The 70,405-nt window shown below is 49.7% G+C and overlaps 2 protein-coding genes across 2 annotated transcripts in view; one reads left to right on the forward strand and one right to left on the reverse strand.

The window, feature by feature from the left end:
- Positions 1 to 1,692: 1,692 nt before the first annotated feature.
- Positions 1,693 to 36,733, reverse strand: BLK (BLK proto-oncogene, Src family tyrosine kinase). The gene is made up of 13 exons (XM_069008664.1): positions 36,654 to 36,733; positions 27,746 to 27,848; positions 25,360 to 25,408; positions 19,213 to 19,306; positions 18,140 to 18,238; positions 17,003 to 17,106; positions 10,881 to 11,030; positions 10,119 to 10,271; positions 9,092 to 9,271; positions 8,493 to 8,569; positions 5,273 to 5,423; positions 3,276 to 3,407; positions 1,693 to 2,434 (listed from the first exon to the last, which is right to left on the reverse strand). The coding sequence occupies exons 1-13, from the start codon at positions 36,731 to 36,733 to the stop codon at positions 2,226 to 2,228; spliced, it is 1,581 nt and encodes a 526-aa protein (XP_068864765.1). The 3' UTR covers positions 1,693 to 2,225.
- Positions 36,734 to 52,720: 15,987 nt separating this feature from the next.
- Positions 52,721 to 70,405, forward strand: part of FAM167A (family with sequence similarity 167 member A) — a 19,676-nt gene continuing 1,991 nt past the window's right edge. The window contains exons 1-3 of the mRNA XM_069008665.1: positions 52,721 to 52,838; positions 60,373 to 60,916; positions 69,776 to 70,405. The exon at positions 69,776 to 70,405 is cut by the window's right edge and continues 1,991 nt beyond it. Of these exons, the coding sequence (XP_068864766.1) occupies positions 60,539 to 60,916; positions 69,776 to 70,039 (642 nt within the window). The 5' untranslated portion in view covers positions 52,721 to 52,838; positions 60,373 to 60,538 and the 3' untranslated portion in view covers positions 70,040 to 70,405. The remainder of the gene's footprint in view (positions 52,839 to 60,372; positions 60,917 to 69,775) is intronic.

Genomic DNA, 70,405 nt, shown 5'->3' on the forward strand with positions numbered 1-70,405 from the left:
ACTATCATCTCATTAATAGGAATCTGCTGGTTCTGCATGGAGTTCCTGGGATCTGGGAGAGACCAAGCTGGAGTTCAAGCAAGGAGAAAGACTTCTTCCACTCCAGTGAAGTTATTAAATAAATGGCTTTCCCCCCCTCCACCGTGGTTTAAAACGGGCTTTGTGTAGTTACAGCACAAGTAACTTGTCCCTAGGGAACCATGAAGGAACTAGGCTGAGGCTGATTCATCTTAAATTATTTCTAGGACTTACTAGCACTGAGTTCATGGGGATCAGGTTGTGAGGATGGGGATCTTTTCCACTGCCCAAGGTTTCCCACCCAGCTCCAGTGCAGTCCTAGAGGGGTACAGGTCTCCCATAGACTTCCATCCATCATCCCTATGGAAAAATCCCAGACACCCTAGGGGTTCTCCCCTAGACCAGAATTTCTGAGGCTGGATCATCTCAGCCAGTTCCCCTCATCCTGAGTCTGGGAGATCATTAATTGTTATTAAATCCTCCCTTCCCCTGCAGGCAGACAACTCCTTTTACTCTGAGGCTCTTGTGCAGCAGTGGCATGAACAGATAATTCTGTGTCATGTCTTGGGGTGTGTTGGGTGTTTTTTCTGGCACACAGGTCATAGAATCATGGAATGGATTGGGTTGGGAGGGATCTTAAAGTTCATCTCATTCCACCCCCTGCCATGGGCAGGGACAGCTTCCACTAGCCCAGGTTGCTCCAAGCTCCATCCAACCTGGCCTTGGACACTTCCAGGGATCCAGGGGCAACCACAGCTTCTCTGGGCAACCTGTGCCAGTGTTTTACACCCTCATTGTAAAAAATCATCTTCCTTATATCTTTCTTAGGGTTTAAATCTACCCTATTTTAGTTCAAAAACATCACTCCCGATCACGTTGCAACAGATTCTGGTAAAAAGTCTGTCTCCATCTTTCTTACAAACTCACTTTGGATCTTAGAAGGCCACCCCAAATATTTCTCTTTCCATCTCTGCTGTTTCTTTCCCGTAGCTTCCCTGTTCCACTGTGAAACGCACCCTTTACAGCTGGACTCCAAGTCTCCTCCATGGAGAAGAAAACAGCAGATGAAGCACCCCGGGGGGATGATTCTGGAGAGTCCCCCGTGTCCCAGCCTGGAGCTCGCTCCTGCGGCCCCCACACCCCTCCCATGTGCCATCTGTGCCTTATTTCTTTGCTCCCCGCTCACCAGCCCCGTGAAACTCCTGACTGGAGACCAGCCTGAAGCCTCTTGAGGGCATTTCCCTGGGTCAGAGATTCACCAGAAACCAGGGAAATGGATTTGAACCCTGCCGGCGCTGGGTGCGGAGCGGGACCGGCCGTGATGCTGCACCGGGAGCTTGTGCAGCGAAGGCTCAGCCAAGCCAGGAGAGGTTTCATTTCTGAGCTCTTTTATTACACGAATTTTTACTTCCCATGAGCCGTCCAGATTCGCTGGGAAGGAGGGACACCTCGTGGCCACAGCACGAACGCATCTCCTGCTCCTCGGGCATCCTCCCCTTCCAGCCCCGGGTACATCACCCCGCGCTGCCCGCAGAGCCCCCCGGCCTCTCCCTTCTCCTCCAGGGGCTGGAGGTGGTCACGGGAAGGACAAGGGAAGGACAGGGGCTGGCCACGGGAAGGACAGGGCCTCACTCTCAGCCTGACGCCCCAGTAGAGAAATGGGAAATCCTCGTATCCAGTTTTTCTTTTATTACTGACTTGAGGCGGAGCGGGGGCATCGCCTGGAAGGAACGCTCCAGAGCTGGTGTGGCCCCAGGAGGTGCGGACAGGACACGCTCCCACCCTGCCCGTGGCACGGAGGGGGTGGAGTACTGCCAGCAGTGGCATCAGAGGTGGGGCAGGGATTCTTCACCCCCATACCACCACCCCGGCCACGGGCCCCTCTTCCCGGGGCTGCATTTGAGGAGCTGAGGGGTTTTTCTGTATCCAGGTGGATCACGAAGGAGCTTTCTGTCCTTCGTGCCAGAGGTGATGCCTGCAAAGTGGGTACAGCCCTCCGAGGCGGACGAGGAAGGAGCTGTGCCGTCTCTCAGGCACCTCTTCAGTCTCTGCGACAACCACAGAGCCGGCAGCATCCGCCTCCCTCACGTCCCTCCTGATTCCCCATCTCCAGGCGCGGACAGGAGGAGGGGAAACGCCTGCACCGGGCCACCGCCGGGTGGTGGCTGTCCTGCGGCGCCGTCCCCAGCCGCTGGCGGGGCGGTGGCTCAGGGCTGCGGCTCGGGCTCGTACTGCTTCTCCGTGGAGGTGTAGAAGTCCTCGAGCACCGACTGCAGGTACTCGAAGGTGGGGCGCTCCTCGGGGTTGCTGCGCCAGCACTTGAGGATGACGCTGTAGAGCTCCCCGGGACACGTCTCCGGGCAGGGCATGCGGTAGCCCCGCTCCAGGTTGCGGATCACCTCGGGGTTGGTCATCCCTGGAGGGGAAGAGAGGCCGGCAGGAGTTATTCAGCACCCCGGGGAGGGGGAAGGGCAGCGCTCCCAGCAGCAGCTCACACCCAGGGAGGGGCTGGAGGGGCTGCGGTGGTTCCCATACCTGGGAATCATCCCTTCCTCAGGGCTGAGCTTCCCCTCCGTCCCTCTGTCCCACCCCTGACTCCCCTCTGTAAGTTTGGCTTTGGACAGGGAACTGAGGGAAGGAAACCCAGCTTGAGGAACCCCTCAGGACACTGAGGGACACGTGAGTGTCCCCAAGAGGGAAACTGCGGGGCTGGAGCATGTCCAGGGAAGGGAATGGAACTGGGGAAGGGGCTGGAACATCAGGAGCGGCTGAGGGAGCTGGGAAAGGGGCTCAGCCTGGAGAAAAGGAGGCTCAGGGGGGACCTTGTGGCTCTGCACAACTCCCTGACAGGAGGGCACAGCCGAAAAGGTCAGGCTCTGCTCCCACGGAAGAAGTGAAATAACAAGAGGAAATGGCCTCAGGTTGTACCAGGAGAGGTTTAGATTGGATATTAGCAAAAATTTCTTCACTGGAAGGGTTGTCCTGCCCAGGGCAGTGGTGGAGTCCCCATCCCTGGAGGGATCTCCCAGACGTGTAAATGTGGCGCCTGGGGACATGGGGCAGGGGTGGCCTCGGGTTAAATCAATTTAGAGGCCTTTTCCAACTTAAAGGATTCCCTGGTTCTAAGAGGCAGCTGAGTGTGTCTGGGCACACGTCAGTGAGTGCTTCCAAGCCTGAAGCAGTGCTGGATGCTTGGAAGTGGCTGGACACTCAGCCGGTATTCCCAGAGCCCTGTAGCTGGGTAAGGGATCCTGTACCTGGATAAGGGATCCTGCCGTAGGTGATGATCTCTGTCAGGAGGATCCCAAAAGACCACACGTCAGATTTGATGGTGAACACCCCATAGTTAATGGCCTCTGGAGCCGTCCATTTGATGGGAAATTTGGCACCTGTCCCAAAGGAAACAAAGGGAAATAACACCTGGAGTTGGAGCATCTCCCTCACCTCCCACAAGCACAGCAAATCCCCAAAACTGATCCCTGGTTCCTTTGGGCTGTTGGTTATGATTCTGTGATTCTTCCTAGGAGAGGGGCTCCAGCCCTCTGATCATCTCCATGGCCTCCTCTGGACCTGCTCCACCCCAGAGCTGGATGGAGGATTCAAAACCAATGTTTCTGGCAGATTTATTATCAGACAACGACAGTAGGATTTTATTCAGTATAAAATTTCTTTGGCTTTTGCCAAGAAAAATTGGATCAGATGATCCTTGAGGTCCCCTTCCAACCTGGTACTCTGTGGTTCTGTGAAACCACTTATTAGAAGGGGGTTGTTTTTAGCAAAAATGCATAAATATTACAGCAAATATAAATTCCCCAGTCCTTAAAGCTGCATATTTATATAAAAACCAGAATAATCCCCATCTTATTTTGTCCACCAAGTTCTTGCTTAACCCGCTGTGGATGGCAATGACTGTAAGGCTGCAATTTCAGTTTAGCTAAGAGAAAAAAAACTCAGCCAGCAGCCAAACCACCTTGATAAGTAGGAACTGATCATGTTACGCTGCGGAGGAAACCACATTTTTATTTATGCACATCCTCACAGGACTGAAAATCCAACTGCGGGGTGTGAAACAAGCACCTCAGTTGTTGCACATCACGCTCTGAGTGACAAGGCTGGGAAATGCAATCTACAAAGTGAGAATTGCTCAGAGCAGACAGAGGGGAGCTGCTATTCCAGAGCAAAGCTAGCTGGAGAAATGCTGATGGAAGCTGCTTTGCACTGGAAAAGAAGCTCCTTTGGTTATTAACAGAAGCACACTGATTTCATCAAACCTTCTCTGAAGGATAAAACTGCCTTAAAATTTGCAGCAAAGCCAAAGGTCCCCTTCATGGCAGTTTCCAAATTACATTTGGGATCTTTTACTACTCCGAAATAGTTTTGCATGTTGAAATGGGTATGATTTGTATCAAAAAGTGTTTTGGGGACAGGAAATTGAAAGAAATGTTTCTTACTTTATTAAGAAAGCCCACAAAAACTATTGGAGTTCCTTTCCTCAGAGTATGTCTTAAGGGGAATTTTATCTCATCCCAACTCTAGATGAGGACAGATTTCCAAAATTTGAAAATCTTCTGATAAGTGCCACTTATGCCCGACTTAATTGTGTTATTTCAGCCACTGCTGCTGCTTTCCCTGGTGCTTTGTAGAGTCGCTTTGCAATCTGAATGATTTGACCTCATACCTGGCCTCAGAGTCAGAGCTCAATAAAGGGATGATCTCAGAAGTCTTTTCCAAACTAAATGATTCTGTGATTTATTGTTTTTAAAGTTGTCCTGCTGCCGTGGAAGAGACCTGATGTGATCAGGGCTTGGTTTGCCTGGCACACCCAGAAGCTGCTGCTGGGCCCAGATTTGTGCCTCCAGCTCCCCTCTGCAGTGCAGTGACTGAGTTACTCTGTTATTCCTTCCCTCTGGACTGAATCCCTGGGAAAACCTGGGCACAGGCAGCAGCTTTTGTTAGCAGAGGCCAAATTTCTCCAGCAAACAACTGGAGGGCCAGCAGAACTCCCACAAACAGAGCCAAAAGGGGTTTTTTCCCATTTCCCTCTGCAGTTTTCAGTTGGTTTTATAGTCCCCAAGCGCTGCTGCCTCTCCCAGGACTGGATTTTTGGGTGTTTCTGTTTCTCTGCCTCTTGCCTGGTGCTGGCAGCAGCAGCCACGTGGGCTCTGGTGCCCTGTGCCTGATCCCAGCCCAGTGTCCTGGCATTCCCGAGGGCAGCAGAGCGGGAGATGAGGGCAGTGCTGGGAAGGACGCCCACCTTCCTGTGCCAAGTACTCGTCCTCGATGAGCCTGGCCAGGCCGAAATCAGCGATTTTGCAGCAGAGCGTCTCCGAGACGAGGATGTTGGCAGCCCTCAGGTCCCGGTGGATGAAGTTCATGCGCTCGATGTAGGCCATGCCCTCTGCCACCTGCGAGGGGAGGAAGAGCCCTTCTTCATCATCACCTCCGTGTTTTATCTCGGCTGTTTCCCACCCACCTTTACAAAGCATTTGTACGGCGTTGCTGGTACCTCTCCCCGATCGTGGATGTGCCTATGTACCCCACGGATGGATGGATGGATGGATGGACAGGTGGATCAGCAGACAGGTGAATAAATTGATATTGCCCTTGTACAGGTGCAGATATTCAGCTTCAGCAGCCTGAGCAGCTGAGTGAAGCAGAACTGAAGTGCCACTCTCTGTTTTGCTCAGAAGTCACAGCCCTGAGTTGTGTCTGCAGCAAGACCTGAAACCACATCATCGGATTCCCAGTTTCTGCCACAAGCCTCTCCTCTCCAGTGGGGATTTTAGTCATAAACAATCCAGGTTAAATACATTAATTAAGAAAAGGAAAAAAAATAAAAAAAAAAATCCCAAACTAGCAAATCATAGAATCATGGAATGGTTGGAAGGGACCTTAAAGATCTCATTCCACCCCATGGGCAGGGACACCTTCCACTAGCCCAGGTTGCTCCAAGCCCCATCCAACCTGGCCTTGGACACTTCCAGGGATCCAGGGGCAGCCACAGCTTCTCTGGGCCCCCTGTGCCAAGGCCTCCCACCCTCACAGGGAAGAATTTCTTCTTAAAATCTTATCAGGGTACCTGGTGTGTGATGAGCCTTTATCAATGACAGCAGCAATATTTCACTGATGAGTGCTGGGGGTTGAAAAAGAAGATTGATAGAAGACAGAGATTGCCAGGCTGAGTCTCAGACTTGGATTGGGCATTTATTGGGAAGGTGAGTGGGTCTGTGCAGCCCTGGCCAGCACTGGGTAGCATCTATTAAAGCTTTTAGATGCCTGTGCATGAGGGCAGAGCAATTTTCCACTCCATGCAGATTCTCATGAGCCTCAGAACTCACATGTGGTTTCAGACAGGATACTCACACATACTTTCCAGTGCTGCATTTCTAACCTGTGTCAACACCCCTCTAGTGCAAGGGCTGCTTTCTGCAGTGGAAAATGGAAGAATTGATGTAATTTCCTGTCCTGATGTTAATGAGATAGGACCTGGTTCTCAGCCTGTTCCAGCCCAGAGTGTTTTTAAGCATTTACCCTCAAGACTGACCACAGGATTGAGTGCATGGGCCCAGACTGTTCTAATTTTAACTCCCATGGATGTCATTGGATCAAAAATTGCGCTCGAGAGGGTTGGGTGCCTGTTGGGCTATGATGTCACCCCAACACCGCAGATAAAGAGATTGCAAAATAGCTCAGTAGACTGCCCTTTCCTCCTGCTGCTCCTCCCAGAGATACCCAGGGAATGTTTGAGTCCCTGTCCTGGGGAGGTGGTGCTGGGATGGGAGAGGGAAGGATGAAAGTTGTTCCAATTGACACCAGTGCCTCAGGGATGGGTAAAATCCTTCCTACCCCATGCTGAGGGTGACTTCTGTGAGTTTGGCACCATTGGGGTGTGGGGATTTGGTCTGTACACCTGGTCCTGGTGTGTGGTGCAGGTTGCCCACAGGAGCTGTGGCTGCCCCTGGATCCCTGGAAGTGTCCAAGGCCAGGTTGGATGGGGCTTGGAACAACCTGGGCTAGTGGAAGGTGTCCCTGACCATGGCAGGGGGTGGAAATGGGATGATTTTTCAGGTCCCTTCCCACCCAAACCATTCTGTGATTCCACAGTTCTGTAACATTGACCAAAATCTTTGCTCTGAGTCACACACAGATTGCTCTGGCTGCAGGAATTTCCTCCTGCACAGAAATGCATCAAGGCAATTTCTGGGGAATGCTCCCCCTAAACCCAAGGGCTCTGTAATATGGATTAACTGGGATCATATTCCTAACCCTCAGGAATTTAAAACAAACCACAGGCTATAATTTTCAAGAGAGGGGCTGAAACAATGAAAGATGGAGGGAGGGAACTGGGGATTCCAAGAGAGGAGGGAAGGAGGGAAGTAATTAAGTCAAAGACACTAAATGGGGAGGGTGCATTTGTCTCCATAATGTCTCACAGACAACAATGATTAAGCTTCAGATACATAAAATTTATCAGTAGTGAAGAGGGAAGGAACAGAAAGAGGTTTCTCTGCACCCCTATGGACGGTTCAAAGGAAAAATTACAGAAGGTGGCACTGCTTTAAAGTATTTAAACCTTTTCATCCTGGTTAAAGCAAGAAGGAAAGTCTTCCACTATTATAAAACATTTCCTCAAATATTAAGATTCCCCAGTTGTTAATTCATTAAAAAGTAACTCTATTTAATGGCTGGAACCAGCGAACCTTTACACATTTTTTCCTCAGGTCCACTTTGCCAAGAGAGGCTGAGTGACGCTATGGATAAATCCCAGACCTTTATTCAGCTTTATTCAGCCTGATGCTTCAGTTTTTTTTGTTTTCCCAATATTTCCTAATTAGCCTAACTGTGCTCTGGGTGAGCCAAATTCTGTCAGCAGCTGGCTGGGACCAAAGTGCAGTGATTTTGTAATTCTCATTCTTCATGTGGGTTCCCTAATTTTGCCCTCTTTGTGTTTAGAGGCACTTTGGGAATAAAATGTTACAGTGCAGCTGCAGCTGTTAAGATTTGCAGCCTTTAAAGTTAAAGGTTTTTCTTCATAAAGAGCAATATTCCCAGATTTGAGGGTCAGAACATCCTTTGTGCCTCATCATCAGAAGGGCAGAACTGCTGGTCCTGCATTGGGAGTCTCTTTTTTGAGCTTTTTCTTCTTTTTCGGTAAAAAGAAAAAGAAACTTTTTCCTGCTCAGCAAGGCAGAAAAGCAAAATAAATAAAATCAGACCAAAATAAACTCAACCACCCCCCAAAAAAACCCCAGACTCGGGATCTCTAACTCGGCACTAAGCTATCAGAGGCTGCCCTAAGGACAGAGCTGACATGCACAGGGACACGAGGGGGATGAGGAGAATCCCTCAGAGAGCACACCAGGAGGAGCTGTTTTTCTCCAGGACATCTTTGCTCTGACTGACTTCAGACTTGCAGGAATTCCACTGAGGCAATAACAAATTTTGGATCCTTTTCCCAGTGACTGTTCACTGACCTGAGCAGAGATGTCAATGAGTTTGGGGAGATTCAGTTGGCTTCCTTCTTCTGTCTTCAGGAAATCCAGCAAACACCCTGTAGGAGCGGAGGGACTGCTGTAACTCTTCTGAATAATCTATAAATTTCTTTCCCCTGCTGCTTCTCTGAACGTAGGCAACAAATCTGCCTCCATCCTAGAGAAAATCTGAGGAACCAGAATGGTTGTCCACTGGAGCATCTTCCTTTAGGAAAGCTCCCAAACAGCCCAAATTCCTCTGTGTTTTGCACAGATCAGTTGCAAACTGCTGGGAATTCATCATTTAAACTGTTATAAACAAGAGGGGCAAAAGAAAGGACAATTTTACCATGAGGGGAGTAAAAACCTGAACCAAGTGAGAACAGTGGAGGGGAGAATTTTAAATACTCTTCAAATGGAGCATCACCATTTTTTTTCATCACCCAGAAAGCCTCTTTCTGTATTTGAATCAAACTTTTGGGTCACTTTCTTGCAGATTTGGTACAACCCCCTCTTCCCCACCCCCATTCTGCATGGGACACTGGCCGGTTCACCAAACTGGTTTTGCAGAAGCCCAGCAGAGAGCTCCAGGAGGGTTTTACCATTGGCCATGTACTCTGTCACGATGTAGATGGGCTGCTTGGTGACCACAGCGTACAACTGGACCAGTTTGTTGTGCCGGAGCTTCTTCATCAGGTTTGCCTCTGCCAGGAAGGCGTCAGGATCCATGCTGCCCTCCTTCATGGTCTTCACAGCCACCTTGACGTTGTTCTTGTAGTAGCCTGCAGAGAGAGAAAGATGCTTTTCAGGGATTTTGGGCTCCCTGCAGGCGCTGTGGGGTTGTGCAATAAGGAGGAGAAGAGCTCATGGAGCAGAAAACCACAGGAACAGCTTGAATCCCTCATAAAGAACCACGGGGTAAATGCCAGTGCCGGCAGGTGTGAGAGGAGAAGGGGCACTCCTGTCACAGCTGCATCAGGGATCACCCCTGCAATGAGCCCATCCTCATACAACCCTCCCTGACCTTTTCTGGGTGAAACCCCTGGGGCATCCCACCAGCTGGGCTCTCAAATCACCCAAATGCCATCCAAAAAAGGCAGGACTGTGCAGCCAGGACATGAACTCAGCCTGGTCCTGTCCACAATCTCGATTTCCAAGGCAACCAGCAACCGCAAAGAGGGCGGCAGAGGAAGCTGAGCTCCCCCCACTTCCTCCCCCGCTGATTAGCAGTGGGCAGGAAGGCATCAGGGATTGCAATCTGGGGTATAAAGTAGAGCAGGGAAGCAGAAAAAGAGGGACAATGTCCCCCAGGTACCCTGCTGGGTGTGACTTAGGATCTTACAGCTGTGCCCAGGATTCCCAGGAGGAATGAGTGTATGTCCTGAGAGATGAGTAAATAGTGACTTCAACACCCACCCCCTGTGAAACCCTTGTTCAGCCACTGATCTGTGCAAACATGAGCTGTCCAGTCCTCCCCAGGAACCCTGCAGGGTGTGTACCCATAAATATCTGTTCATCCTGAAGGATCCCCACTCCCAGAACAGTCTTGCCTTAGGGGAAAAAAACCCCAGGCTTCCCATCTCCTCTCTTTATATCTTTGTTGCCTGGAGTGGAGGGAATTCCACTTACCCATCCACACTTCCCCAAACTGCCCGCTGCCCAGCTTCTTCACCAGCTTCAGGGCCTCCCGAGGAATCTCCCACTCGTCCTGAGCCCAGGGTCTCTGGGGAACCAGGGATGTGCAGGGGGCTGTGAGCCGCTGGCAGAGCCCATCCCCTTTCTCTGTAAGAGGACAAAGCAGAGGACAGTTCAGTGGGATGGCAGAGAAAACCTCCTCTTCCATCCACACATGCCAGGAAAAATCAGCCCATGGCAACCTCCACAACCACACAGGGCAGGGGCGGAGCCCCCAGCCCTGGAGGGGTTTAAAAGCCGTGTGGATGTGGCACTTGGGGACATGGGTTAGTGGTGGCCTTGGCCCTGCCTTGGACTCCATGGTCTTAGAGGGCTTAATAATTCCGTGTTTCCATGAAAAGTTTCAGCCAGAGGGATCAAGGCATCCAGAATGGTCCCAGTCAAAGGAAAAAGCTCAAAGGGCAATAGAGGAGCAAATCATCCTGCCCAGTTATTCCAAACCCTGCTTCCCAAGCATCCCTCCTGCATATCCCAGCAGCATTCATCTCTTTCCTTTCCTGATGGGAGACACTCCCTGACTTTAGGGCTGCGGGCAGAGCTCAGCCTTGTATTTCCCTAGGATGGAAACCAGGACGTGGGTTCTGGTTGTAGGATCACACCTGGCCCATGGGAGCAGCTGGAGCAGCTGTGGTGTCTCCCAAGCCCGTCCTCCCTCTGTCCCCACTCTCTTCCAGGACACCAATCCAAACAACTTACGGCTGTAATGATGGATGAGCTCTGGCAGGCTGGAGAAAGTCACCCTGGGGGAGATGTAGTACCCCCCCCCATCCAGGGAGCGGATCCTGTAGTGTTTGATGATGTCCCCGTGAGCGGAGTTGTTGTCTCTCACGGACAGGGAATAGGCACCTGGAGAAGGAGCAGAAGGAGCTGTGAGGACAAAGTGCACCCCAGCCAGGGACCAGCTGCCTCCTCTTCCCTTGGCTGCCTCCAGCTGCAAACCAGCCCTGGCTGGTGCCTTTCCAGGGCAAGTGCCCCAGAATTTACAGCTACACACTTCCCTCTCTCCAAGGCGAGGGGAGAGGATGAAAGTTCATCAGAGCTTAACTGATGCTGTCCAGGCTTCCTGGAGTAAGACGTGCCTGTGCTGTGCTCCAGCAGCCCCATGGAAGCACTGTGGGAAGCAGCAGCACCTCCCCAGGCAGGGCAATCAGATGTTCCTTAGGTCAGGATGGTCTTTCCACAGCTCCATATTCCCATCTGAGATCTATCAACCTCAGCATCACAAAATCAGAACGGTTTGGGTTGGAAAGGACCTTAAATTTCATCCTGTTCCAACCCTCTGCCATGGGCAGGGACACCTCCCATGAGACCAGGGTGCTCCAAGCCCCATCCAGCCTGGCCTTGGACACTTCCAGGGACCCAGGGGCAGCCACAGCTTCTCTGGGCACCCTGTGCCAGGGCCTCCCCACCCTCACAGGGAAGAATTTCTTCCTAACGTCTAATCTGACCCTGCTCTCTTTCAATTTAAAGCCATTTAAAGCCATTTTCCTCTCAATTAAACATTATGAAGCCTTTGTGCCAAGGTCAGTGGTTCAGCTGGAGGGGTACAGAAGAGGAGTTTGGGAGATTTGCTTTGTTCAGTCATAAAGCTGTGACTCTGGCTAAACCAGGTCTAGAGATTCCCATCTGGAATCTTGTCCCTTTTGGGCTTCAAGAGAGCTGCTGAGCCATCCACCACTCCAACCTCCTATCCCCTCCGTGAGAATCTAACCCAAGCTTGGTTTTCAGTGCACAAAAGCATCACTAGATGTTGCTGCAGAGCAGAACTTCCAGCCTGTGTCAGTGTGACTCAACGCAGCTCAGCAGTGGGGTTTTTCCCCTTTGTCTGGATCCTATTTCTGGAGTCACTTGCTACAAGCCCGCTGGGCTTTTCTAAGTCTAATATGTCACCTGGGCTGATAAACGGCCCATTTTGATGTTTTTTAATGAAAAGGCAAGGCTGTACATGCTTAAAAGTGTGTGTCTGTTCATGCAGGATCATAAAAAGAAGCAGGGCCATCCACAGCAACTCTGAAACCCCAATCCTGCGTGTGAGGGGAAAGTTTATTAACATAAAATCCTCACTGGCTGGTGTTTCTCCATCCCAGCACCAGCGGTTTTCCTTACACCGTGCCTGAAAACCATTTGCATTTATAAAAAGCAGCAAAAAAACCCCACCTCTGGGGATATTTGCTCTGTTGAAGTGATCATAAATCTTTACAAGCGGAGTTTGGAAGAGTCTAAAGTTTTTCCAAGCAACAGCAATCATTTTGAGGGGACTCCCTTCCTGCAGAGATCAGATCTGGCGGTGTAAAGTTCGTGGAAAAACCTGGTGGTTTAAATGCAGGGCCAGGGAACCTCAAATTTGACATGGTGGTCTCCTCAGCAGAGGAAGCTCTCCTGATTCTCTTTCCTTCACCTTGAATGTCAGGCAGAAGACAGATTGAGAAGCCCTTTTGGTTTGATCAGTCTTGCAGCTGAACAACTGAGAAACAGCCCTGAAACATCTTCAACAGGGCAACAAAACCACAAGGGAAGGCAAAGGAATGGCTCCTCTGGCTCCTCTGTGGTACCCATGTGGCCCTAAGTTCCAAAATAATGATAATAAACATCAAGGCCAAAGGTTGGGCTTGAGAATCTTAAGAGATCTTTTTCAAGCTAAATGATTCTGTGAAGAAGAATATGACAATGATGACAACACCTATATGTCATTATTATTACTATTACTATTACTATTACTATTACTATTACTATTACTATTACTATTACTATTACTACTATTATTAACTTCCACTATTGCTGTTGAGGGTGATGATGTTGTTTTAATTTCAAAGAGACTGAAATATTGCCCAGGCCAGGCTGCAGCCCAGGAGAGTTGGGCTCACGTGGCACAAGACCAAGAGGGTGCTTGGCGTGCCTGGGACACGGCTTAGGGTTTGCGTGTTACAAATTTTTACAGGGCAAGGCCTGCTCGAGGAAGGAGCCAAAAGTGGTGTGAAGGCAGCTGCACTGAGGCCAAACAACCCTGGAGAAGGAAATCCAGGAATTGATGATGAACATGTCTGCCAGGGAGCCTCTGGGGGCTGAGAGTCACCAGGGAAGAGGAGACCTGCCCTGTTTGCCAGTGTGGTTGCACCCAAAATGCTTCCTCTCCCGCAGGATCTCCTTTCCAGGCCCCACCAGCCCTCTAAACTCTCCTGCACCTTTCAAACAGAGACAGGGCCAATCTCTCAGCTGCCTACTACCAGTGTTAATTTTAACCCTGTGATTAAGCTAATGGCTGAATTTCACCCCCAGCCACAGTTAATTTGCTGCAGGGAGTGTGGTGGAGCTTCCCTGTCATTCTCCATGGCCGGTTACTGCTCCCTTGGGAGTTGCTGTGCAGAGGCGGAGCACCAAGGCTGGAAAGATTCAGTTCTTCCTTTGCAACATCATGGAATGGTTTGGGTTGGAAGGGTCCTTAAAATTAATCTTGTTCCAGCCCCTGCCATTGACAGAGACACCTTCCACTAAACCAACTTGTTCCAAGCCCCATCCAACCTGGTCCCTGCTCCCAGTGACAGCAGCAAACAAAGACCATTACATGGACTCCTAATTCCCCCTGATGATATATCCAGGATAGACAAAAGGAATTGTTGCTCCTCAGCCACAAGGGGCATTCACCTGTCCTGCAGTCCTGCACCACATCCTGGCACAGACCTGGGTAAAGAGTCTGGAGTACAAAATTTGTGGAACAATCTCTTCATCAAAATGTTGACCACCCTGTCACAGCATCCCAGGGCAGTGGCGGAATCTCCATCCCTGGCAGGGTTTAAAAGCCATGTAGAGGTGGCACCCGGGACATGGTTTAGTCCGTTTCCTGGTCCTGTAGCTCTCAACAGCCCCTTAAATTCTTCCTGATGGGAAGCGCAGGAGCTCAGCTGGATGCAGAGGCTGAGCTCAGCGAGGTCCCTCCTGCCAGGAGCAGAGACGCAGGAATCCTGCTGGGAGCCAGGAGCCTGTGGCTCGGCACAGCTGGGAGATTGTGTTCCTGCAGCTTTTGGAATGATTATTACTTCAGGGGGACTTTGTTTATTTGCAGCAGCTTCATCAAGGACAGTGCCCCGCCGATGATTTCACTGCCGGCCTGCTTCCCACACTGTCCCCATATTCCCATCTTCCCAGGATGCTGGATGTGCCTTTCATGAACTCTGAGAAATGTTGGCTCTGAAGGTTTGCAGAGTTTCTGCATCTCAAACCATGAGGCAAACGAAATTCTGCTCAGGATGGGCTGGGAATAGGTGCTGCTCTTAGTCAGGGTGCAGAACCCATCCTGCTGTGCCTGAGACATCCCAGTCAGTATGAGACAACCACCTCCCAGTTTAAGTCACTAATGGGGATTACCTCAACCCAGTGCTTGTCCCTGATGGTCAAATTTTGCTGGTGATGTGCAAAGTGAATGAAAACACACGTCATGGGGAAGGAAAACAGGAAAAAACAGTGGGGCTCTAAGGGCAGGGTTAACTCCATGTCCACTGCTCTGGACATCTCTTGGTGGGCCACAGGATGCTTTACATCAGGGAATTCAGCTTTATGGCACATTTGGAGATGCAGGGCTTTGTCTTTTCCCCTTCTCTTTAGGGAGGAGGAAGCTGTGGCCAAGATGAATCAAACGTGGTCATTCAGGCAGCCCAAAGCACGGGGTGCTCAGGTAGCAGCTGGGCACACAGGATGATTCAGAGGATGAGGTGTTCGAAGGAAGAACACCCATATTTTACAACAAATATCAGAAAAGGCACAAGGCAGGGACACATTTCAGAGCAGAACCCGATCTATGAGCATTTGGGGCTCACATGGGGCTTCTACGGAGTGGAACCCACCACACCTGCTAATGCAGAATATCCCACACCTCGTTCTTCTTGACAGCAGAGACAGGGCATTAAAGATCTGGTGATTTCTCCTTGGATTTCAGAACTCCACCTCTGCTCGAGCCCTGTGTGACCAAGAACCACCCAAACTCCAGATAATTGCAGAAGTTGGGGACAATTGTCCTGCACAAGTGTAGAGAAAGGTCTGATCCCATGCAGGTGTGGCATCTAGAGATGTCACAAAGACCAGGATCACATGTGGACAGAGCTTCACACACAGCATGCGAGTATTTGCTCTGTGTTGCTCTCTGCCCTTCCTGGGTGCGACAAACAATCACACCAGTTCCCCAAATATCCCAGCAAACAAAGGGAGAGTGGGGATGGGATAAACAGAAGAGCAGCATGTGTTGACAAGTCCCAAGCCTGATCATTGCAAAGGCACCACAAAGGTAGCAGGGGAAACCAGATACAGCAGAAAAAGTGACTTATAAAGTGAAATGCTTAGGAACAAATCTTGTAAATGTTTCCTGAGCTGAATGGTCCCTAAAACTTCTGAAAGCTGCAAATCCCTAAAAATTCTGAAAGCTGCTCCTGCTTGCCATCAGCTCAGCAGGGATGTGGGGAGGTGAGCCCAGGCACGGGGCAGAGGGGGGAATTCAAAGTAGGGTGCTAAAGTCTGACACAGCTGTACTGCCTGAGGGCTGAGGGAGACAGATAGAGGAGGATGAGATTCCAGCTGCTGCATCCAGAGCCTGGCACTATTTCATTTTCTCTGGAAATGGTGGAAGGAGCACTTCCATGGCGGAAGGAACAGATGCTGCCTTGGAGATCTCCCTTGTGAATAGGAGAAAAAGGAGACAGGAAAAGAAGAAGGAGAAGCTACAGAAGGCAAAGCCAGGTGTAGGATGGAGGATCCAGACTGTCTGTTCCCTCTCTTACTGTTTGGCCTGGGCCTTTGGAAGTGTTTGGGAAACTAGTCAAGGAAAAGAAGGTTCCATATGATTTCAGATGGATGCTGCAACACTCTACTGATCGAGTCATGGTTGGACACTGTGATCTCAGAGGTTTTCCAACGTCAACAATTCCTTGATTCTACTGGGAAGACACAAAGCCCCTTTTTTCCATGTGTCAAGGAAAGACTCCTGCATCCATTTGAAAGGAAAGGAACCAAATAACAACAAGACTGATGAAAACAGATCCTGATCTACTCCGTGGATCTGGTTCAGAGCAGAACCATGGGACCACCATGAGCATCATTTCCTCCATGCTGTAAACATGATGGCCCAGAGGAAACAAGGAGGAAAACGCAGGAAAGAAACAATATGGAATTCCCATGGGACAACCTAAACTGTCTTCCAAACTCTGTGAATTAATAGCACAGAGCAAAGAAATTGAAATTACATGGTTAAATATTATGGTTAATAACTATACCCAGTGCCCAAGAGGAGTGGCCACAATGCTGTGCCCTTTCCATCCTCATTGGATCATTTCTTCAAAAGTCATGTTCATATGGATAGAAAGTGGATGGAATCCATCTATCCTGCTCCAGTCAGTCTCCTTCCAAAAGTTCTGGTTTGTATGAATTCCCCTTGCTACCAGAAAAAAACATATTTCCCCTGGGAAGATAACTTTTTCCAAATTTCTGCAGGTTTCTGTTGAAAATGGGAGAAACACTCCTTCAAGAGTGCATAGAAATACTCCAAAAAAAAAAAAAGAAAAAAAAAGCAGAGACATTTCCTTGGGAAGAAAAGGAAAAGAAAATGGAAAATAAAACCCCATACCTGTTTGAGGAAATCTGCTTATTTGTGCTCCTGTGTCTCTGCCATGAACTCTGGTGGAAGAGCCACCCTTACCACAGACAGAACTGCAGACCTCAGTGGCATCACAAGCAAATCTTTGCCCTCCAAGCCCCCAACTCACTCCTAGAGCCCTGCTGAAGGTTTTCCACGTCTGGACAAAAACAAGGAGTTACCTTTGCTCCACAGATCTCACCTTTGGTGCTTTCACTCTCCCGGATGAGGAAAGAGCCAACTTTGTTCCCAGAAGACAACAGCAGCCGTTCAGCATCTTTTCTGCTCAGAGTTCTAAAATACCACCTGAGAGAGAGAGAAAAGGCAAAATCATGGCTGGAAAAGGAAAAAACTCTAAAAAAATGGATTTTTTTCCAGTTAGTTCTTTCTTTTATCATTACACTGGGAAACTGAGGGTTGTTTTTATCATCAAATAGTTTTTTATCTGCTGGAAAGTGGCAGTAACAGACTGTTTTGGGTAGATTAACACCAGATTTGGGTCACTTTGGGCTTGTTTCACAGCCTGGAAATCCAGACAGCACAAGGAGTAGATGGGATGTGCAGGATCCCATACACAGGAGAAGTTCTGGTTTTGGATACAAAGAGCTTTTATGTCTCAGCCACATTTCTGTGCGCTGCTAAATATTTGCTGAACTCAGTGACGGTTGTGTCCCTCCAAGAGAGATTGAAAGCAGGACTGATCATTTAGGGCTGAATGCCACAGAGGAGGATAACTCATGGAAAAAAATTCTCCTTCTGTTTGTATTATAGGCAAAATAAACTCTTTGGACTCCAGTCTTTCATTCCATCTTCCTTGCAGGGAGGCTGCATCTGGGCTCGTTAAAAAAGCAGCACTGTGGGTCTGGGCGCTGGCACTCAGTTTTCCTGTTAAACTCTTGGTGTGGCCCTTGGCACATCCAAGACCTGGATCAGGGCACCCCATCCAGAGATTCCCAGTTTACACACGGATACCCTTTGGAGGGTGAAGAGGTTTAACACCATTTGTGTGGGTGGACTGGCCCCGTGGGACCCGAGGATGGTCCCTGGCAGTGCCACCATAACCCTTCTGTTGTCGCCCCCAAATCCTTGTTTTCCACAGTGGGTGGGACAAGAACCTTTGCCCACTTCCCCATAACCACCTCATCCTCCCTTTCCACCCCAATATGATGCTTAAAAATTTGTCCTGAGCTTTTGGGCGGCGTTGTTTGGGATGAGGAAAGACCTCCTGCCATCCAGCCCAGCAGTGACGTCTTCCTGCCACCAATAAAGCTCATCCTGGAGCTTGTTGAGATCCAGGGCACTGCATTCGTGTTCACCACTCAGAAGCTTTCCCACTTACTTTTCCTCTTCCAGACTGTCCACTTGTGCCACAAAGTTACTGGGGATGTATCCTTTCCTCCCAGTGCTGAGGGACTTTGCCAGCCACCAGTCGCCCTCGCTGCAAAGGGAGCAGAGGAAAAGGTGTGAGTGCCCAGAAGGGGTTTTGTGACAAGCTGAGGCTGTGAGGATGTGGACTGTGAGCACTTTGAGCACTGCAGATGGACTAGGATTCCTTCATCGCCTCTGCAGCTCCCTCTGGATTCCCGAGGATGGAAATCAGGTGTTTGGTGTTTCAGGGACTTGTGGACTTGTGGACTCTTTCCATGAATGCTGAGCGACCACAGACCCAAACCTTTGCCACACACCTCAAGTGAGAGAAGGGGAATCTGGGTCATGGGGTTTATTTTGTCTCTTGAACAGGAGCATTGAGGGTCCTTTTTGCTCCTTCCTTTGCCTTCTGGACACCCCACCTTACTGTCCCACTGATGACTGAGCCACCAGCCATGACCCAAAGCCATCCCTATGCAGGGGTTCTCCATCTCCCTGTCCCACAGGTCCCAGTCTACCCAGTCTGGGTGAGAAATGTCACCTCTTGAGGCCACCTCATAGAGCAGCCAAAGACTGAGCAGCCCTACAGGGTCTGGGGGCCCCAAGCCCACCTATGCCCTGTTATGGACTGGGCCTCTTCTGTGGTGAGTTTGAGAAGTTGAAATGAAACCTCACAAGTCTCTGGCTCAGTTCTGTCCTTTCCTCTGACTACACCCAACCCACATCCTTTGCAGAAGCACAATCAGCACAAACACAGGACAGGAGCTGTTTTTTTCTCTTGTTGTTATTTATGCTACTTCTGCACCCACAGGCCCCAAGGTCCCAGTACCACTCAGGCAGGGACAATACCCAGCCCAGAGTATCTGTGACCCATGGAAGTGTCACCGTGCAGAGAGAAGAGGGCACCCACAGCCACGCTCCGAGGCAAAGCCAAGGCACAGGCTTAGCTCTGGTCAGCTACAAAGTGGTGGCTGACCCCAAGGTCCCCTTTCCCAGCCTCCCCATGCTCCTCATTGAACTTCCTTCCAGCAGCAGGTCACTTACTTGGAGAGGACCTGGAGTTTCTCCCCCTTGACCAGCTCCAGGTCACGGTCACTTGAGGCAGGAAAATCGTACAGTGCAACCACAAACAAGTGATCTGAAAGAAGAATTAATTCCTTTGAAGCCAGCCTGTTCCCTGAGTGGCTTGATGCACACCTGGGTGTATGGTGGGGCATTTCAGCCCCTAAACGTGGGGCTCTGTCATCCTCCCACCCCCAAATCCAACCTTTGCACCAACCCAGCTTTCCTGCTCACCCCAACCTCTGCTCGGGGATTAACACTGATTCAACAAAGCATTTCCTGTGCATGTATTTTTAAACACTGCAGAACCACCCCCCATTCACAAAACTCAGAGTGTCAACAAAAAAAAGGGGGTTGTGTGGAATTAGAGGGGTCATAAATAACCTGTCAGAGTTCAGCCTGAGTTTTACACTGTGGTAAATGAAAACTGCTCTAGCAACCTTTCCCAAGGTGGCTGTGGAATTTGACTTGAAATTATGAGTTTTTTAATTGAAAAAAGTGTAAAGTCATTTCAGTTTCCATTGTTTGAGGCCTTTTCTAGGATTTAGCTCTCCCTGGGCTCATGGTCTGTGGCCTGTGCACTGGGCTCATCTGGTACCTTGCCATCCCTCCCTCTTGCACACAATTCCTTGCAGATCATAGAATGAAGCATAGAATGGTTTGGGTTGGAAGGGACCTTAAAGATTATCTTGTTCCACCCTCCTGCCATGGGCAGGGACATTTTCCATTAACCCATTTTCCACTGTCACACGCTGTTCCAAGCTGTATCCAACCTGGCCTTGGACACTCCCAGTAGTGGGGCAGCCCCAGCCCCAGAGTCTCACCACCCTCACAGGGAACAATTTCTTCCTCACGTCTAACACAAACCTGCCCTGTGCCAGCTTAAAACTGCTGACCCTTGTCCTGTCAATATCTGCCCAAATAAAAAGTCCCTCTCTCTCCTTTTTATGAACCTTGTCCACGTGCCACAATCCTCTGACACAGCCCGGGGCAGATCCCTGTGGGCTGGGGCTGAATCTCTTGGTTTGCACACCCGAGAGGTGCTGGGGTTGCTCTCGGGGAAGTGGTGCAACCCTTCCCCTGTGCTCTGCACACTTGGAGCTGCTGAAGCAGAAAAGAGCAGCTATTTTGGGCCAGATCTAACTTTATAAAAAAGATCAGCACATGCACAGGACCATAGAAATCCAACCAAAACACCGTGGTGAAAAAGAAAAGGAAAGGAGGAGGAGAGAAAGGAGAAGGAGAAGGAGAAGGAGAAGGAGAAGGAGAAGGAGAAGGAGAAGGAGAAGGAGAAGGAGAAGGAGAAGGAGAAGGAGAAGGAGAAGGAGAAGGAGAAGGAGAAGGAGAAGGAGAAGGAGAAGGAGAAGGAGAAGAAGAAAAGAAGAAGGAGAAGAAGAAAAGAAGAAGGAGAAGAAGATTGAGAATAAGGAGAAAGAGAAAAAGAAAAATAGAATAAAAACAAAACTAAAATTTAAAGCAAAAAGAACAGAAAAGAAAAAAAATAAAAAAGGAAAAAGAAAAAGAAAAAAGAAAAAGAAAAAGGAAAAGAAAAAGAAAAAGAAAAAGGAAAAGGAAAAGGAAAAGGAAAAGAAAAAGGAAAAGAAAAAGAAAAAGAAAAAGAAAAAGAAAAAGAAAAAGAAAAAGAAAAAGAAAAAGAAAAAGAAAAAGAAAAAGAAAAAGAAGGAAAAGAGGAAAAAGACAGAATGGGAACTGTGCTGCAGCAAGGCTTCAGCTGGTGCTCAGCCTAATTAATGCACTGAGAGCGATGGACAGCCTATTATTAGCATTTTTCAAAACAGCCTGTCGAGCCACTGTCTCTGGGTGACCTTTTCAAATAATGCCACCAGCAAGAGAGCCAGACTGGCCCTTTGTCACGGCAAGATAACAGTGTCTCTGGGGCAACTTGGGTTCGTGTCTGTGCAAGGCCGGCTGCTGCTCCAGTGGCGATTTGTTAGGAAGGAGAAAGGGTGAGCGTGGGAGGAAAGGCAGCTTTGGAAAGCAGAGCCCTGAGCAGCTCCCTTCAGGCTTTTGAGAAGGAAATAAGAGATCCATGAGAGGTTCCAGCAGAGTCTCTCTCCCAGGATGGGGAAAGGATGATCAGTCACAAGGGAGAATGCTTTGAAGTCTGAAAATAGCTGGCACGGTTGGGGGCTTCCCCTTGAGGCAGCTCGAATTAGCAATGCACCCAAACTCTGTCTGCCTCCTTGAGAAAGTTGTTATCACACATCTGCTCTGACATGAAAGGGTTTGGGGCATGTGCCTCCTGCGAGGTGTCCACAACCAGCCCTCGATCCACACACACCCTCCTGGTCCTCTTGAAAGGGAAATAATGCAGTGATCACACTCGTGCTTGGAAATATAGGAGCAAATGTGTAAATATCTTCAAGCCCAGAGTGGTAGTGTACTCCAGAAAATGAAGATGGAGTTTTGATGTGGAAGCAACTGACGTAAGTGAAAATAAATGAAATTAAAAAGAGCAAATACAGGCAAGGACAAAAAGGGTTTGTATGCTGAAAAAATACTTTATCACCTCTTATCCCAAAATAGGCGCTGAGAACACTGCACACTAAAAATGAGCCAGAAGAAAAGCTCTCTCTGCCCGAGCCAGCAGGAGCTGCCATGCCAGGATGAAAGGGGCTCTCCCTGTCTCTGAGTGCATCACCCCACAAGAAACACATGGCTGACACTGCCTTGGCCTGTTTGATCCACTCAGGCCATGAGAGGCTCCGCAGAGGAGAAGCCGTTGGGTCTGCGAGGAGCGACTGCTCTGCAGATAAAGCTGCCAGCCCCGGGACTTTGTTTGGGAGCCAAACACATCCTGCCTCAGAGCTGCTGTCAGGAAAGTCTGATACCAGCAGGGTTTGCAGAGGCTGAGGGCCAGTGTGGTGGCTCAACAGGAATGATTCAACCAGTCCTCCCACTGCTGGCCTGTCTCAAATGGAAGGTCTCTGCAACCATCTTGTGGCTGTGAAGTTGGGCTGAGACTGTGCCAGGGTGCCCCAGAGGATCATCCATTGGTTCAGAGCCCTTTTAGGATGGCCATGGTGCAAGTGACACCTTGCAGGACACGTTGGCCAGCTGGGTACACTGAGCTATGAGTTACTGCTGCTGGAAATGCAGTCAGCTCTCTGTCTCAGCCTGGCATGGCCTGGTTGGAATCCCTGAATCAGTGAAGTTGGAAAAGACCTCTGAGGTCATCAAGTCCAACCATTCCCCCAGCACTGCCAAGGCCATCCCTAAACCACGTCCCCAAGTGCCACATCCACATGGCTTTTAAATCCTTCCAGGGATGGTGATTCCAGGGCAGCCTGTTCTGAAGATTCATAATCCTTTCTGTGAAAAAAATTTTCCTAATATCCAATTTAACCCTCCCCTGGTGCAACTTGAAGCCTTCTCTTCCTGTCCTTTTACTTTTTACCCGGGAGAAGAGCCCAACCCCCTACCTGGCTGTTTCCAGGGAGTTGTGCAGAGCCACAAGGTCCCCCTTGAGCCTCCTTTTCTCCAGGCTGAGCCCCTTTCCCAGCTCCCTCAGCTGCTCCTCCTCAGATGGGCTCCAGATCAAAGTAAACATTTTTGATGAGAAATTTTAATTTCTCACTGAAAACTCAGCCTTTTCAGTAGAAACAACCCTTCCTTTTCCCACTTCTGCTCAAACCTACATTTCTGACACAATTCCTTTCAAACACAAAACCGTTTCGGGAACAATAAAAAATGACCAAGAATTTCAGCATTAACTTTGAGATGCTGCAAAAGAGCTCAAGTTCCAGAGCATGCTGAGCTTCCACCCCCTGAAACTCAGTCCCGTTCAGCAAAATTCAAGTGAAGAGGTGGGAGAAGTTGTGGTTCCTCATCAGAAGGAAGGACCTCTCAAAGAGTTCGACTCCTTGTGTCACTGCAGGTTATTAAAATGCCTGAGGACAAGCACCCAAAACAACCAATTCTTTCCATCAGTGGGATTTAAATCCAGCTGTGAGCAGCTGGCAGGACAAGGGCAGGGGTTATTCTCCCGATTTTCTATGTCTTATCCATCCAATGCAAGCGAAGAGCAGCTCTAACATGGGACTGTTGGGTTTGGGGCCCACCATGGGCCAGGACTTTGCTGTGCCGGGGGCTTTGGTGGTTCAGAATTAAAATTTTGACTCCACAGAGACCTAAAACCAGCCTTAAAAACTTTGTGATTGCTCAGGGAACAGTGTTAAAATGAATGGGAGACTCACACCATGGAAGAACCACCTCCAGTGAAAAAAAGGATCGGTGATGCCACGTGCACCACGTTAAATCCAGTTTTGCACTCCTTGCCTGCCTTTGTGTTACTTCCATGAGGATAAATAATGTCAGGAGCTGCTAGGCTTTTGTTAAAAATGAATAAATAAATAAATAAATAAATAAATTCTGAGACAGGGGTGTGAAAGCTGGAAAGTGTGAAACAATTTCAACAACTCGAGATCAGAAAAAAAGCCGAACATTCAAAATGCAAGGAGAGCAAAAAAACGCCCACAAAAATTAAAAAAAAAAAAAAAAAAAAAAACAAAGGGAAAAAAAGGGTTGATTTTACATTACATGCCACACTTCCACAGCCAATAATTTTCCCTGATTGAATTTTAAGTGCTCCCACAGGAATTAACTCATCTTTTTGAATTTTTTTTATATGAAGTGATTGCCTGGATTTTGTGCTTTCTCTTTCAATTCACTTGAATTGCTGTCATTTAGGAGAAGCTCTCTGGTATCTCAAGTATCTTGCATGGTTCTTATCAGCCCATTTTGCCACAAAGGGCACAGTCAGATGTACCATCATTTCAGGAAATTCAGACACTGGCAGAGAAAAATAGGAAGTTTCCCAGACTGTCAGTGTGAATATTCCTCCAGAACTGGAACTGAATCTAATGAACAAAATTATTTTTGAGAGCTGAAAATGGCTAATACGGTATTTAATCCATTTTTTAGCATCTTTCCACTTCTGCCTTTGGGCATGAAGGAGAAGTAAAATCTGCCTCCCTGATCACAATTTCTGCTGTGACTCTGACCAGGGTGAAAAAACCCTGTGATAAAAATCCTGTGAAAAACTGTCCCTCTCTGCTTAGCTGGGGAGGTAGGAGAGCATGGCCACTTGGAATTGTGTCGAGAAAACAATTCTGCAAAAGAAAATGTGGTTTCTGGAAAAGTGGTATTTCCACGAAAACACACCCCAGCTCACGTGGCTGAGGAACTTCACCTCCCACAGATTTGATCTCCAGAACAAACGCCGAATTTGAAGAAAATGTTGACATTGCAGGGGTTCCTGTGCTTGGACCATGGCAGGGGCCCTCCATCATCATCCACAAGATCTAAGAAGACCTAATGTTGTCATTCCACCCACCCCATTTATTCATCATCCTTTTTTTCTTCCCTCATGCCCTGTCTAATCCTACATTTCCATCCACGTGAAGAACTTTCATGTGTTGCTGACTGCTTTCCTCCAAGCTTCCTCTATTTTTCCCCCCTCTTCTAATTATCTCTCTCTCTGTCCTTAATCTGCAGAACTTCTTTGATAAGAATACACACGAGCTGCTGCTGGGCTGGGCAGAAGGAGCAGAGGGCTCCCTGCTAAAAGACACCATCTGTGATCTGCAGATAATTGCAGGGGTGGATGAAGCCAACGGCCCATCTCCAGGCAGGGGCTCTGTGTATCCTTATTTTGTGCTCTTCCCTTTCTTCTCCTTCTCTTTGTAGCCTCTCTGGGCTCTCTGATGCCTGCGATTTCCTCTGAAATTTTCAGCTGGCTGCATAAAGCATCCATGACTTGTCAGGCTGCAGACAGGGCAGAGCAATCTCACGCAGCTCCAGTCTCAGATCTCCCTTTGCTCCACCAATCACAGAACTGGAAGCGACCTTAAAGATCACCTGGTACCAAAGGAGAGGGAGTGATTTTCCCTCTTGGGTTTCTTTGATGAGCAGGGGAAAGTTGGCAGCTGCAAAGACTTGGTGATGTAAACTGAGTTTTCTGAGCCACTCTGATAAACTCCCTGTCTGGCATGGCTGCAGCTACAGAAACCACACGCCTGTGACGTGATGGCTCGTCCTCAAACTCTGCCATTTGGGGACCACCACCCTGCAAAACCCCACGGGGAGGCAAAGAAAACAGAACCTTACCTTGTGCAGAGGCTTGGTTTAGATGAGGGTTGTTGATAACTTGGCTCCCCTGAGATAGAAATAGAAAGGAAAAAGGAGATATTTATTACTTTGCTGTGTTTCAGGAACAACTGATTTCAGCTTCACAGACGAGTGGGAGTCTGGTCCAGAGACCACTGCCGACAGTCAGCAGCCTCTGTGTCTGGCTCCACACGTGTTGTGATGGCCTTAGCACATTTTGCCATGAGGTGTTTGTAGCTGAATTAACAGAAAGCTGGAATAACCCTTGGCTTCCCTCTGAGTTAAAGCAGAAATCTGCTGCCAACTCATTCGGACCCTGCTCTATTCCATCTGATGCCTGATTTCAGACCAGTGAGGGATGAGATATGAATGGCCCAACTGAGAAATGGCAATTGCAGTATCATTTCAAGCAGAAACCCAGAAATATTGTCTGCCATAATTGTCCCAAGGCTCATGGAATATCCTTTGCTCAGGGTTCCGTTCAGAAAACAGAGGCAGTGGCTATAACAACAAATTAATCAGAGAATTGTAGAAATCATAGAGTATTTGATGGTCCTTGTGGATATCCACTCAGGATGTTCTATGATTCAATGATTCTGTGACTTCTGAGTTGGAAGAGACCCACAAGGATCATTGATCCAACTTCTGGCCCTGCACAGACACCCCAACAATCCCACCCTGTGCATCCCTGAGAGCATTGTCCAAATGCTCCTGGAGCTCTGGCAGCCTTGGGGCAGTGCCCATTCCCTGGGGAGCTGCTCAGTGCCCTACCACCCCTGGGGGAAGAACATTTTTCCCCAATATCCCAAAATCTCCCCTGGTATGGCTCCAAGCTGTTCCCTCAGGTCCTGTCTCTGGTCACAGAGAGCAGAGATCGGAGCTGGCCCTCAGGAGGAAGTTACAGACTCTGAAATTAAATAGCAACAAGTTACTGCAACTCATCGGGGCACACTTTTAAAATGCTGTCATGGTCCCTGGTTTGGTTTGGCCCTGCTTCTGGAGCTGGCAAACTGTCCATAGATCATTCCAAATGAGCTGGGATGGAACCACCTTGTTTTGGGGGATAACAGTTTGAAATTGGCCTTCACCCAAGTTCCAGCGCCAGCCTTGTGATCACTCCAAGGTGCCCAGTGCCTCTAGTGGGTGTTTGACCACTCCCAGGTATTTTTATACACGTGCAAAAGTGGTGAAATACTGACACAGAACTAAAAACACTTCGTGTTTTCTGCCTGCACCACCCTTTGACCCCTACTTAGCCGAAATGTGGGGTGGGAGAGCAGCTCATCCGCTGCCATTTCTCATTTAACTGGAAGAAATTTGGATTTCCCCTGACATGTGAGAGCTGAGTGCCTGTGGCAAAGAAATAAGGAATAGTCAATGATACTGTATTTATGGTGATACTGGCTCCTCTCCAGTGAGCTGGAGAGAATGAAATTTAGGAAAATAACATCTTCTTGGTCAATTTGACATCTGCTGTCATGAAAACTGGGCTGAATAGCCATGGGAGAACTCAGAAATTACACTAAAGGAGTGAAAAGCATCTCCAGCTGTCATAAAAAGCAATAACTGGCAATTCCTCCCCTCTCCCAGGGTTCGAGATGGTTTTCACATGAGAGTTGCACCTCGAGTTTCTCTTGTGCTGGCTGCTGGCTGCAGTGCTGTCAGGGGCAAGGAAAGACAAAACGATTTCATGTCCTCTGGACGGCAACAGAGGTGAAGTGACTTGCAGCGTTTAAACAAGGAGAGTGTCTTTTGAGGTCTCCTAAATCCTGCCCCAGTTCCTTCCTGCTCTGTGTCCGTGCCAGCAGAGGCTGAGTGACCGCAAAGGGAGCAGCAGATGCCCGGCGTTTCTGATTCTCAGCTCACCCCGACACAGATTGGCTGCAGACCCTCTTTGCTGAAGCCGTTGAGGACTCACAGTGGTGAAGTTTCCATTGTGGTTTGCAACTTTGAATCTTAGCCTGAATCTGACCCATCTTGCAAGTCAGCAACATCAGCTTGGGTTTCAAAGTGCTGATGAGAAGATATTTCTAAGTACCAACACACTCTATTTTAGCGTTTTTTAATACACAGAGGTTCCTCAGAGCCCTTCCCACCCTTGTCCAAAAGATACAGGGATCAGCTGGGAGGACCAAGCTGCCCAGAGAAGCTGTGGCCGCCCCTGGATCCCTGGAAGTGTCCAAGGCCAGGCTGGACAGGGCTTGGAGCAACCTGGGATGGTGGAAGGTGTCCCTGCCCATGGCAGAGGGTGGAACAGGATGAGCTTTTGAGTTCCTTCCAGCCCCAATAATTCTGTGATTGTATGATTCTAAATATTGCCTGCTCCACTCCAGACAACAACTGAGCTGTAGGGGGATCCCAAAAGGACACAAAACTGCAGGCTTACCTTGGGTGGGGCAGGAGGAGGTTTGCCCTTGGTTTTTGGGTTGCCTCCAGAAGCGTGTTTCTCATTGAGCATCAGCTGATTTTTGCTGCCGAACAACCCCATCCTGGAAGGAAGAGCAGAAATTGCCTTTTAATGAGACTGCTCTTGGGGAAAAACGCAGGCACTGAGGAACAAAAGTCTTTGCATTCATGAAGAGCAAATTGGAGAAGATCAGAATGCAGGATGACGGGACAGTGAAGAGAGGAGTCTAAAACCATCCTGTCTACAGTCCTCCTGCCACCCTGGACCTTGCGAACCCCACGATTTCTGTTCCCACGTGACTCTGGTGTTTCACACTTTGCAAATGAGGTTCAGACAGACACTATATGCCACCAGAGTAAAAAAAAAAAGAGGCACAAATGACTGCTTTGGATATGTCCCCTCTCCAGTGTAGAGATCCCCATCTGATATCGAACTTGCTCCAGAGCCGGGGGATGCCAGAGGGATGAAGATGGGTTTATCAACAGCCCTGTGCTGAGCTGCTCAGCTGCACCAGGGCTTCAGGAGGGTCACACAGTCCCTGGCCCAAGAACGAGTCACCTCAGGCTGCTCAGAGCTTTCTGCAGCTCGTGTCCCTCCCGAGCAGCAAGGGCAGTGAGCGGATGTGGCCGTGCCGTGCACGGAACCAGTCCTGCTGTTCCTCACGTTTCAGCAGCACAGACTCGCACTTGGTTTGTCCAGGAAGCCACAGGACCTCTTCAACCCTTTGGAATACTGTAGGAAATGTAAGGAATATGGTGTAGCTTGCATCCATCCTGCCAGTGAAGTGTGCGCTGAGGGCTTGTCTCATCCATCTGCAATACTCTGGTACTTTTTGATGTGCTCTGGATCCTCCCAGAAATCATGGATTAGGTTTCCCTATACCCTATGCATGTCTCAGACCTCCTGGACACCTCAAAGATCACCAGACACAAATGAATCAAAGCTTTTCCATGGATCATCATCTGGTCTGCATTAAGGTTTCCAAACTTGGGCTTGAGGACTGTTTGATTTCATCCTAGAAATGTAATTTCAGCTCTGGTCAGGAATCCAAGGATAATAATGGGTCTAGGTAGCCAAAATGGCCAAACTCTGCTTGGAGCCTCAAAAATGAAGGAGCAGATGAAGCCAGTGCTACTGAAGTGCAATATCCAGGGCCAAAGTCTGTCCCAGTCCCTGCTTTGAACCAAAGGCATTGGATGGCGTGGGCTACATGCCCAAAAAAACCCAAAATCCAAACCCTGAATATTCATAGCTGTGCAGAGGCACATCGACTCCTATTCTTGCCAAAATACCCCGAGGTCTGCAGTGATCATGGAGGATCAGGGACCTCAGGCCCAGGGACACCCCCAAATGTCAGTCTGGCACTGTGTCATGGTAGTCAGACTCCAGCTGGTGTGTTCAGAAAAGCTCCCAGCAAACAGACTTACAGGAAAAAATATTCCAGTAAAAGCAACTTTTTTTTTGCTTTCTAGCATGAATCTAATATCTCAAAATCTGGGACTCTGAAATGAGGCTCCCAATGGAGCCATCACAATATTTTAAGGTGTTATTTTTCTAAATGTTTTCTCCTTTCTGCCTCATTTTTATTATATCTGATAAAGAGAAAAATGGAAGGAATTGGTGAAATATTTCAGAGTAGTCCAACATACATTTTCCCCCCATCCAAAACTTTTTCACCTCTGAGATTTCCTTTGACCTGAGTTTACAGATGGCCTATCCATCTGTCCCCAGGCCTCAGCTCTGCTCCAGGCACTGTCAGCACGGGCAGAGGGGGAGTTTCACCTATTAAATCAACCAGAGCAGCTCCTGCAGCAATTTAATTTTCCTTTGGCAGCCTCCAGGTTGCACCCAGGGCTTGCTCTGCTTAGCAGATCTGGCGGTGCAATGGCCCAGGATTTATTATTATATTATTTATTATATATATATTATTTATTATATACTTTTCCTGCTCCTCCACTCACAACTTTATGCCAGGACTTCTGATTCTGGATCGTGGTTTTTTGCCATGAGAGTGGCTGGAATTTTCTTTTCACCCAGGGACCAGCAAGAGATCATTTTAATTAAAGATGGATGATGGATAAGTTTTAGATATCACTCATTACCAACCATGAAAGACAGAAAATCCATCTACATGTTGGACATCGATCTGTGGTTCTTGTTACAGTCTCACTGGAAAATCCTGGGATCTTTGATACACTCTGCTCCCAAATGAGAGAGAATGTGGTCAATTGCCATATTTTTGGCAGATTTAGGGAATGTGAGGTATAGCACGAGTCAGCAATTTGCTTTGACTGTCAGTCAAGTCACCAGGATGATCTTATGAGAGAACTGATGGACCATCTACGGCATCATGGATGCATCTTTTGGGGTTTTCAGCTGCTCTCAATGTGTGATGGCAACGAAAGATATTCGGGTCTTCAAATATATCCTCCCACACACATCCTCCCTCTCCCCTTCCGCTCTGCGTCCGGCGGTGCAGTTCATCCGAACACAAGAACACCAGGTGCTCACATAATTAATGGAATACATAATTAGTAATAATAATAATAATAATAATAATAATAATAATAATAATAATAAAAGTAATAGTAGTAGTAGCAGTAGTAGTAGTAATATATTTGCGATGATTTTGGGGCCTGCCAAGGGGTATAAAATGCTGTTGGAGACTGGACCCACTGGACCAACTGGTCTTCCAAGATGGAAAGCAGCTTCTGGGTGGGTTTTCACCCTGGAAGGGACCCCTATAGGACATCCAGCCTCAAGATGGGGAACACCCACTTTTGGCTGGGTGAGTGAAAGTGCTCAGACACGGTCAAATACAGAGATAAATCCTGAAGTAGCTCCACAGGCGCTTTGCAACTGTGAATTCTGCAGGGCCAAAGAATGAAAATCTACATTTCTAGCTGAACTTGCCTTTATCGTAATCCTTTAGTCACAGGCTGTTGACCAAATCTGAGACTAAGTGGAGTGAGCCGTATTTCGATTTCTTTGAGCAGTTCAGAAAGTGAGGAGCCTCATGACTCAACAGGTTATATATATATATAATATCTATTATATATATAATAGATATATTATATATGTATTATCATGACCTGGTGACGCTATAACCATTGCAATAGATGATGGAGCTGCTATTTAGATATTTATTAGCCATTATTTCTTGTATTGGCTATAAATCTAATCATAATCATCCACATCATCACCGTGTCCTACTTCTCCCACTGAGGCAAGAACCCTCTTTCACCTACTGTGGTACCCAGCCATGGCATTGGTGAGGCAGAATGGGAAAGTCCTGGAGGAATGTCAACCTCAGCAAGTCCCACCAGGGGCCTGTGGCTTCTCTGGTAGGGTTTGAGAGGAGTGGGGACCACAACTTGTCCTGTGCACCCCTGTGGGGACATTGCAGCCCTTTCTGCACCCTGCTGAGACTGGAAACACCTCTGTGCACCCTTGCACAGGCTCAGCTTTGTCCCCATGCACGGGCCAGAGACACAGGCATGCAAAAGGAGCTCAGAGAGAGGAACAACACGGCCCACCTCGGGTCAAGCAAAGGTCACTCTCTCCCACAAAGGTCACTCACTCCCACCCACGCACAGAAGGGGTTTGAACAGCTCTGGGGATTCACAGTCCCTACAAAATCCACCAGTCCCACTCTCCCAGTTGCCTCCATCACCATTCTTCAGGCCAGCAGGTGTTTTGCAAAATCCCAAAATAGTCCTACAGACAAATGTTGTTGGATAGAGAGAGCTGCTGGTTCCCATTTCACAGCTGGTGGAACCTTCAATTGTTAAAAAGTAATTCTGTTTTCAAAAATAAAGGCAGCTGATTTGAACGTACGTTGTGCCAACGTGTTTCCACTTCGGATTAGTGCTTTTAAAAATTACCTTCACAAGAAAAAACAAATGAGAAAAGACATTCAGAATAGTTCTCCCACCACCCTGTTTTTATTTTTTTTTTCCAATGGAAAAGAGCACCGGGGAGTACACAATAACTCAGAAAAGCATAGAAATTTCCTTTCATGAGTTTATAGCTTTTCACATCTAAAAATGTTGGTTTATATTTAATAACTGAGAGAGGGTTATATTTTATATATATATATATATTTATTTATTTATTTATATAAAAATAATTTATATATAAATATATATTTTTATGTATATATTTAATATATATAGCCCTGAGAGAGGTTTATATTTAATAACAGAGAACTATTTTCCTCAAACCCCCAAATTTATAAAACAAGTTCTTTTTAAAGTGACCAGAAATCAAAGCAGAACACAAAGTTTTTCCATATTCTTCTTCATCAGGAGCTGTAGTGATAGGACAAAGAGCAGTGGGTTTAAACTGGAAGAAGTGAAATTTAGGTTCTATATACAGAAGAAATTCTTCCCTGTGAGGGTGGTGAGGCCCTGGCACAGGGTGCCCAGAGAAGCTGTGGCTGCCCCTGGATCCCTGGAAGTGTCCAAGGCCAGGTTGGACGGGACTTGGAGCAACCTGGGGCAATGGAAGGTGTCCCTGTCCATGGCAGGGGTGGGAATGAGATGATCTGTAAGGTCCATTCCAACCCAAACCATTCAGGGATTTTATTATTCTATACGCATAAAAAAAATTTAGCAACAAAACAGTTTTAGAAAAAAATGGTGATGTTCTTGGTGTGGTCCTGTGCAGGCTGAGGAGTTGGACTCAATGATCCTTATCTGTCCCTTCCAACTCAGGATAATCTATAATTTTATGAGTCCCCGTTAGCTGCTAAGTCATGAGTAAAAAATATGTGACGCAGAGGTGTTCCTGGAAGAGCCAAGCTGAAGAAGCCAACAGGCACCAGGACAAGGGGCTCTGTGGTGCAGCCAGCTCTGAATTAGTGTGGGACAGACATGAAGGGCACAGGAACACGGGATGCACGGGCAGAACCTCTAAAATGTGCTGAGTGTCCACGTCAGCGGATGACAGAACGCAATTTTAGCAACCTTCAGAGGGGTAGCTGAGGTGGCATTTTGGCTACAGAGAGGCGGATGCAGGTGCAAATGCTCCTGCAGGAATGGGTCAAAGGGAGCTCTTCTGAAGATCATAGAATCACAGAATATCCTAAGTTGGAAGGAACCCACCAGGATCATCGATCCAGCTCCTGGCCCTGCACAGACACCCCAACAATCCCACCCTGTGCATCCCTGAGAGCGGTGTCCAAATGCCCCTGGAGCTCTGGCAGCCTTGGGGCTGTGCCCATTCCCTGGGGAGCTGCTCCAGTGCCCCACCACCCTCTGGGGGAAGAACCTTTCCCTGATATCCTACCTAAAGCTCCCTGGACTCAGTTTCATGCCATTGCCTCAGGTTCTGTCATTTCAAACCTTTGCCCACCTCATTTTTACACTGAGCAGCCCTGCACCACCTACTGCTGTTGGCTGCTTTCCTCTAGCAGGGCAAAAGAGATCTGAAGTCATTTCTGATGTGAATCCAGCACTTTCTGCAACAGGGATGGGGATAACACTGACAGGCAGCCTTGGGATTGCATGGGGGGGGTACAGGAAAGGAAACAAGACCAAATAGAGAAGAAAAGCAGAAGTCTTGGCTCACCATTTGCCTCAACCCCATGAAACTGCCATGGAAAAACAGGTTAATACCCAAGCAAGCCAACAGAGTTTCACTCTGAGGGCTGCTCCAAAAAAACCACTAAGCTTACTGAAATCACAGAATGAGCCCCCTTTCCATCCAGATTCTGCGGAGGGTGCAACAAAGTGTTTTAACAGTTCACTAAGATCAGGTATTTCAATTCATTTTAAAACTCAAGAATGTCTCTTTTTTTAAGAACACATTTTTTAAAAGGAAATGGGTTCAAAAACCCTAAAAAAATTACTTTGAAAATGCAGATCTAGCCTATTATGAAGGGGTTTAAATGCTGAATTTCTCTTTGCAAGTCCTCCCCAATCCTGAAAGAATTGCTGAAATCAATTCACTGCAGATGCAATAATTTAAGTATTCCAGATTTGCATTTTTGCATCGGCGAGAAGCAAAAAACTTCAGTAAAAGAAAAATTTCCTCCACTTCTCAGCACATCACAGATGCATTCAATTCTCTTTTTCCCTCAATAAAATAGCTTTTCAAAACGCTTCCTGACCTGGCACCCTTGGATCTCTTTGCAAGACACAAAACTGAAGAATTACTGAAGCTCTTGGTGGATCAGCTCCTTAAATAAGAAGGAAGATTTGCTTTTTGCTACTGCAGCGGTTTTTGCTGTGACCGTTTTCTACTTCTGCTGGGTTTCGGTCAAGTCCTTTTTAGCTCATATTTTGAGATAATTTTCAGCGTTGTTGCTAAGAGAAGGTAAGAAGACAACTCGGAACCAATGCGCTGTGCTATAAAGAGCACTGAAACCATGAGCAAGGTCTTTCTCAGAGGCAGAAGGTGGAGGCTATGGCCACCATTCTCTGTAACACGGTGGCCAAACTCTGGCTGCCACACCCCTGGAAGTGTTCAGGGCCAGGCTGGATGAATCTTGGAGAAACCTGGTCTAGTGGAAAGTCCCTGCCCATGGCTTTAAGGTCCCTTCCAATCGAATCCAAACTGTTCTGTGGTTCCATTATTCCAGCACTGCTGTCTCCGTGAAGAGCTGGAGAGCAAGAAGCATCGTGGTTCCTGCTGGGGAGCGAAGCAGATGTTGGGTTTGCGTGTTGCATCCTCGCTGAAGAACTAGGAGTATCCTACTGGCAGGGTTCAGACCCGTTCCAGTCCTGGTCTTTGATGGATACCAGGCTGTATTTGCGCATTGAGGACTCTCTCAAGCACTCTGGTCCGTTTAAAAGGTCCTTGAGGGAAGGTGAAAAACCCCCAGGAGCAGCCGGGCTCTCCTGAGGTGAGGTGCTGATGTTGGTGCTGGTCCCTCATAAAACCTCTCACACCCGAAGAACCCCAAAGTAGCTGTGGGTGCCTCCTTCTCCTGGCCCCATCCTTCTCCTTCCCCTCTCCAGTGCATCCCACCTCCCTGTCTTGGACCCTGTCCTGGTCCCAGTCTTGAGCAGAGCTGGTGTGGCCAAATTGTCTTGGAGATATCTGTTCCCTGCCAGCCCAGGACAGACTGACAACAAATCTGGGAGCTCTGTGGTCCTGTGGTTTATCCCTAAGTGAGGGGTACGCATTTCAGGAAGGAGACTGAGGCCCACTGGCTTATTTTAGGATCTCCGGCTGCAATCCAAGCCAGCTTTCCATTTCCATTACAACTTATATCTGCCCTAAAGCTACCATTTTTCTTAGGCCATGATTTGCAGGAGAACCCGGCCCAAGCAAACGAACCAAGCAGAAAATCCATCTGTTCCAGGCCTTTCTGAAGAGCTGGGACAATCCATGGGAGAAGGCTGTGTGAGGCTGGGGGGTGTGGAAGCGCACAAATTTCCAGGACCTTGAGTCTAAGCAGACGCAGAAAGTTTTTTGACAGGGAATTAAAAAAAAAATAAAGAGAAGAAGATAATAAAAGCTTCTTGCTCACTCCAGAAGTAGAAAACAGCCTCCTGTTGCCAAAGTTATCATTCCCTAATCAAAACATCTGTCTGGAGGAAAAATGGCTGCTTACATTGAGCTTTGCATCCCGCTGGAAGCCAACAGATGCTCGGCTGGGCTGCAGGAGGCTGCGGGCCAGGAAACAGAGCCAGGGATCAGGGTCTTGGAGAGGGGAAAAGCAGGAGGGCAGACTGCTTATCCCACCTCCCTTCAACACGCTTCCCTCACGAGCTCAGCCCAGGTGTTCCAGCAGCCAAGTGGAATGCCTGCTGGGAATGTCTCTGCAGGACTCGGGAGATGTGAGGTGCACTGGAATGGCCAAGAAGGAGGAGGGAAGGCACATCTCTTTGGGTACCTGAAGCAACTCCATGATTCATCAGGTGGGACAGGTTGTATGACAAAACTGCATTTCCCAGCAGAAATTCCTGCAGTGCCTGAAATTTCAGCTCAGGTTTCAACTCAAACCTCTCTCTTCCCAGGGTTGGTGCAGGCCAAATTGTGGATAGGTCCTGGGTGGGTTGGAGCACAGCAGGGTGAAATCCTCTCTGCAGGCCACCCCTATCTGACATCCAAATCCTATGGAAGTGGGCAAGGGCCACGGTCCCTTGGCCAGAATCCCTTAAACTCCATTTCACAGCATTTGGAGGACACATCACAGGGATCTGTAGGGATGTGGGGAGGTCCTGGCCCTCCCAGCCCTCAGAACATGAGGAGATGGATGGGATGTTCCTCCACACCTCTTTATGTGGCCACCCAAACTTCTGCCCTGGGAAAGGCCTTCCTGGAGGCCCTGCATCCCAGAGATGAATTTTCCTAGGAAGAGGACAGCATTTTATAGGACCAAGAGGAGGAATGAAGCTGGTGGCAGGCTGGTGCTCAGGAATTTGATTCCTTGGATCGGGTCTCAGAGGGAATGATGCTCCCTCCCACCACCCTCAGCGGAGGCAAAGGGCTATGGGGAAAGATAAACATCTCCAGTTCCCCACCTGAACACCTCCAGCTGCGTGTCAGGAATAGCTACAGGATGCCAGAGCACTTCCCTACTCATCACAGCTGTGCCCAGCTCCTGCCAGCCTTCCCCACATGTAAATCCTCTCTTCCCCTCCAGGCCCTGGGGGACAGGGCAGGATGGGAGTGCCAGGATGTGCACACCTGGCACTTCTTTGTCCTCCCCTCCTTTTGCAGCAGACCAAGGGAACAGCATCCCTGCAAACCATCCCTTGGTGCCGGATCCAGCAGTCACCAGGAAGCGCCTCCGTCATCTCTTTAACCCACAGATTGTGGGGAAAGGAAAGAGGACAAGGAGGGATGGGAGAGTGGATGAAGACAGAGAAAAACCTGCTGGGCTTCTCCCCACCCTCAGGGGAACGTGGATGGGGGTAGGATGTTCCCGACTTGCCTGCTTCCTACGCTGCTGCTCCTGGGGACGCGATCCGAGGACGCACGAGCCACCGGTTGGACCCATGACAGATGCTCCATGGGGCTGAAGGCCCTTTCCAATTTTTCTTTTAGAGGCCTCTGGCTTCCACCACATCCACACCATCCATGGGACCGACAGCTTTGCAGCCCCAGATCGCAAGAGCAGCCTGGTTTTGCAAATGCTTTTAATGGGCTTTCTTTTTTTAATTAGGTCTTTGTGTCAGAACTGACTCTTTTCTCACCCCCTAAGGATTCCTTGCTCTATTTTGAATATAAAAATGATCACCTGGGAGGGGGTGGGAGTTGCACTTCCCAGACAACCTGGGCAATGAAAATAGCAATGAGGAAGGCAAGAAACACAAAGAGAACCCAGACATAAACCCCAGCAAACGCCACAGGCTGTTAACAGCTGTCATTAAAAACAGTGAAAATGACTGTGAATGGACTGTGCTTCCACTATGCAAACCACCAAATTTTAGGAAACAACCCAAAAAACTGGCTTTGCCAAGATCTTTCCTTTCTGTGACTAAAAAAAGACCTTTTTCTGATGAAACAAATCTTGTTCCAGCCAGCCCCATCCCTCTATGAACCTACTCAACCATAGCAGCATGGTCTAACGAATGAAGACCTGGTCAGGGACTTGTGGGTGGCTCTGAGGAAGTGACTTTTTCATTTTGCCTCAGCAGGTTCGATTGAGAGACCGAAACCCTGTCCTGGGAGATAAATATTGTATAAGAAGCAGGATTTGTTTCTACAGAGGCTTCCCATGGAGGGTGTGTAACAAGTTGGCTCCTCTGGGGTGTTCTCAGTGTATTTTCTTAAGCTGTTGCAGACACGAGGCCCCAGAAGCCACCATGTAAACCTCTGTGGGTAGCTGCATGACGACATCTTTGTGTTGGATGTGGCAGCAGGAGGGAAAAGGACGCTTGGTCTCGGCCAGCTCGAGGCTGGGATGACCTCACATCGTTTACACTTCAGCTGCCCCCACTGAGCAGGACAAACATGAGTCGACATCTGCTGGGTGTGATGCACAAGATAAAGGTCACCCCACACTGGTGATGTTGTTTACGGGAGGAAAAGCTTCACGGGGCAGATCTGAGCTGAGGTCACAGCAGAAGACCTTTACCAGCCATAGGACACAAGGACAACAAGAGGGTGCCTGAGGACACGATGATGTGTGAGGTGGGGGTGGCTGCTCCAGGGTGCACATGCCTGGTTTCCATCCCTCTGGAAACACGGTATGGAAATCAGCCTTGGCTCTGCCGCTGTGCTCCTGACAAAGGAAGACAACCTCATGGAGGGCTGCAAGTCCGTGGGGCTCATACTGCGTCCCTAGTCCTGCAGGGTCAGCACAGAATCTCAGAATCTCTAAATCCCAGAATCTCTAAATCCCAGAATCCCAGAATCCCAGAATCCCAGAATCCCATAATCACAGAATCCCAGAATCCCAGAATAGTTTGGGATTGGAAGGGCCCTCTGAAGATCACCCAGTCCAACCCTCTTGCTAAGGCAGGATCACCTGTAACAGGCGACACAGGGACACATCCAGGTGGGTTTGGAATGTCTCCAGACTGGGAACTCCATGCCCTCCCTGGGCAGATGTTCCAGGGTTCTGACACCCTCAACATAAAGAATTTTTCCCTCATGGTTGAGGTGGAACTTCTTGTGGTATATTTTATGGCCATTGCTGTTCATCCTGTGGCTGGGCACCACTGAGAAGAGCTTGGCACCATCCTCTGGCACCCTCCAAGCCTGGGTGACTCTGAAGACAACCAGGACAGACACCCAGCCCAGCAGGCCTCAGCCACGTGTGCCTGCTCCTAGAGACACAGAAATGAGGGAGCCCTTGCAGATTTGCCAAACTTCTCCCTTGCCAATTTGCATTTTCCCCTCCCAATTCTCCTCCAGCTGAGGGCAGGGGGTGGAGGTGGAGCTGCTCAGGTCTGGAGCTGGGGAAGAAGAGGACAGTGTCAGGTTTAGGTGGAGTGCTTTGAGCTTTAGGGCAGGGCCTCATCATTTGGTGGGTGACCTCTCTTTGCTAAATGAGCTTCACTTCCTATCCCTATGAAAAGGGAAGTTGCTCTTTTAGAAAGCTGCTGTCATCCACCGCTGAGGTGGGAAGGAGGAGCTACCACGAGGTGCAGCAAGGGCTGAGCAGTGAAGTAGTGTCTGCCAAGTCATCCTGGGAACAGGGCGATGGCGTGGCAGCTCCAGACAGAAACCTGCTTCTGATTTGAGACATTCCCACTGCTGGCAGCGGGGAAACCCAGCAGCTGCAGCCGCCTGCTGCAAAGGCTCTCCCAGTGATGGCCACAGTTCAAGCAGCTCAAAAACAAGAACTAAAAATAAAAAAAATTGGATATGGTGTGGTTTGCCAACTGCATCCCAGGGAGGTCGTTCTGGTATCTATGGTATCCTGTGTGTCATCTGGGGCACATCCCTTCATCCTTGTGCCTCCTCTGTTTCCTCCAGCCTGGACATCTCATGGCCACGAAATGAGACCTGGCGTCCAGAAGCCCAGACAGTTTGCTTACTCAGCCCAGGGATGTCCTCTGAAAGTGGCTGGAGGGAGAACCCTGAGAAAGCTGGTGAGAAAGGGCACTAAAAAGGGGGAAAGTCTCTCATTTGCAGCTCCCAGTCACTCCAGATGGGCTCCATCTGTCCCTGTTCCCCTGACCTGAAAGCACAGGCTGTGATCTCACCCAGACAAGCAGGGTCTTTCTGGTGGTGGCTTCCACCCTGTTTCCATGCATCAGCTCCCAGATGTTCTCCAGTGTCTTTGCAGGCCCCTACACCAGTGTGAAATCATGGAATTATAGAATCATGGAATGGTTTGGGTTGGAAGGGACCTTAAAGATCATCCTGTTCCATCCCCTGCCATGGGCAGGGACACCTTCCTCTATCCCAGGTTGCTCCAAGCCCCATCCAACCTGGCCTTGGACACTTCCAGGGATCCAGGGCCAGCCACAGCTTCTCTGGGCACCCTGTGCCAGGGCCTCAATACCCTCACAGGGAACAATTTCTTCCCAATATCCCATCTAAATCTACTCTCTGTCAGTTTGAAGCCATTCCTGGGAACTGAGGAAATCTCCCTCCAGATGACCCCACAGCCCACCAGGATGACCCCACAGCCAGACTCCTGCAGTGGTGGGCCCTGCACAACCTCCCTGCGCAGCAATGCCCATCCCATGGCATTTTATCCACTTCACGCTGAACCAAAGGTGTTCCTGTTGGGATTTCTGCTGCAGAGCTGGCTCCAGCTCTGCACTGAACCCACCAAGAGGGATGAAGGTAGCTCTCCTCTCCCATCTGGCCTCCAGGACTGCCTCCCCATCCTGCTGCTATAAAAGCTGGGCATCTCATTTCTGCCAGACATTTTCATGGGCTGGCCACGCTTTTCTCTTCCCTTTTAGGAATGAGTAGTCTCCTTTACCATCAGAACCTCCCTGTTCCCACTCCTCTAGCAGATTAAAAGCTTATTTACAGCGTCCTGTTGCTCCTGAAAGAGGCTGATGTGTTATAGACAACCCACCAGACTCCATTTGGAGACTTTTGGAGCTTTTTGAACTCTGAGGACTTTTTGAACTCTGAGGCAGCATCTCAGCTACTAGAACAGGCAATATTGGGGCTCCTCTCCCACTCTTAAAAATTTGGTGGCTGCATCCAAACCCCTGGTGGTCCCCATTCTACAGGAGCTGTGGTGGCTCCTGGGTTACATTGACCCATATATGTTTATTATGTTTATTTAGAATCTATCCTGACTTCACTGGCCCTCCTCTTTGGTCTCACATTCCAAGGGACAGGCTGTCCCTTTCCCCCTGACATGGAGGAAAACAGAGGATTTTCCCTGATCCCATCCCTGTGTTTGGGATGACACTCAGACACGGGCACCAGGTACCAGATCACCCCGGGCGCAGGGTGAGGATGGACTCCCTCTTGTTTTCACTATCGTTATTTATTATGAAATCCTTCTGGTTTTGAAGGGATATCTCCAGGGACTGGGATGAAAATATGAGTTTTGGTTGATGGCAGCTGGAACATAGTCTGCTAGGAAGGGCCACAAAGAGATTTTGTCTGGATCCCGTGAGGAAAAGCCTCTTCTGGACAGAGAAAGTGACTCCTACCCAGACCAGTCCTCCCTGCCAGGCTTCTCCTACGCTCACAACTTGGCTATTCTTGGCTACTTGCAGCAGCCAAGACCTTGTCTCAATATTATTTCCTTTCTGATGCTCATAAAGAAAGAAGGAACCCATTACTTTCTAATCCCTTATCCAAAATTAGAAGATTAGCTCCATTTTCAGAATTAAAATGATATCAAAACATCCTTATGGTCCTTGAAGGAGACAGAAATGTGGCAGAACAAGGCTGAACCTCGCAACCAGGTTTGTGACAGAAAGTCATTATTTATGGCACAGAAGTGATGGGGCTGATCCAATCTCAGGTTACCTCACATTTGATCTGGTCTGAATTTATTGCTTCAGAGCCAGAAGAAATCTTATTTCCTCAAGTTTCTTGCTTTGCCAGTGTCCCTGCTCTGCCTGGCATCAGCAGCACTGCACTAAAGCAACCAGGATATCTTCTCACCTGCTTAGGACCGAGTCCCACATTCACAATTCCCTTCCACTCACAGTTATTATTCCTTGGCAGATCACTCAGTGACTTTTGGAATGCTTTTTCCAACTTTTCCACCACAACTTTTAGGGGGAAAAAAAGCATTTCACGGGAAATCACCACCTTTCAAAAGGTTCTGTCACAGAAACACCACGAATATTGGCACCTTCCACTGGAAAAAAAAGAATAATAATCGTGCAAGTTCGCTGCATTAATGTCTCAAGCAGCTGTGCTCTTCTTCCTCTGCTTCTAAAATGGTCAAGGCCAAATATGCAAGAGACAGCCAGGAAAAACTGTCGAGATAAAAGTCAATTTAAAGCTTTTCTATCAGTTTCTCTGCGTGCTTAGCACGACACCACTTCTCCCTCTTTCCATCACGCATTGCGGGCGACGCCTTGATTTTTCCATAGGTCAAATTTAACCTCTATTCAAAGCCCACTTCTCAAGCATCATCCTCCCATAGACACATTTTGAGATGTTCTGCCCCAAATTGCATGGTTCCAAGTCGTTCACATAACCCTGAATGCCACCACGGCTCAAGTTTTAGGCAAGAAACTCCCTGGGCTGAAAGAAGCCCGGCAGCTCCTCTGCCCACAGCATTTTGTTACGTTTTTTTTTTCCGTAATGGAAAAAAAGGTTTCATGGAGATGAGGGACCTTCCATGAATGAGGAAACACCATCCTGTAGTAAATTGGAACCAGGGGGACCTGGGCATGGGGCCCAGCACCTCTTTTTCCTCTTGGCCGTAAGGTCCTTTTATCAAGGGACAAAGAGTTTTTCAACCAACATTCATCCACCAAAATCGTTCCGCCATCATTCCGCCAATGGTGATTCCGCCATCACCAGGGCAGACCAGATGTCCTGGACATGGAGTAATTTTTCACTCTTCTCTGCTCATGAAGTAGCAAAGAATTCATTTGTGAGCCACATGTTTATTATTTGTGCTGTGTCTCCTACGTGCCTGACACACAGGACTGCAGGGGTGCTGCTGGCTGCTTTTTGATCAGTAACAAATTCCACGGCTTCCAGAGGAGCAGAAATTGTCAGTGAGATTGGATCAAATTTGAAAAATGATTTTATAAGTGTGTAAGTAAATAAATAAAGAGGGGAAAATGCAGGGGGATGAGTTTGAAAAGCACATTTCAGTTCAGGAGCCACGTGTATTTCACAGGGTGGCAGAAACATAGGACTGGCACCACGACGGTTGTTAATCTCAGAAACCCCCTAACTCGGACTTCAAAGCTTTCAGTGATGGAAATTCCCACTGCTTCCTATCAGTCTGTCCCAGCCCTCCAATTCCCACAGCCTTAAATTACTTTCTAACAACCAGAACTAATTTCCTTCACGGAAAGACCCACAACTGCCTGTCCTGCCCATGGTGGCTGCCCCTGGATCCCTGCAAGTGTCCAAGGCCAGGCTGGATGGGGCTTGGAAAAACCTGGGATAGTGGAAGGTGTCCCTGCCCATGGCAGGGAGTTGGAATGAGCTGATCCTTAAGGTGCCTTCCAACCCAAACCATTCCATGATGCCATGGTGGACAGCAAGTTTCTTCCCTCCCTCTTTGCTGTGTCTCCAGCAAAAGAAGCAACATCATTTCTTGCAGCAATTCCACACAGTCCACACTTCCCACACCTCTGCTCAATCATATCCCTCTCCTTCAGGCATTTATCACTGGGTTTGGAAGTTTGAATAGGCAAGGCCACAATGTTTTTGAAATTAAAACTGACTAACATTAACACAGACAAAATTGCTCCGTAAAACCACAGGAACATTGTTCTCCTGCTCAGTTGCAGTTTTTTCTCAGAAAAAAATTATAATTAAACCCCATTTTTTTACTTCTACCCAAGGAGCTGCTGTGGTTTGAGCTTGGCTTTTGGTGGTGGGGGAGATTTTTTCACTGGACATTGTGATGGACTTAAACAGCAGGATGACTTGTGAGAAGAAAATATCTTGTCCGGCATGAAACATTGGAATTCTGGCTTACATTCCTATCTATTTTTGATCAAGAACTGTGACCCTGCATAGCCTATTTTGTCCAGTGATGTCCAGTGGTGCAACTGCTCCTTCCACAAGCAGCCATCAGGACCCTGGGGCTGTAATTTGTTGCCAAGACCTCTGCAAGGGGGAATTTCATCCTTTTTTACCCACCCCCAGCTACTTCTAATCTTGCAATGTGGTGTCAGCCTACCGAAAAAATATGATTTGCACCACATGGAACTAAGACATGGATGGAAACTTTGGGGCTGGCGAGGATTCCAGCAGGATTTAGCCCTAGGTGTCCTGAGAGACTTTTTGCCCGTGATAGAACCCCTGCAGGAAATGATTGGCTGCAAAGGAACTCACCCGCATGGAGGCAGCGCTTGGTTGCCTCCAGAGGCTCATGAACCGTGAAGGAGCAGTGAGAAAACTCCTTTTTTAAGACAGATGGAATGGAAAGAATGAGGGGAAGGAAGGAAGGAAAATAATGATGAAGTAACAGTGTGCCCAGGAGCTCCTACTCTGCTCAACACATCCCTTCGATCCCTGCGAAATCCATCCATGTGAATCCCTGTTTCCACACCTGCTTGAGATGACAAAAAACCTGGGCTGCTCCTGAAAATGTCCTAGAGGCCTTTTCAGATGCTGATGTGCCCATCAAGGCACCACAGAGAACTAAAGGTTGAAAGGTCAGTCAGGAAGAAAGTCATGATGTAGAAATAAAGGGGCTGATAGCTGTGTTTGAGACAGACACACAGCCCAAATTAGGAGGGAATGGGATGCCCATCCTGGGATATTTTGGGTTTAGCTAAGGGGAGCTGGGAGCGCACCATGTCAGATGAGAGCCCGGGGTGTAACAGCATCCCAGAACACCCCACGCTGACTAAACCAAACATGGGAATTCATTGGAAAAGAAGATGAAGAATAATCAGCAGCACCTTTGCAAAACTTTCACTTAAATATGCCTTGGGTCTTTCCTCCTCCATCAGAAAATTCAGGTTTTGATTTCACAGTCCTCACGGGGCAGCAATAGCCTCGTATTGACAGAACAAAACAGGAATGTGCCAGAAGGGCTTTTTCACTGACTTTTGGGTACCAATATAATGAAAATTCTGCAGGAGGTCTGGGAGAAGAAAGCAAAACGTGAACAAGAAATCACAAGCTCTGCAGCCCTCAAATCTTCTGGTAAAAATGACTTAAACCTTGACAGAATGACCGACCGAGCATATTAATGAGGGTGCCTGGGCTGCCCTGCAGCTGTCCTTTTTTAATTCCTCATTTCCATCTGCCTTCTCCATCTCCAGCACGTACCCGAGCAGGGACCATGTGCGTGTGCTCTGCATGCAGCAGGAGCCCTCACTGGTGGCAGTGTCCTGGTTTTGCACTGTTAAAGATCCATAATCAATTAAACACCAGGGCAGCCCGGCATGAGAGGCAAGAAACAGCCCCAAATCACGAGTGGGCTAACTAAAGCACTTTGAAGAGCATTCAGTGGGGCATCAGTGGCCACAAAGCCCTGAGGAAACACCTGAGGAGGTCTGAGATGCAAATACCCCACAACACGGCACACGCTCTTCTCTCCCAGAAGTGTCACAGCAAGCACGGATAACCTGAAATATCCACGCTCCAACTTAGAGCTCTGGAATTTTGAGCCTGACCTAAATTTTAATCAGGAATGAAAGTTATGGGCTTAGTGTAGATCCTGCAAAGTGACCACGGGAGAAGCAGCAAGTCCACTCCTCCTATAGCTCTGCTGGAGATTTCCAACTTTGCCAGAAGCTTTGTCCACAACCAACATTAACTTTGCAGTGATTTTACCAGCTTCAGTGGAGGAGCTGATGGAAATAAAATATTACGTCCAAGGAAACCATTTAAACCATCTGTGGGGTGGAAGAAAGCAAAAAACCCTCAAAGATCCCAAACGTGCCTCTCCAAATATAGGGAATTAAAGATTCGACCCTTCCCCATGCTGTCCACAGCACCCAAAGGTTGCTGAGTTGGAAGCTGAGCACCCTAACTTCCACCTCCCCTCAGCTTCAGAACTGATTTCACTTTCTCCTGTCACTCTCATTCCCAAGAAATTCAGTTGGATGAAACTCATTCACTCCTTGATGCCATCTACTTTCACTATTTTTAAGAGAAAATAAGTTGATCTGTGCCTGAGAGAGAACCCACTGGGTGAGCATCCAACTTGGAGCATCAGTCCCACCTCAGAGCGTTCCCAAATCCAGCACTGGGAAGCTGCCAGAAGGAAAGACAGACACACATCCCCTGTCCACAGCAGCAGTTTGGCTCATTGGACATCCCACCCTAATCCTAAAGGCTTTAATAATCACTGGTCCAGAGATGGGCCAAATCTTTAAATACCTTAAGGGAATATGCCCAGGGGAGCACCAGACAACAAACAGGCAGCAGGGAGGAAGGAAAACTGCTGGAAAATCATTTATACTTACTTTGAGAGCCCTGTGTTCAGATTAAATCATATCCCACTCGATCTTAGCTGTCCACCAGAGCTGAAAAACCCCTTCCAGATCATCAGCTTAGGACCATCAGCTCCTTTTGATGAGTTTCAATCCTTGGAGCACGCAGAAGGAGAAGCCCTAATTCTTCTTCTCGTCGTGTGTTGAGTTGCTGTTGGTGGTTTCCTGTTGCCAGCAGCTGAATGACAAATGGAACTGGTTTGTTACACTTAGAGCAGTGGAGGGCTGACAGTATGACCACACTTCTCACACACTACTAATATTAGAATGGGGTCTACCTTAGAAGAACCCGCAAACGCTCCTCAGGCTGTAAAAAGTGTGGCCCTGCTGCAAACAACACCCCGAATTGCCCTCATTCAGGCTGGGGTGAGGTGAAGTCATCCCCTGGAGCCTCAGGGTATAAAGCTGGTCTAAAAATGGGAGGAGAAATATGGGTCTGGAGTTGTCTAAATTGGCCCATTCACAGCTCAGAGCAGCCTGGGCCAATAGAAGGGGTGGAGTTATTTATTGCGTGCACTTAACTTTCAGAGAGCTTATCACCAGTCAGGTTCGAGTTTGAGAAGTTTCCCTTTTTGTAATCAGCTGGGTTACGGGGCTGTAACCTCACTCACTTTCCATCTGAGGTTCTGTTTCCGCTTCAGAGCTCACCTAAAGAGGCTGGTCATGTTCTTCCTCCTTTCTTCAACGAGTACAAGACAGCTGATGCCATTTAGGGCATAGGGGGAAGAGCCCAGGAGACAGCTGACAGCACATCCTGATATCTCTTTATCACTTGTGTGTAAGATTTCGTGCGATCTGCCTTCACTCTGCTCTGTGCAATTAGCTGCTCGTGGTGCTGCACCAAGCTCTGCCCGTGCTGAGGACCCAGCACCCACCTGGAGCTGCTGTGGGCAAGGCCCAGCTCAGATCTCACTGCACTGAGGGGGTCCAGCACCTTCCATTGCCAGGGGTCTTCGGGCACTGGAGAATCACAGAATGGTTTGGGTTGGAAGGGGAAATCAAGCTTACCTTGTTCCATCCCCTTCCCATGGGCACGGACACCTTCCACTAGACCAGGTTGCTCCAAGCCCTGTCCAACCTGGCCTTGGACACTTCCAGGGATCCAGGGGCAGCCACAGCTTCCCTGGGAAACCTGTGCCAGGGCCTCCCCACTCTCACCAGGAACAATTCCTTCCCAATATCCCATCTAACCCAGCCCTCTGGCAGTGGGAAGCCATTCCCTGTGTCCTGTCCCTTGTCCCAAGTCCCTCTCCAGCTCTCTTGGAGCCCCTTCATGCACTGGAAGGAGCTCTGAGGTCTCCCTGGAGCCTTCTCCTCTCCCGGTGAACATCCCCAGCTCTCCCAGCCTGGTTCCAGAGCAGAGAGGCTCTAGGCCTCAGAGCATCTCCGTGGCCTCCTCTGGAATCACTCCAGAAGTTCCTGGTCCTTCCTGTTTTTACCATGCAATGCTCTGAAGCTCCATCATTCTCATTTCCACCCTCACCTGCAGGTTCCAGACCCACCAACTCATCTGAAGGCCAGGAAGCTGATGAGTGTCACCTACAGATCCTGCTGGGTTCTGGATAAAGCCTCCATACATTGAGACAAGGAGAAAGGAAAATCAGCCAGAGCTTCAACAAACAGGACAACCAGGATCCTGCCTGAGACTGGCTGAGCAATGGGATGTTTATCGGCTCTTTTCTGAGATGAGGGATGAAAATCTTATATAGGAGAAGGTTGGATCTTCACTCTTGGTCCTGCAGTTTCAAGGATCACCCCTGGCTGAGATAACACCCTCCTGCTGATGGATTTCTGCAGGGGAAGTTGTCTGGAGGCAAATTCCGAAGTATGGATCTCTCTGGAATAGCGGACATTGGGACTGTTGCAAGCATTTGATTTTATGGCTCATTCATCAGGCTGAACAAACAGCAAAGCAGAGGAATCTAACAGGCAAACACATTTCAGGTGCTGTTCACATTTTAATGTCCCCAAAAGAGTCGGTTTGGTTTATAAATAGGAAAAAACCTCCAACAGTTGGCGTGAAAGAAAAAGAAGATAAAAATCCAATTATTGGTCTTTCATTTTATTGTCCTGGGTTGAGGAGATTGTCCAGATTCCATCTGTCAAGCCACCAGCTGCTGAAGTAGAACTGTGTTTGCTGACAATCAGTTACAAATCCCGGACATTTCACCCAGCTCTTGCTGCAGGAGTGAGCAGGAAGTGACTTTGGGGTGACAGGGGAGGGAAGCTGCAGCCTGGACTCCACTCTTTCATTCACCCCAACTTAAAGTAGGGGTCTGAGATGGGCTTTTCTTACCTTTCCCTTCCTCACAAAGTCAAGGAAATAATTTCAGGGCAATCAGAGCATTTTAAAATTGAATTTTGGGGAGATGATGTTCACTCAAGACCCCTCCAATCCTGTGGGTTTTGGTGATGAAGCCTTACAGGGTGGAAAGGTAAGACTGGGGGCGGGGGGAATTTTTATTCACTAGCACTTCTGGAATTAATTTACAACAAATATTTTGAGTGAAAGTGGAACTGAAATCCCGTTTTTCCAGCAAAGAGGTGGAAAAAATATATATCAGTCCTGAGATTTTAAATGCTTTTTACCTTTATGGATTGCTGCAATGGATTGGGTTAGTAGCTTTATCAAAGGAAAGCCATTACAAATCAGTCAAAATCTTTGGAAAGGGTCTTGATTTTATTTGGAAATGATTTCTAGTTCTTCAGGTCTTGGGAATTTTTTTTTGAGTTGAGGGAAGGATAATTCACTAACTCAATATACACACTTACAAAGTTAGTTACGGAATCACCAAGTGGATCTGCTTTTACCTTTGAAAAAAACAAATGGGCTGAAAATTCCCACCATGACTTTGGCAGGATTTCAGGCACAATCGTCCTCTGTTTTGTCTTTGATGTTTGACTCACCTGGGAGAAACCCATAGAGAAAATAATGTAGATACCCCAAGGAAGGAACCTGATCTAGTGGAAGATGTCCCTGCCCGTGGCAAGGGATTGGAACGAGATGATCTTTAAGGTCCCTTCCAACCCAAACCATTCCATGGTTCTGTGAAGGCTGAAACAGGCCAGTGCCAGCTCCCTCAGTGATCCACAGAGATGAGCAGCCAGGTGAGGACAACTGACCTCTGCAGCCCTTGGGGACACCAGGGGACAGCATCACCTGGAGACCTGCTGCCCTCTGCAGGTGCCTCTGCCGCGTCTCCAGGTTGATGGGCCTCCAGGTGATCCTCCAGCCATGCCAGAGCACCTTCCCAGTACAAGTCCCTGTGGAGGCAAAGGAGTTTGAACCTGGCTAGGAGAGGATGGTGATGGTTGGGAGCACCACAGACTCCTCTTCCCATCCTTGGAAGGCTGAGCCCCAGGGAACCATAGGATCAGAATTGTTTGGGTTGGAAGGGACCTTAAAGTTCATCCCATTCCACCCCCTGCCATGGGCAGGGACACCTCCCACTAGCCCAGGTTGCTCCAAGCCCCATCCAACCTAGCCTTGGACACTTCCAGGGATCCAGGGGCAGCCACAGCTCCTCTGGGCACCCTGTGCCAGGGCCTCAGTACCCTCACAGGGAAGAATTTCTTCCCAATATCTCATCTAAAGATACTCTCTTTCAGTTTGAACCCTTTGTCCTATCACTCCATGTTTTTGCCCCAGCTTTCCTGCAAGTTCCCTTCAGGTACTTTAGGAACTTTTCTTTACAGGGACTTTGCTTTAGGGGAAAAGCATTTATCTGGGGATTAACTGAGAAGAAACCATTGATGGTCCTGCGAGATTCCAGTACTGGTCCCACACAATGGCCACACAAGCCTGCCAGGAGATCCAGCTCCTCCATGCTTTACTAGCAGGATACCTGCAAGGAGAAATCATCCAAATCCAGCAGAAAGGGCAAGAAGCAAAAGGTTCAAATCCAAACGGAGTTGAGCTGCTGCTGTTGTGATAGAGGAATGGGCATCTCTGCCCATTTTGGGTGGTAAGAGGCAGCTCAGAAGGTCCAGGTAAGATTTAGGGGGCTCTAAGGCACCTTACAGCGTTTGTGGTGTTCAGATCAGCACAGGGGTTCCCAAGGAAGTCTGGCTGCCTCATCCCTGGAAGTGTCCAAGGCCAGGTTGGACAGGGCTTGGAGCACCCTGGGATAGTGGAAGGTGCCCCTGCCCATGGCAGGGGATTGGAATGGGATGATCTTTAAGGTCCCGAACCCTTCCATGATTCTACAAATGACCACTACAACAAGAAATTCCCAGCTTGGGCTTTGCAAAACCACATCCCAGCAAGAACCCAGGCTTGCATCCATGTGTTCCCAGGAATTCACCAGTCCTCTGGAAAAGGTCCTGTGCCCAGGGATGGTGTAGGAACTGGCAGTCTCTGGAGCTCTGAGCGCAACAGAAAGGATTCCTTGTATCTGAGGAAAAGAAAAAAACACCGAGCCATAGGTGTGGACAGTGCTGGTGTTGCACTGGTTTAGTTTGACTCATCCCACATAATCTCAGGTGTCCACTGCAGGTGGTTGGTGTCAGAGCATCACCAGTGGGAGCAGGACTGTTCTTCAGCAGCTCCCCACCAGTTTTTTTGGATGACGACAACTTATCCAAGATAAATCCGGGCCAAAAAAACATTCAAACCCCGTGGACTGACTTCAGAGGGACGTGGCTGCAGCCTTTCAGTGCTATCTTATGGCAGCTCATCTGAAATCCATTACGCAACTGAATTAAAAATAAACATTTACAGAAGAGGGAGCGGGTGACAGTGTGTGGTCTGTTCCTGCGAGGAGACAGACAGACAGACATCCAGCCTTGGGAGCAACACCTCTGCTGTAAGCTCACCCTGCTAGACCTGGGCTCTGGCCCTGTCTGGCCATGTCCCTGTGAGTCAACTCTCCTGGCTATCAAACCTGGGTGGCTGAATCCGACTTGTTTGTCAGGAAAGGGTCCCAGTCTTGGTCATTCCTGAGCCATGTCCTGGGATTGCTCATCCTACATCAAAACCAGGCCAGAGGCTGTTTCACCCTGTGCCTGTCTGTTCCCTGGCACTGTTTGGGTTCCCTGACCCAGTTTTAGCTGAGATGTTGCAAGAAATGTTGAACCTCCACGTGCTTGATGGACCAGGCTCTGCTCCGTGGGACCCAGCAATAGGATAGCAGGAACGGGCAGGAACTGATGCCCAGGGAGTTCCACCTGGATATGAGGAAGAGCTTCCCTTGACTGAGCACTGAACAGAGACCAGAGATGGTGGGGAGTCTCCCTCACTGGGGATATTCCATATTTATCTGGGCACAATCCTGTGCTCTGGGACAGCCCTGCTGCAGCAGGGAGGCTGGACCAGTTGACCCACCGTGATCCCTTCCAACCTGACCCATCCCTGGGATTCCTTGCTAAGAGTTCCAAGGCAGCTGTAGGTCTCTGTCAGACAGTTTTAACAAGCAGTCAACAGCTCTTCCATCTCCCTTGGTGCCTCTCCATCATCATCAGCCTTCAGGTGCGTCCCTGCAGCACAGCGAGAGCTGATCACCAGGCTGAGTTTGCATATGCAAATCTGAAATCTGACAAAAAACGGGTGCTGGCAAAGCAAAAAAAAAAAAAAAAAAAAACCAACAAAAAAAATTTAAAAATTTGCATTTTCATCAGAAATGTGAAAATGCTGCTCTTCACTCTGAATCTGCATTGATGCATCCAGGGCATCCCCCCTTCTCTGGACTCCAAACTTCCAAACCTGTATGGGCACAGCCTCTAAATTACTGGGGGGGGGGGTCTGGGGTACCCTTGGCATTTGAAGGGAGGTGGGAAATCCCAGCCCTTCCATGAGGAGCTCAGGAAGGGGCTGTAAATCTCTCCCTGTTGCCCGCAGGGGGGAGGAGGGATGGTTTAGGCACGAGAAGGGAAGGGTGAAAAAAAGGGGGAAAAATTGTTGTGAAGGGGTTTCTCTCACAAAAGCTGAATGTGGGAATGTGGGAAGGGACCTGGATGGTTGGGGGTCGCTGGCCAAGGCTTAACTCTTCACAGCACCAGATTTGCAAATGCAGGTGGTGGCTCTGAGCCACCAGATGTGAGATGTGTGGGGTGCTTTGGAGAGCAGTCCCCAGGCTTTGAGGGGTTAACCTCCATCTTCTGGTGAAGGAAGAAAACCCCCTCTGTCCCCTGCCTCTGATTCTGGACCCCCCTCAGCCAGCAGCCAGGGCACTGTCCCTCACTCAGTCCCTCCTTGGAAGCAGCTAAAATGGTTTCCAGCCCCACTCGGGCAGCTGTGGAAGCAACAGGCGCTTTCCCAGTACAAAATTCAGGCACAGGCTGGTTCCTAAGCTGGTTTTCTGCCCGGGGATAAATGGTATCAGCAAGCTGGTACCAGCCACAGTGCCCCGAGGCACCACCCTGGGGCTTCCCAGAGATGCTGATGCATCCTTGCAAAATTCCCCTCGGCACACGCAGTCACCCTGGGCAAGCTGTGGCACCTGGAAAACGTTATCCCAAAGCTCTCCCGAGCGCCAGAGGACCCCAGGCTCCTTGAAGGGCTGATATCCGTGGTGTGAGACAGGAGTAGCACGGGGACACCATCCCGGTTGGTGTCGGGAAGAGGCATAGATTCCTTTGGGAGCACAGCAGCTCTCCGGGCATGTCCTGCAAGCCCTGAGGGTACCTGGCCTCCACTGGACCGCTCCATCCCTGTTCTCCACGCCGAAAGCATCGTGATCCTGCTCCCTCTCCTGGGTGCCGGAGGATGTTTAGGACCCAGGCTGAGCAGCTCCTCCCTTTCAGGTCTCTCCAGGGTTATTGCTTGGTGGGAGGTAGGTTCAGGGCTCGGTGGTATGAATGAAAGAGAGAGAGGAAATCGGCACTGAAAAGCTCAAACTGGAATAGCTCGCCTGTCTCCAGGCAACAGCCCTGACGCAACCGCTGGGGGAAAAAAAAAAAAAAAGTCCCTTAAATGAAAAAAAAAAACCAACAAAAAAACCACCACACACACAGATTTCTGAAGCGAGACACAGAGGGGAAGGATGAGACAGACTCCTGGAGGCACTGGTGACACCGCTCTGCAAACACCAAGTTGGGGACCCGAGGTGGAAGGAGGGAGCCAAGATGTCCATGCAATCCCCTCTCTGATTCCAGCCCCGGTAAGTTTGCTGCTCGTGGTGGCTTGGGGGGACACAGCCACCCTGGGGACACCCAGCACGGGAGCTGCTGCAGAGCTGCCGGGTGCTGGAGGAGACCCCCGGCGTTTTGGGCCCTCGGGAAGGGGGAGCAGCAAGGAGCAGGTCCCTGGGGAGCAGCAGTGAGGGGTGATGGGGACCCCACCGAGCACCAGTCCAGCACTGGGGTCTGGCGTGCTGGTTCTGCTCTGCTGGGGCTGGGGTTTGCAAAGTGTCCCCCCAGCCTCCATCTCCTGCCCCGCCGACATTCCCCGGAGATGGCCGGCACGGCGGCTCCCCAATGACTGAGAATCAGCGCAGGGTCTGAATCCTCCTTCCCGATGATATTTGTGGATTTTGCTCCGAGCTGGGAGCAGCGTGGGGCTCCTCACCCCCTCCCGGAGGATTTTTCCGCACTGGGTGAGGTGTGACAGGGAAGAGGCTGCCCGGGTTTTGGGACAATCACCTGTTGCTCCCTCTGTCCCCAACCTGAGATGTGCAGGAGCCCTGGAAAGGTTTGTGGGGTTGTGCAGTGCAGACATGGTGGGATGAGCGCGGTGGCCTCGCAGGGCGTAGCTACCTCGGGTTTTTGAAGCAGGCACCGTGTGCTGAGCAGAGCAGGTTTCCACCTGCTCAGGGCTGGCCCTCGCAGCTCACGTTTACACCGAGGAGGGGGGAAAAAAAACCCAGCCAGAACTTCTTCAGAGCCCTTTATAACAGCTTGGGGTTAATTGTTAAAATAATAGCGCCAGCCCACACCCCTCCCAGCACGAGTGTTTGTGCAAGCCCAGCCCGAACGCCCCGGGGTGTTGCACACCAGGGCACCATCCCCATCCTACAGCCCGGACTCGTTCCGGCCCGGGCAGGCTGACACCTCTCCCGCCACAGGCACCTGGCTAAGGACACCCCTCCCTGCTTTCCTGCCATGCTCCCCCTGTTATTCCACAATCCTGCACCCTCCGGACCTTTTCTACCTCGGGGACCTCAGCGGAGCGGGGGGAAAATGGATGAAAATCAAGTTCCTGGCTTCCAGCGAGGAGCCGTGCCCAGCTGATTCCCTTGGCTTTGTCTGCTCATCCCTTGTATCCGAGGAAGTCCCCACTTTCCAGCGGGAACGAGCCTGTTTTGGCTGCTGTGGGTTCGCTCTGTGCCAGCCATCATTTCGGCACACGGGGGCTGCTGCTGCGTTTTGCGTCCCAGCTCTTCTCTGCTTTCAAATGCCCATGAAAGTCCCACCTCCCCCCATCCTTCATAGGGGGGGTCTGCACACCACAAAAATCCAGCAGAATGGGAGGAATCCGGCTTCTCCCCGGCTCCGGGCTCGCAACAGCCCTGCAGCCATTAGGTGTTTGCAAAATGTAGCAGAGACACTGCAGGGAGAAAGAAAAAAAAAATACAAATAATCAGCCTCAGAGCAGCGTAGCCCTTCTGGGGGGAGGGAGAGGAGGGTCTGTTTGCAACCAGCCGATCTGAATGATATTAAATGCCAAAGAGCAGCTCTGCACTGGGAGAGGACAGGGCTGAGGACAGAGGTTGGACGATCACGGCTCAGATAATTGGATGGGACAGGGGGCATGTAAAGGGGATTAGGGGGTCACCGAGGGGCTGACCCCACTCCCCTGATCACGTTAACTTGGAGCCTGGGGGTCTCCAGTGGGAGCTGGCTGGCCCTGGCGTTGTCCCTGCAGGGGCTGAGCTGGGTGCTGGGCAGATTGGAGCTCAGCAAAGCCAAAAAAAAAAAAAAAAAAAGGTTGTTTTTGTTTTTGTTTTTTTTCTTTCTGAAAACACACCCTTGCGTGCTGCATTTGGGGAAAAAATAACTCCTCATACTAGTCTCCTGGGAAGAGAGCATTTCTCAGCCTGCCCTGGCTCATTCCCAAGGAATCCCAGCCCTTTTCATTACCCTGGGCACACGGGCACACAGGTTCCTGCCTCTCCGTGCTGAAACGTGGCCGTGCTTGGGGTGGCAGCAGGGAAAATAAAGGGACAACCGGCTGTGCCAAGCCACAGGTCCTTTGGGGGCATCTCTGGGAACGGGCTGGCCGTGCCACCTCCGAGATTAGGGCCAAAATCTGCCAGGGGCCTGGGGCAGTGCGTGGAGAAGAAACCTTTGCCCATAATCTCTGGTTCCACCGACCTCACCAGAACACACCGAGGGTGGACATGGTGGCTTCACCAAGAGCCTGCAAACTTGCCTTTGCTCTGCTCCTTAATCCTTTCCCTCCTCAGAGGAATCCTACGTGGTTTGGGCTGATGGGTTGAGAGCATTGACTCCATCCAGCTCCCCAGTTTGCAGCTACTTCCAACCGACTGGAAGACTGGTTCGCTGGAATGCCAAATATTTCTTCATGCAGGATTTCCACACAAAGCCTGGAAATCTGCTGATCGAGGGGAGTCTGACCGGTCTGAAAATGGAGCTACAAGGGTCCATCTGAAGCAGGCAGCAGCCTCAGCCCTGCTCCCTCACCAGGAGCCTTCTGGAAGCTGTGAGGGATGCAGGAGGGATGAGCTGTAGTCGGGCAGGAAGGTGCAGATGTGTTTATTGAAACAGGTTCTGACTCCTCCCGCGATGCTGGAAATCAGCCAGGGAGAAGTGCCTCGGGGCAGGGAGTGCAAATTGGTCCCCTCTAATCTCACAGAATCACAGAATGGTTTGGGTTGGAAGGGAGGTCTCTTCCATAAAGCTCATCCTGTTCCACCCCCTCCCATGGGCAGGGACACCTTCCTCTATCCCAGGTTGCTCCAAGCCCCATCCAACCTGGCCTTGGACACTTCCAGGGATCCAGGAGCAGCCACCTCTGCACTTCTCCACTCCTCTGATGGGTTTTCTGCAACCCCTACTGCTCTCCCCTCCTCCCTTGCAGTGTTTAGGGCTCTTTCTGGAGACCATTTGGGCAGAAGGACGGGCCAGGGCAAACCCTCGTCCTGCTCCAGGTTATACGTGAATGGAAAGCCCCTCTTTTTCCCTTTTCCCCGTTTTTCTGTGAATGCCATGTCCACATCCATGCTTGTGATGCCCATTTTGGTCACATCAGTGCTGTGTTCCTTCCATGGGGAAAGGAACAAGTTCACAGTACAGGAGTGTAGCCTGAAGGTCTCTATGGGCACCGTGCCCAGTGGCACTGAGGCCTCTGCCGTGATTGCTCCAGCGTGGGCAGAGCCCTTTCCATCCTGTCCCAACCATGCTGAGCAGGCAGAGAGCGTCTGATCCTGACAGCACCAATTCCAGCCCTGGAGCATGTCCTGGCTTCGGGATCAGACAGCTCTTCATGGTGCTGGAGTCTTGTCCTTTTGAGGGGAGGGAGGATGAAGGTCACTTTGGGACCAGGCTGGTTTTCTGCAGGAGAGGATTTCAGCTGCTACAGAAAAGGATTGGGTGGGTAAACACTGAATGATAAAATCCAGGGAAACCAGCTCTCCTCGGAGTCAGTGGGGTGGCTGGGGATTTGCTCTGCATCTCTGCAGGACCCCTGTGCAGAGCAGCAGGATGGGGGGCTCTGGCAGGGTGAGGAAGCCCCCAGCTCACCAAATCCACACAGCTCAGCAGCTCCTCTCCCGAGTGAGGCCATTCTGGCATGGAGAAAAGAATGATTGATGTGCAGCCACCCTGAAAGGGAACCACCAGCTCCAGGGAGCTGCAGTGTTTATCCTGATGGGTCTCTCCTTCCCTCACCCCATTCCTGAGGCCTCTGAGTCTCCGCTGCCCCAAGGATGCTGCGGAGCATCCATCCAGCCCTGTGAGCAGCTGGAGTGCTCCCTTACTCCATTGCTATGGCAACCCCTTCTCACAGGCATCTCCTCCTCTCTGCCCCTCTCCCACCCTGCCACAGACCCCGGGGGGGTCAGAGACTCGAGGGGCGTCAGTCATCCCCACCCCATCCCTGTGTCATTGCTGTGCCAAGGAGGGAAGCAAACACAGCTCTGCCTGCACACCAGGCATTGTCCCCCACCTCTAGCTCCACCTCGGTGTTCCTTCATCCCACCTTTTCAGGCTCAGGATCCTCCTCTCCCGCTGGGAGAGCTGCATGGTGATGTTGGCAGGTCGGATTTACTCCAGGGGTTTCCTCTGTAGGATCAGGGAGTGTCTGCGTGGCCCAGGGTGACCCCTGTGCGAACCTTTGGAGCAAACTGTCAGGGGAACCACATCCCAAACTCCATGGATCATAGAGGGTGTCCCTGCACCGACTGGAGTGCAGGCATGGGCACCCAGATGAGACCTGGAGACACCAGAGGTGAATTCTTTACACCACTGAAAGTCCTCAGAGCTTTTTCCCTGAAGGCCTGTTGCATGGACCGACTTCTCAGTGAGAGGGAAACTGAGGCACAAAGCGGCTGAGGTGCTTTCTGAAGGTCATTCACAGGCTGAACCATCGCCTCTGCCCTGTTTGCTCCATGCCAGAGGTGCCATCTGTGGTCTATGTGGGCAAAAGGGTTTCTGTCAGCTGGGTTTTTTCTCCTATTGAGGCTTTTTTGTCGTCCCAGCCTCCAGAGGAGCAGAATTCCTCTAACGCAGACTCCTCCAGTCACTGCTGCTCCTTTGCAATAAGAATTGGGGTTACAGGAACCCACAGTCCACCAGGAACAGTCAAGGAAGAAGAATAATTTGTTCCCCACACCTCCACCTCGGCCAATTGCTGAACTCCCAGTTTAACATTCCTGTTACTTCTCCATCCCAGGCTTGTGCTCCTGCTGATCCCTTGGGATAGGTCAGTTGACTTCTCCAGTGGAAACCTAACCCAAGAAAGAAACTAAAAGGTTTTTTGTTGTTGTTTCAGTGACCTGTTGTGTCCTGTGCTTTCAGGACTCATCTAAAGGAAGGGGGAACCCCCTGAGCAAAGGTTCTTAGTGAGGTGTGAGCAAACCCTCACCCCATTTTGGAGCTGAACTCATTACCCCTAATTAGGGCTGGCAGGCTCTCCCTGCAGCAAGTGTGATAATGAGACAAATCAAGGATTAATCACTTAGATCCCCTCACACAGGGCAGCCCAGGGGGAGCCAAGCCTGGGAGACTGGGAGTATGTGGATTTGAGCCAGAGGCACGTTTGTTCCTGGGAATTTGGTAACTCTCCGGCACCAAAGGGTTTGTGTTACAGCACAAGGGCATTTTTCACACGCTTACAACTTTCAGATGTCTTTCTCCACAGCAGGTCTTTGATCCAAGTCCAAGATATTGATAGGAAATTAGAGGTGGCTCCATTCTGTCACTTCAGAGTTTGGACAGGCTGGGGAACAGAGCTGCTTATTTAGGGGGTGTCCCTGCAGAGGGAACGAGGCGTTTTGTGTTTCACCAGGGAGGAAGTGAAGGATGGGCTGAATCAATGCTGCTTTTAGGGTAGAAAAACCAAACCTCCTCCAAAGCTGCTGGGACTTGTGGTGCCAGGGAGGGGGAGATGACAGCAGGGCTGTGACAAAGGGGATGCTCCAAGCCACTGTCCTGTTTTCATGGTCCAATGCTCTAAATGTTAACTGAGCTGTGCCCAGGGCTCAAATACCAAGGGGCCTTTCCCACCCTGAGGATTCCATACACGCTGGAGAACAGGACAAAAGAGTTTGTGTGGGGCTCTGCTTTGTAGCTGTGGCATTCAGAAAATGATAAAAGTATGATCTTTGCTGGGGACTAGCAAATCCAGCAGCCCAGTGTGGAACTGCAGCAGACTCTTGGGCTGCTGGGTTTGGGCCACCCTCAGCAACCTCCACAGTGGTCTCAATGGACAAAAAAAAAACCTCTCAGAGGTGAAGTCTTTGAAGTCATTACTTCTTTTCCTTTATTGATCTATTGAGGCTGGAGCTGGAGGAAAGGTAAATTCATCGACATGCCCTGAGCCCTGCAGAGCACCCCTCCCCCAGGGCAGCCCCCTGCTTTCCCCTCTATTTTTCAAGAGAAGAAGGAAAATTGTTGCTGTTCCAGGCACGAGAGCTGTTGGCTTCAACCTGACAGAGTGTCTGTGAGGGCTCCCTCTCCTGTAAAACTCTCATTAACATAAATAGGAGCAGGAAAGAGACCACAACATGACTAATCCTCCACCCCCACACTGTCTGTGTGTACGCTATCAACTCCTCGTTCAGCTCATGTGCCCCCACACAATTGTTGGGATAAATCTTGCTCTCTCCCTCTCTCTCTGTGTGTTTATTTTAAATTGAATCTTCTTACTGAAAAGGTTGGAGAGACATAATTATGGTCTGGATTTCAGAGCTGCACACGCCTTTGTGGAAATGGCAGGGAGAAGAATGGCTGAGTAACTCTAGGAAGCTGCACACATCCTGCCTGCTTTTCCAGGCATCTCACCAGGCAGGCAAAAAAAGTATTTTGTTTTGTGTCTGGCGTTCAGAGGAGAGCTCTGGATCTATTCCTAGCTCAGCTATAGATGAGCACACGACCTTGAGAACGTCCCTTACCTGATCCTGCCGGCAAATGAATACAGAAGCTGCCTGAGCTTAACTCTTGGCGAGTTGTTCGAGTCCTCTGCCCCTCCAGGGCCCAGGGTTTGTCAGAGCAGCTTTGGGCACAGCTTCCGTGAGTGCTGACAGGAGCAGAAGTGGGGAGGAAGCTCCTGGTTTCTCTGTGCTACTGCTCCTAAGGGGTGTTCCAAGGGACCGTTCCCACTGGATAAACTGGATGTGGCCGGTGGTGGAAACCACAGGTCCAAGTCTTCCTGGATGTCTGAACCCAAACCATGCCAGCAGCCCAGTTAGTTCCTCACATGGCTGGGACACGTTCCGGGCTGGAGCCAGGGGGTCAGAAGGGAGCTGAATCCTAAAGCTGCATCTTCAGCAAACCCAGACCTAAACTCTAGTCTGTTAAACTGGAGGGGAGTGTGGTGTGGGGAAGAATAAATCCCCTTTTCCAGTTCTCCTTTTGACTCAAACTCTTGGGAGAAGTTTGGGTTCACAGAATCATGGAATGGTTTGGGTGGGAAGGGACCTTGAATATCATCCCATTCCCACCCCCTGCCATGGGCAGGGACACCTTCCACTAGCCCAGGTTGCTCCAAGCCCCATCCAACCTGGCCTTGGACACTTCCAGGGATCCAGGGGCAGCCACAGCTTCTCTGGGCACCCTGTGCCAGGGCCTCACCACCCCCACAGGGAAGAATTTCCCCCTAATATTTCATCCAAACTTCCCCTCTTTCAGGTTGTCTTACTTGATTTGCCCAAATGGGGAAATGTGGGTTTGCCAGGCAGAAAATCAGCAAGACCAGACAGTCCAAAATCCAGCAGTAGCCACTGGTGTTTCCAGAGAATGTTGGGGTCTGGGAATGTGTCCTGGCCTCCTTGGCAACCTTTCCATGGCCCCTTGAGTTAAGATTGGAGGTGTAGGTAACCAGAGCTTTGCTAAAAGCCAGAGCCTGTCTCTTCCTGCCCCAAAGCACTCAGATAACCGAGGTGAGGTCACCCTCCCCAGCAGAACTCTGGCACTGAGCCTCTCCCAAAGCCCTCACTCCCCTGCTCCAGCAAGAGCTGTCTCTCTTTCCTCACTCCCTTTTTCCTTCTCAAAACCAATCCTTTTTTTCTCTTCTAGGTGATCATCCAAGGCTGGTTTGCTGCTTGAGCAGGGGCCCACACCTCAGCTGTCCTCCAGGGTGCTGTGTTGGGCACCTCGTGACACCTGGTCAAACCTTGAGGGTTCTCATCCCCATCCCTGGCCCTTTCCAGCCCACCTCTATGCCTTTGGACTCCCAGAGAGGATGTCTGTCCCCCAAATCCAAATAGAGGAGGCTCTGGACAGCACGGATGCTGGCTCTGGGGGGGTTCCTCCTCCGGATGATCACCTGAGGACCCTCAAGGCATTGACAGAGAAGCTGAGACTGGAGACCAGGCGCCCTTCCTACTTGGAATGGAAGGCAAAGCTGGAGGAGCAGGCTTGGAAGAGCCCCCAGGCTGAGGGAGATGGGGAGGACGAGGCCACCAAGGCCAAAAAGACCCCGGGGGAGACTGTCCCCATGAGGAAGGTGCAGCTGCACCTCAATGGGAGCCCTGCCCAGGACAAGGGCACTGTCACCTCAGGGAGAGTAGGTGGCTTTGAGAGCATCGACGAAGCTTTGACGTGGCTCAGGAAGGAGCTGGTAAGTGACTGCCTGTCCCTGTTAGCACAAATTTTGAAGAGGGATAAAAATGAAAGAGTGGGGAAACTCCTTGTTCCTGCCTGCCAGGTGGAAAGGGAACAATCAGTCATTGTGTTTTCTATCACTCGTTGTGTTTTCTATCAGTCGTTGTGTTTTCCACACCTGGCTCTTCCAGGTCCATCTTCTGTTGCCTTTTTCTTCATTCAAATCCAGTCCACATTTCAGTCATCCTCCCATCCCAATCTTGGGCCCTGTCTCACACATCTACTTATTTCATGACATTTCACAGAGAAAAAGAGAGGACAAAAATGCTTTGTTTTTTCTAGGAATGTGTGCTATAGGAAAATCCACAGAGCCAGGGCACAAGGGCTGGAATTCACCTTTTCTCTGTCACTTTGCTATGGTCTTCAGCACAAATTTATCCTGGGCCTGACCCAGCTCCCGACCCAGCTCAGGAGTCAGCACAGCCTGGGGATAATTCCCAGGAGGATGCACCAAGCCTGACAGAGTTCAACAAATGTTTGGAAAACACTCTCAGGCACATAGAGTGATTCTGGGGTTGTCCTGTGCAGGGCCAGGAGTTGGACATAATGATCCTTGTGGGTCCCTTCCAGCTCAGGGTATTCTATGATTTTCTGGAGGTCGATAGGATGGACATGTCCCTGTCAGGACATCCTGAATTCAGGGCTAGAGAACCAGTCCAGGTGCTCTTCACAAGAGTAGAAGCAACCAGGTTCCAAAAACACACTTCCCAGCGATCCTTCCCTTCTCCTCACTGGCATGAAAAGTCCTTATTATTTGGCCCAAATTACTGGAAGTGACTCATGACACGTGGCTTTGTTTCTGTTGCCCAGTTGGAACTTTGCCTGTGAGTCCCAGCAGGAATATTTGCAGCAGGGGCTGGGACATCACTTGTGGCCAACACTTGTGAAAATGTTCCTGTGCAGATGCTTTGTTTTTGAGAAGCACTGAAATCTTTGAGGGGAACTTCTGACAACAGTGAATAATAGTTTTAAAGATTTCTTTGTGACTTTTGCTTCAGGTAATGTTGACTTGTCAACTTTCTGTTGCTGTATTCACCCAACTCCTCTGATCCCCTGAGAATTTATTTACAGAGGTGGTTCTGGGTGCTGCACTTTGGTGACTTTGTTTCTCAGGATCTTGGCTTTCAGGCATTCAGGACTATTAGGAACAGTGTTGACATGATCCCCTACAACCCCTGAGTGCTCTGGAGAACCTCAGCTCCAGATGTGTGACCTGAATCTGGGTGCAATCCTAAATTCACACTTGATGTAAACCCTGAATCTCAAGATGGTCAAAGACAGCAAGAAGCAGATTTTCCTTCTCAGAATCCTGGATTTTAAAAGATTTGGGTTTTTTTTCAATCTCTGCCCATGACGGGAGTATAAATTGTCTCAGAGTCTGATTCTACCCTTTAGACTGGGGTGTGGTATCTAAACCACTGTCTGTCAAAAACTGAAAGTTTAAATTAAGGAAGAGAAAAGGCCAAGCAAACCTTAATTGTCCCCCACTTTCCATTTTCCAGACACTTAATTACACCGGTCTTTGCTGGATCTGGACATAACTGGTAATTTAGAACAATTTCCCCAAAAGAGAGAGCAGTTTTTTGACTGACCACAGGGTGAAATAGCTGTGCTGGAGGCACGAGTGTGGGTAAGAGCTGCCAGCAGGCAGAGGGAGCACAGCCAGGCCATCCCATCACATGGTGTTGGAACCAAAAGGTGCATTTTGCATTACATTTCAAGGGTGAAATCCAGCTTTTTGTCAAATAAAGGAACAAGCTTCCAAACATCCCAACGTAGCCAGGATTTTTCCTTGGTTTTGCCCATGTTGTGGTAAGAAAGGCATCGGGAAGGCTCCATAGCAGGATGAAGCCCAGCAACCAACCAGATCCTGGGCTGATCCCCCAGCATGGGCAGCAGGGGAGGGGGGATTCTGCTCCTGTGCCCTGCTCAGGTGAGACCCCACCTGCAGAGCTGCCTCCAGTTCTGGGGTCCAGCACAGGAAGGACATGGAGCTGCTGGAGCAATTCAGAGGTGGCACCAGGATGATCAGAGGGATGGAGCAGCTCTGCTGTGGGAAAGGCGGAGGGAATTGGGATTGTTCATCATGGAGAAGGCTTCAGGATGACCTAATTGTGGTCTTCCAGTTCCTGAAGGCAGCCTACAAGAAAGATGGAGAGGGACTTTGAACAAGGGCCTGGAAGGACAGGACAAGGGGGAATGGCTTCCCACTGCCAGAGAGCAGAGATAGATGGGATATTGGGAAGGAATTCTTGGCTGTGAGGGTGGAAAGGCCCTGGCACAGGGTGCCCAGAGAAGCTGGGAAGTGTCGAAGGCCAGGTTGGATGGGGCTTGGAGCAACCTGGGCTAGTAGAAGGTGTCCCTGCCCATGGCAGGGGGCGGGATGGGATGATCTTTAAGGTCCCTTCCAACCCAAACCATTCTGTGATTCTGTGATTCCATTATATGGTTATTTAGGGTCTGTAGGATTCATCTATCCAATGAAAGGGCAAAAGCTGGTGAAGCTGGAGATTCTTTCCATGCAGGAAAGAAGTGCAGCAGCCATGTTCCTGCTGAATGAAATGCAGAGTGTGCAGCTCCGTCACCCCCAACCCACAGCACAGCTCCCAGCGTGTTCAGGCCAGGTTGTTTCAACAGCATCACTCTGGAATGGTTCTGGCTTGTCCCAGGGAGCATCCTGCCAAGCACTTGGAGCTTCAGGAGTCTGCACATGCTGGGGACTGTTCCCAACAGGCAATGGGTACAGGACCACCCAGCTTTGGATTTGTCTCCATCCCAGACAAAAGCAGCAGAGGCAGGAGAGTAAATTTCATGCTATCATAGAAGGGTTTAGGTTGGGAAAGCCCTCTAAGATCACTGAGTCCAACCACTCCCCAGCTCTGCCAAGACAGCACTAAACTGTGTCCCCAAATGCCAGATCCACACAGCTTTTCAATCCCTCCAGGGATGGGGATTCCTCCACTGCACTGACCAGCTGCGCCAGGGCTGGACAATCCTTTTCCTGAAGATTTTTTTCCTAGTATCCAATTTAAACCTCTCTTGGGACAACTTGAGGCCATTTCCTCTTGCCCTATCTCTTGTTACTCCCAACCTACACAAAAGTCATCATCTGACATTGCAAGGAATTTGTGTGTCCAGAGTCTGCTCAGGTTTGTCTTCAGCCAGGTTCAGGCTGCTCATGTTCAGAAGTGAAGCAAAAGACAAACCCAAGGTTTTATTGTCCATCTGGTTTTCTTGGCCTGTCACCTGCCATGACCAGCCCCAGGCCCTGGTTCTGCACACCAGGCCCTGGCCCTGGTTTGTAGGACTGACATAAGCCCATGGAGCCTCAGCCAGCCACGTCAGCTGGGCCCTGCTGAGAACCTCGCCCCGAGAAGCTGATTTATTCAGACATGCAAACTGCTCTTGCTTTTGTGCTGAGAGGCTCTGTGGAGGTGTAGGAGCAAATTGCAGCTCTCAGCGTGCGCTGAGCTGCCCTGGGGCTGGAGCATTTCCCTCCCCAGCTCCTCCTGCCTCTTCTTTGCCCTTGTGTTTGCCTTTGCACTGTCAAGTGTGGCAGCTCCTCATCCGTGCTGAGAGCAAAACCATCACCAGCCTGGGGATGGTGACAGACTCGAGGACTGGAGGGGTCACACTTTGCTCTTTGTTTTTGAAGTTTGCCAGGTTTTGCAAGTTATAAAATTAGGCACTCAGAGTTCTCTCCCTCTCAAGTATGGCCAAAGTACAAACCTATGAACAGGGACATCTTAGAATAGTTGTAACTTTGTCCCCTTAGGAAAAATGAGTTTTCTGTCTCAAATTCACCAGTTTGGTACTCAGATCTGAGTGAGCCTGCATTCTGTGAGCCAGAATACAGGAAGGAGTTGAAAAGGAATACAAATATCTGATGTCCTCTCCTGGGAAATCGTAAAACACCAGTGTCCTGTTGGTCACACATTTATTATTATGTATTATGCACTATTATTATCATTTGGGATACTGATATTGGCTGAGCAAGTGCTTGAGTGAATTTAAACAAAATTTCCTCATTATGAGGGTGCAGAGGCCCTGGCACAGGGTGCCCAGAGAAGCTGTGGCTGCCCCTGGATCCCTGGAAGTGTCCAAGGCCAGGTTGGATGGGGCTTGGAGCAACCTGGGCTAGTGGAAGGTGTCCCTGCTGGTGGAACTGGATGATCTTTAAGGGTCCCTTCCAACCCAAAGCATTCCATGACTCTGTGACCTCTACTGTTAAGTTGCTGAAACTAGGGAAGAGTTTAGGATTTATTATGGAACAGGACCATGCCCAAGGGTCAGCTTGGGTGCAGCCACCCTGTTTTTGGGAGAGACAGAGCCAACACAGCCTAAACAACACTGAGGAAGAGTGAGATTCGGTACCCATGACAGGCTTTGCATGATCCAGCTGGCAAAAGTCTCCTGGGATTTGGTGGTGGGTAACTCCCAGGTGCTCCAGAAGGAGCTGGGATACCTCATCTGGGGCTGTGGGCTGCACCACAAGGACGTGAGTACCTAAAATTACCCACAACAGGGTGGTATCTGAGCACCTTTGAAGAAGCTCCAAACCAAAACACAATGTGGACTTTTCTGAAGGGTTTGGCAAGGATCTGACAAGTGGCCTGTGCTTCTCCGTGCTTGAACCCAAGTGGCTGCACACAGGAGAGCACCAATTCACATCTCAGTTTCTTTTGATCTTTTGGAAATAAAAAGGGCTGGCCCTGTGGGAGCAGCTGTTTCTCCACAGACCATCCCCCTGAGCTTCATGGGCCAGGCTGGGACTTCATCCATGGGACTCTTCTCTTCTGGGAGGAGAGGGAAATCTCAAAGAGCTCCCCATCTCCATGCCTTGGGGTGTTCCCTGCTGAAACACCCCCCACAACACTGCAGGGAAAAGATGGACTGCTGGAAATGGGAAAATTACTGGTCTTCCTGTCTGTTGAAGGCAAAATTGAAGGCAACTGCTTGTATCTGTTTGGGCTGAGCCACCTAGACTGGAAAACAGGAAAGAATACATCCAAAGCTTTCTCTCCCTGGGAGAGATCAACCCTGGGAGACTCTGAGGCTTAATCCAAGCGGAAAATCCCCCCTGGCTTCATAAGATTCTGTAGTCCAGCTTTGCATTTCAACCCAGCAGTTGCTTCACTGCCAGGAAGGACCTGAGTTTGGTTCTCCCTTCCACCCTGGCAAGTTCAACCCAGCATCCTGTCCACCCCAACAGCATTCCCCAGCCATGCTGGTGAGAAACAGCTGGAGCTGGGTGTGCAGGAAGAGCCCAACTGTGTTAGAAATTTGAGTTTTATGAGCAAGACACACCTCAGGTCTTCCTGCCCTGGCCATGAGAGGATCAAAGGAGATGAAAAGCCTGGCTTCTGCTGGATGCTCCCCATGGGTTTCTCCAGGACGTTGCACTCCGTGTGGGGGATCCTGCTGCTGTCCCACACGGGTGAACTGGAGCGTGGAGCTACCTCGTGGTGCCCGGCCCTGTGGGCGAACTCTGCCAGCCAAAAACCCCACGGCTCCCCATGAGGTGGCCCCTGTAATCCCGTTATTCATTCCCAGGCAGCTTTGTGAGGCTCTGCTGGCCTGTCAGTGCTGCTTTTAAAGGGACATCACTCATCCTTTCCAGCGATTGTTTGGTCCTCAGCGTGGGACGGCGGGAATGGCTTTAGTATTTGTGCAGAGCCTCTGGGAAAGGGAAGGAGAATGAGGATTTCTGGGTTCTGGCTGAAATTCCACTAAATATTCCGGGAGGGTTTGACCAGAGCAGTGTTTAATGGGAGAGCTCCATGGATGCAGGACAAGGGGGTTGCACCTCAAGCCAAGCCCCAGGGATGAGTGTGGGGAGTCAGAGTTCATGTCCTGCAGAGCAGCCCAACTTTCGTGCTCCACCGTCTGCCCAGATGTCACGCCATGGAGCTGCCTCTGCAGGACCTGTCACCAGCCAAGGAACTCCCAAGCCCTCGGGAAGACAAGGCAGCCTTCCAAGGAGCACAGGCAGTCACAGCCCTCACCCCACGTGCCATCTCCTCCTTGTGCACATCATCCTCTCATAGAAACATGGAATCGCTAAGGTTGGAAAAGCCCTCGAAGATCGTTGAGTCCAAGGCCACCTCTAAACCATGTCCAAAAGTGCCACATCCACATGCTTTTAGTGAACCATTGCCAGGCTTTGTTCCTCATCTTCATTTTCTAGAGGGCTTTGCCTTCCAGCTTGCATGAAATCAAACAGCTTCCTCAAAAGAGAGGGAAAACAAGAACCAGTCAAAAAATGTAAAGCTGGTTTGCAAGAGGAAAAAAGCACCTACAGCTCACACCCCTCTGCACAATGGCCTCATAATTCTCTTTTAAATGCTTTTTTTTGCTGGCAGCAGAGGCTTTTTTAATCCCACATTCTTCCAAATATTAAATGAAAGCCTTTGTTGGCATTTCTTAGGTAAGTTGATTCACCGAGAAGAAAGAATGACCCAGGGTCTCTTCAATAGCACCTGTGATCACCTCCCTGATAAAATGTCAGCATTTGTTGTGAGACAGGGAAAATTATCAACAGAATGACTTTTTTTTATTGCTGCAACTCAGGTGGGAGAATAAGAGCCTGCCAAGTGGCATGGCTCTGCTGGGGGCACAGGTTATGGAGTCTGAGAGGAAATAGTGGAGTGTTTTTTGAAAAAGGTGAGTGGCCACAACCCTGCCAACAATTTGAGAGAGATTTCCTGAGAAAGGGAGAGAGATTCACTCAGAGATTGGTACAAAGGTGACTTAATCCTCTCCAGACAGCTGAGCTGGAGTCCAGCTGCTGGCTGGGAGCATCAGACAGGGTCCTCCAGGATGCCTCTGTAGTGTCAGAGAAACACAGAACGGCTTGGGTTTGAAGGGATTTAGATGGGATATTGGGAAGAAATTCTACCCTGAGAGCGTGGTGAGGCCCTGGCATCGGTTCCCATCCCTGGAAGTGTTCAAGACCAGCTTGGACAGGGCTTGGAGCAACCTGGGACAGTGGAAGGGGTCCCTGTCCATGGCAGGGGGTGGGGCTGGATGAGCTTTAAGGTCTCTTCCAACCCAAACCGTTCTGGGATGCTCTGATTTCCAGGAGGAGGAGGGATTATGGCACAAGCTAAAGCAACCCTGAGGCTGCTTTGGTTCACACCCTCCTTGCAGCAGCCCTTGTTTCAGGCATGGAAAGGTCTCATGTAGGAATATCTCCCAAGGGGAATTTTCCCTCCTCCCTTCCCTTCTGCATCTCCATGCACAAGCCACCAGGCCAGGAATAATTTACTCCCTACACCCAGAGCTACATCTGTACCCACAAATTGAGCAGATCATTTTCAGGCCTGGAGGGAAACGGATATGGTCTGATCACATCCCTGCTGCTAAAATCCAGACAAGGGAAATTTATCCCAAAACCTAGAATCATAGAGTCCTGGAAGTGCCTGAGCTGGAAAGGACCTTTGAGATCACCCTTCTGGGGGGCCTGTTTGGCTTCTCTCCCACCACCTTTTCTCTGCAGCTTTTGTGGTTTTGTTGCTTTTCTGTGAGGAGGGAAGTGGGGTGAGAAAAGGGAATTGTCTTGATCTGCTTTTCCAGCCCTGCCTGCTCCTGCTCCCCAGGCTGATTCCCACACCAAGTGTTCACCTCCTTCCTTCACTACCCACAGCATCCTGTGGCAATGGATTTTCTTAATTATGAGTTAGATTTTTTTAAATGAATAAAAGACCTCTTTTCTTTCATTATTTCTGAATCTTCCGCCTTTCCAAGCCAGGTGCCAGGGGAGAGAAAAATACCTCCAAAACACTTAGATCATTAGATCATTGGAGGTGGTAGTTCTCTCTCCTGGAGGTCCCATCCTGAGAGCCACTTCAAATCACCGAGATAAAATAAGCCACAGGGGAGGTGGAGACTGTCATGGACCAGCTCTGATTTATGCAGGCTGGAAACCCAGGCTGAGTATTTGGGGATCAGTTATTCGGTGTTCTTTTAATTGGTCCTTTCCACCTCTAATTGCTCCATCTCCCTGTGGCTGCTGCCTTATGAGCAAAATTAATTTGGGCTTTGTTTAATGTTGAGATGGAGGCTCTGAAGCCTGACGGATACCCAAGCCAACAGCCTTGGCACGGCTTTAATTCCAGTTTCCTGGTGCTCCTGAAAACATGAGCAGGCACACACTTTCTCTATTGTTAAAAATTCCCCATCCTGAGCTGCTATTTTTTTGGGATGCATTGCTGGCTTGGAAGAGCCCCGTCTCCCTCCCAGACGGAGCACCTCTAGATGAGTTTACAGAATCACAGAAGCAGCTAGGTTGGAAAAGACCTTTGAGATCATCGAGTCCAACCTGTGACCCAACACCACCTTATCAACCAGACCGTGGCACTGAGTGCCACATCCAGTCTTTTTTTAAACACCTCCGGGGATGGTGACTCCACCACCTCCCTGGGCAGCCCGTTCCATGCCTAATCACTCCTTCTGTGAAGAAATTTTTCCTCATGTCCGGCCTAAACCTCTCCTGGTGCAGCTTAAGGCTGTGTCCTCTTGTCCTGTCGCTGGATGCTTGGGAAAAGAGCCCGATCCCCACCTGGCTGCCCCCCTCCTGTCAGGGAGTTGTAGAGAGTGATGAGGTCTCCCTGAGCCTCCTCTTCTCCAGGCTGAGCCCCCCCAGCTCCCTCAGCCGCTCCTCACAGGGCTTGTGCTCCAGACCCTTCACCAGCCTTGTCACCCTTCTCTGGACACGTCCAAGCACCTCAGCATCCTTCCATTCCATGCTCTGGTGCAGCTTCGAGCAGGACGCAGCAAATTTGCCACTAAAAACCCTCTTCCCTCCCCATTGCAGGCAGAAATGCGTCTGCAGGACCAGCAGCTGGCCAGGCAGCTCATGCGGCTGCGCAGCGACATCAACAAGCTGAAGATCGAGCAGACGTGCCACCTGCACCAGCGCATGCTCAACGATGCCACCTACGAGCTGGAGGAGAGGGACGAGCTCGCCGACCTCTTCTGTGACTTCCCCCTCGTGAGCTCCTTCAGCCTCTCCACGCCCCTCAAGCTCATCGGGGTCACCAAGATGAACATCAACTCCCGCCGGTTCTCGCTGTGCTGAACTGGGGGGAAGGAGAGGGAAGGATGGGGGAGAAAGAGGGAGACGGGTCTCTCTGCCTCGTGGCTGGGTGAGGAAAGGCCAACGAGGAGCAGAGGGAACGGGAGCAAACGGGGAACCCGCAGCTGGTCTTGGTGGCAGCGCAGAGGTGGGCACTGGAATGGCCCGGGGATGCTCATGGGGAAGGCAGGACCTGCATGGAGGAGGCCTGGAGAGCATCCAAACCCAGCACATGCACTCAGCTCCTTTGCCAAGTCCCTTCTCCTCCTCTTCCCCCCACAGGACGCAGCTCGGTGTAGGTGGCTGTGCTCAAAAATCAAAGGAGGGGTCGAAGATCAGCCACAAAGCAAAATCCCTCTTCCCTTCCCC

This window comes from Aphelocoma coerulescens, chromosome 3 (genome assembly GCF_041296385.1).
Source record: "Aphelocoma coerulescens isolate FSJ_1873_10779 chromosome 3, UR_Acoe_1.0, whole genome shotgun sequence".
In the NCBI taxonomy this organism is placed as follows: Eukaryota; Metazoa; Chordata; class Aves; order Passeriformes; family Corvidae; genus Aphelocoma; species Aphelocoma coerulescens.

Bases quoted from the DNA above. Each gene is read 5' to 3' on its own strand.
- BLK (XM_069008664.1), bottom strand. From the start codon at position 36,733: ATGGAGCATCTGTCATGGGTCCAACCGGTGGCTCGTGCGTCCTCGGAT. The intron at 27,849-36,653 runs GCAAGTCGGGAA...TCTTCCTTCCAG, and splicing joins AGCAGCAGCGTAGGAAGCAG to GATGGGGTTGTTCGGCAGCA. The intron at 3,408-5,272 runs GTGGGCGTCCTT...CCTTTGGGACAG, and splicing joins CGAGTACTTGGCACAGGAAG to GTGCCAAATTTCCCATCAAA.